The following is a 68,225-nucleotide window of genomic DNA, read 5'->3' as shown; positions in this document are numbered from 1 at the left end:
TGAGGTCTCTCTCCTTGGCATATAGATGCCGTCTTCTCCCTGTGTTCTCACTGGGTTGTCCCTCTTTGCATGTCTGTGTCCCAATCTCCTCTTTTCATAAGGACACCATTCATGTTGTGTTAGGGCCCACCCTAGTGACCTCATTTTACCTTAAACACCCATTTAAAGACACTGTGTCCAAGTACAGTCACATTCTGAAGTCTCAGTGGCTAAGACTCCAACATATCTGTCTTTGAGGGGACACAAGTCAGCTTGTAGCAGCTGCTGAAACAAATTACCACAAACTGGGTGGTTAAAACAACTTAAACTTATTCTCTCCTGGTTTGGGAGACCAGACGTCCAACATCAAGGTGTCGCAAGACCACACTCTCTCCAGAGGCTCCAGGGGAGGATCTTTCCTGCCTCTCCTGGCTTCTGGGGGCTCCAGGTATCCCTGGGCTTGGGGCCGTCTCAGCCCAATGTCTGCCTCCACCTTCATGTGGCTTCTCTTCGATGTGTGTCTAATCTCTTCACTTCCCTCTTAGGACACTTGTGATGGCAATTAGGGCCTATCCAGATAATCCAGGATTATCTTCCATCTCAAGATCCTTAACTTAATCACATCTGCACACTCCTTTTTTCCAAATGAGAGAACAGTCACATCCAGGCATTGCGACACAGATATATCTTGGGGCCATTATTTATCCCACCACACCACATACCAGGGTGTCACTCAGCCATGAAAAGGAGGAGGTGCTGATATTTGCCACAACATGGGTAAACCTTGAACACATGGTACTCAGTGAGAGAAGCCAGATACACAAAGTCACACAGTGAAATCAACGTTACACTCCCAAGTTCCACTTGTACCTCCCCACACAAGTCTCTTTGTAGAAAATGTTCTATATATCCAATTAATAAACAGGGTTGCCAGTAACCTGTGACTTTCACAGACATAACAAATATTTTTTTAGAATATAATAGTTGAGATGCACTTACACTAAATTATTGTGTCTCTAATGTATCTAAATTGTATATAACGCATGTAATAATTTATAGGAAATTTATGTTCATTATTATCTAATAATTGTATATAATTATATCTAATAATTTAGTTCTACATTTTGTCTGGGAGACCCTAATCTATGAGGCTGCTGCTAGTGACATTGGACTAGGGGTTCATGATAAGGAACTCAGTAACTCACTGTAATATTGTTATGGGTTGAATGTGTTTCCCCAAAAGTTATGCTGAAGTCCTAGGCCGAAACCTGTGAATATCACATTTGGATGTAAGGTCTTTGTCGATGTAATTAGTTAACATGAGGTCACATCCTGGATTAGGGTGGCCTTAATGCAATGACTCATGTCCTTATAGGAGATGGAAATTTGGACACAGACATACAGAGAGAAGAGAGCCATGTGAAGACAAAATCAGAGACTGTAGTGATGTGGCCACCAGCCAAGGTCCGCTGGAGCCACCAGATGCTGGAAGAGGCAGGAAGGACCTTCCTCTGGAGCCTCCGGAGAGAGTACAGCCCTGTGACACCTTGAGTTTGGGCATCTGGCCCCAGAATTGGGAGAGGATAGATTTGTTTGTGGTACTTTGTTCTGCAGCCTTGGGACAATAACGGAGGTGGTCTGTTCTGTGCAGAAACTTGGGCCAGGCACTCCAAACTGTTTCCCCGTTTGCATCTCATCTGAGATGTGTTTGTCCTGTGCCAGGACAGCCCTTGTGGACAGCACCAAGTTGTGAGCCCCAGAGGAATGACCTCAGATATGCCTAATGCAAACGGCTGGTCACAGAGTTGTGTGGCTTGTTCTCAGAAAGGAATGTTTCGAGTGAAAAGTTAAACCAAGACCTGTTTGCCAAAATTAAATTCCGAATGCCAGGATTTGATGGAGGAGGAAAGACAGTGGGGGCTGACAGTGGGAACAGGAAAAGGAGGTCCGCGAGGGCTACCCAGCCCCTGGGCTGTCCCATCCTCCCACTGTGGCCATCCCTGAAGGGAAATCCTGCCGAATAGGTAGAGGTTCTAGAGGAATCGCCTTTCATTTGTTCATACACCTGGTGGATGCAGGACCTCGAGCTGGCTAGCTGACCCAGTCACAGCCACATCTAGACGTGATGGCTGGAATACAATTAGTCTATGACCATGGGCTTCACCTGGGGCAATGTTGCCCCATGGGACCATGTCTGAGGACATCTGTGGTTGTCACACTGAGGTGCTCCTGGCATTGAGTGGGTGAGGCCAGGGATGCTGTTCAACCCCCTACAGTGCACAGGATGGCCTCCCCAGGGCTGAGGGGAGAGACCACGCCCTGTGGCATTAATGCTGGTCAGTGACACGATGGGGTCAGTGCAGAGAAGAAGGCGCATGGCCTCTTTACAGCCATCAGTGGGGTCATCGATGAGCCCTGAAGACCAAGCTAGGAGCCTGGGCTCCCAGGACAACTGTCAGGGGAAAACCGCGGGGTCTGATGTGCTGCGCAGAGCAGATAACTCTGTGACCATAGATAACCTCCTGGGGGCTAGAGGGAGGCAGTGCCAGATCAGGGAAGGGTTATGTAGATATTTTAAAATTTTTAAATTTTTTTGGCATTCAAAAAAGAAACAATACAGAAATAATACAGGCCAAAGGTAAGCAAACAAAGCTAAGGAACATGACAGAATCCTGCACCCCTACCTCCAACCCCCTTTCCCGTCCCACCTCCAGGACATTCCCACACTTACTGACCTGCCAATGTCAGCACAAGGTCGTGGCTGGGCCAAGCCTACGGCCTTAGTTCCAGGTATGCTGGACCAGTTAGAGTTTCAATTGGTAGCTTGGTTCTCCTTGGGTTTTCTGTGAATTCCAGGTGTTTTCTAAGAGTCATGTTGATATTTATCCTTTCGACGGTACTGTCCACCCAGTGGGTATGGACAGGCGCTTGGGCTGTGCAAGATTGTTCTTGGCTTTAGCTGAGTGGGTCTGACTCAGGGAGGATCTGGCCAAGCCCACTTCATGGCACAGGGGTCCCGGATGGGATGTCAGAGGTCCCTGACTTCCATGTGTCAGCCTTTGTCTCCTGGGCATCTGTCTGTCCCTTGATCTATATGGCTTCCACCTCCCCCAGACATAGCAGCTATGCTATTGCCCAGAGTTCAGCAGTCTCTCAGTAGGCCCTTTCATCTCATGTCCTCAGAGCCTCCTGTACCATCCTCTCGTACTAATTACAGTATTTTCCTAAACAAATCCAGTTGCATCTCTAAAATGAGTTCTGGTGCCAGCTGGTAAAATAAATTTTTCCATCCTCTATGATACAGTAATGAACGTCACACCATCTCTCATTGGCAGGAGATCAGTGTCTTGGGGGAGACAAGTGTGTAGAGAAATAATGACATTACCATGTGAATCAGCCCCGCTTTCTTTCTTTCTTTCTTTCTTTCTTTCTTTCTTTCTTTCTTTCTTTCTTTCTTTCTTTCTTTCTTTCAGATTTTATTGGGGAATTGAGGAAGGGGAACAGTGTTGAGGAATTGGGGAAGGGAAACAGCCAAGTTGTTATCCTTCAATCTTAGTTGTAGAGGGCGCAGCTAGCTCAGCTCCAAGTCCAGTCACCATCCGGCCGCCTGCCGGCACTTCACAGCCGCTCAGCTCAAGGTTCCATGATCAATCTTAGTTGTGTGTAGGCATAGCCCACCATCCCATGCGGGAGTCCAACCCGCAACCTTGTTGTTAGGAACACGTGCTCTCACCAGCTGAGCCATCCTGCCACCTGTTGGCAGCTCAGCGGCAGCTCAGCTCGGGCGCAGCTCACTGGCCCATGTGGGAATCGAACTGTTGATACTGTTGCTCAGAGCTTGCACTCTAAACAACTGAGCCATTCGACCAGCCCCAGCCTGGCTTTCTGAGGCAAAGCTGCAGTGACAAACACCCTGCTGGTCAGCATCATTCCACATGAAGTTTCCTGTATCTTGTACTGGACTGGGTTGAACAAATTCATGTCCACCTGGAACCTCAGAGCGGGACCTTATTTGGAAAGAGGGTCCTTGCGATGTCATTAGTTAAGATGAGGTCAGGTCACACTGGAGTAGAATGGCTTTAATTCAATGACTGGTGTCCCTGTAAGAAGAGAAGGGACACAGACACAGAGGGGAAGGCAAGCCATGTGCACAGAGAGGGATGTGCCTATGAGCCAAGGATTGCCAGAGCCCCAAGAAGCACCAGCCCTGCCGACACCTTGACCATGGACTTCTCCAGAGCCATGAGATCATAAATATCTGTTTTTGAAGCCACCAGCTCACCATGCTCTGTGACAGCCGCCACAGGGAACTCATAGGCCAATGTCCACTGCAGTTGGCAGGCCAGCTCTGTGGTGCCACCCTTCTCATTCTCAGACCAGCTGGCAAAGCAGCATCAGGAGTAGAGCTGGTCCCTGAAGGGGCAGAAAGGGGACAAGGGGAAATGCATGTTGGTTACCATCCGCCCAAGCAAGTGCCATGGCCACATCTGCGTTTGAATGGAGCTGGAAGTGAAGTCATCACATGCCCCCCGGAGGAGAGAGAACCAGACAGGAACAGTGCCAGTGGCCACCATGATTTAGGTGCAGACTGGCTGTGGGCTCAAAAGGAGGGTTTCACGAAAGAGCTGAGACTTGAGCTGGGCCATCAGAGGGCGAGGTGGCGGGCAGAACATGGAAATCAAGGAAGGCCAGAAAGGAACTTGTAATCCCATCATGGGGGGACGTAGGGACACCTGAATGCTCGGTTCCTACTGTGGGGCGGGGTTTCTCCCAGGCTCACAGGTGGTTTGCAAAATTCTCTTCCTAGCAGCTGCATGACCTCCGTGGCCTACAGGAGAGCCTCTGTTACCTTAGGAGGATTCCAGTCTCTCTTCTAAAGGGCTCCCCTAATTAGACCAGGTCCACCCAGGGTCATTTCCCTTTTGATTAAAGGTAGGAAACCTTAATTATCAGTAAGGACCTTAATTCTATCTGGAAAATCCCTTTGCCTTTGCCATATAATCAAGGGTGCAACACCCATCACATCACGGATTCTATCCACGCTCAAGAGGAGAGGCACGAGCCATTGGGGACCACCTTAGGGTTCTGTTTGGCACACCTATCAAAGACACTGAGAGCAGGTGGGAGACCGGCATTGGACAGCTAGCAGGAGGCCTATAGGATGAGAGCTGGAGGTGTGACTGGTGGCACCTGAGGTCTCAGTAGGAGCAATTTAGGACATAGGGGTACCCTTCTTTTTGGGTTTGTTCTCGGCCCCTCAGAGTCACAATGCCAGCCTTCCCTCTGTTTTACATGCTGTGGGTAAGGGTCCCGAGAATCTGAAACTCTGCTCTGGTCTACACAGGGCTTTCTGGCATGGTCCCCTGGGCAGCCCAATGGGGAGGCATCTGTCCAATCACTACATACTTGTCATTCACTCATCAACACTTCAGGACCCTGCCCTGGTTCCACGCACCACAGACAGGTAGTCTCCCCAACTCCCAGTGGGGAAACTGAGACCCAGACGACGTGTCCAGGGATTAGAGCCAACCTGAATGCTCAGGTCTGCTGTCTACCCCACAAAAACTGCCTCCCTGAAGTTAGCCCCACTGTGTCCCCTAGAGCCCCAGTGGTGGGGTGCCAAGCACTGTGAGAGACACTTAAAGGAGGGGGCCCAGTGAATCCTCTAACCACCCATGGGGCGAGGTATGGACAGGTCTTGCTGTGTCAGGGTTGGCTGGCTGTCCTCCAATGTCCCTTCTCTCTGAGTGGTTGAACTCCATTTATGATTGGACACATGGTCCAGAGGAAAAGATGTCCTTCCAGTCTGCCGGCAGCTAGGTATAGCTGTATGGTTGTTTGGACCTGTGCGATGTGGGGCAGACACGATGTGTCCAGCATTTAGACCACGCCGTCTACTCTCCCTTGGTCTCCGAAGTGGGCAGATGGGCCCCCAAGATGTCCATACCCTCATGCCTGGAAGCGCTATATATGCCACGTGGCATGGCAAAAGGGACTCTGCAGATGGGACTGAGGTTAGAGACCTTAAGGTAGGGAGGTTATCCAGTAGCACTGGAAACAAACCAAATCAGTTTTGTTTCGGTTCACTGTTTTGGGGTGGTTTGTTGTACAACGATAACCCAAACAGGCTAACGATTATACGGCCCTTTGGTGTTCTTGCGTTAAGTGAAGTTTATGAAGTGCTGATAGACGTGCCAGCACTTTCTGAGAGCTACTGTCCTCACCGTTGTGTGCCTTGTTCCTGTCACCAAGGACTCTCTCACATATTTGTTTAAAGAATAAATAGACATCCAAAGTCATTGAGACTCACAGTGGCATGAAAGGATCTGCTCCTAAAGCAGCCACATGCCTGCCAGAGCTGCTGAGGACATTCTCCAACAGGACCCAACCTTCTTGGAAGTCAGTTCCAGCTTTCATTTGAAGATTTCCTGTGTGACTGGAAATGTATCAGAAACATTTTTGTCTTGTTACTCAAGATGTTTGGAAAAATGTTTTCCATCCTGTTTGAGCTAACCATACCTCTATTATCAGAGGCTCAGGTGACTCCTGATTTTTTCCATGATATAAATCATGGTGCACACATGTCTTACGGTACATCTGACTGTATCCTTGTGATAAATCGCTGAAGTGGAAATTGTGGGAAATGTTTTCAAGGCATTTGACAGATAATGTCAAGTTGCTTTTCAGAAAGGTACTAATACATACTTCCCAGCCGCCTGTGTTATGGCCCATCTAACACCCTGTACTAGGGCCAGGCGTGATTACTTCTTTCATCTTTGTTAATTTGATGAGGGGTGAAAAATGTATTAAGTCTGTTACCGAACCATGAACTGAATCAAAGATTAAAACATACACTTCCACGCATACCTAGTGACCCAGCCTGAATCAGAACTGAATCTATATTTTCTAAAATGATTGAACTGTAACATCAAAATAGCCTCTGAACTGAGACTCACCCAGTGTTTTAATCCATTCAAGTCCCCACTTAGGTCATAAGGGGACCACACTGGAAACCTTGACCATACCTTGACCTAGTTGACACTGACTACAACCACTGGTGTGAATGCCAGTCACCGTCCTACAGGAGCTTTACAGGTGTCCAGTGACAATCCCCCTTAAACCAGCCATGTTTGACATAGGAAATTCCAAAAACAAGAGGGAGTCATGTGACACTCCAGGAGTCAGGCAAAGGCGTTGGGGGTCAGGCCCTGGGAGACTGCTCCTTCCCACCTTTCCTGCCATTGTACTCCGGCGCCACATCAGGACCTGAGAGGTCCTAAATGCTGACAAGATGTAAACCGAACCTCTATTCCCCAGTTTTCATTTCAATCTGACAGGACACTTCCACAAGGCGGCCCTTGTCCTCGCAGGATTAAAACATGTCAAGAGGCCATGGAAAATATATACATATACCAAATCGTTACATTGTATACCTGACACTAATATACAGTAGTCTCCCCTATCTGCGGTTTCACAGCCCATGGTTTCAGTTACCCGCAACCAACTGAGGTCTGAAAATATTAAAAGGAAAGTTCCAGAATAAACAATTCATAAATTTGAAATTGAACACTATTCTAAGTAGCGGGATGACATTTCTCACTGCCTACTCCATCCCTACCATCCCTGTCAGGTGAATCATCCCTCTGTTCTGTACATGCTCCTGCCATCTTGGTTGTCAGAGCAACTCAGATCACAGTGCTTGTGTTCAAGTCACTCTTATTTTACTTACTAACAGCCCCAAAGCCTCTCAAAAACTTTTATTACTGCACATTGTTTTTTGTTATTATCATTGTTAGTTTCTAACTGTGCCTAATTTATAATTTAAACTTCATCAGAGGTTTGTATGTACCGTTGACCCTTGAACACAGGTTTGAACTGCATGGATCCACTTATCTGTGGGTTTTTTCCAATAAATACACTCGGCCCTTCATATCCACAGATTTCACATCCCTATATTTAATCAACTGCGGATCAAAAACAGTATTTCCACATTCCCAACTGCAGAGGTTTTTCTCCTGGCTGGCTTGAAAACCTGTGGGGTCTAAAAAAAATTAAGGCTTTTCCTCCCACTGTCTAAGTCCTTCTAGCTGGTATAATAATCAAATTTACAGACACAGATTATAGAAAAATCAAAATTTTAACATGTGTGCAAGGGGAATTCACATAAGCATGAAAACTCCAAAGACAGCAAGGTGACATTGGGTACACATGACATTTTGGAGAAAGGAGAAAAATGGGGGCTGGGGTTTATGGGTGATTTACAGGTAATTTAGGAAAAGAGGAACACGCATTGCAGGTAAATTTTTGCTTCCCTGGGACTCGGGATATCTAGCTAACAGACACCCTCCCACCCATCATACTCAATGCTTAGGCTGCTAAGGTGACATCCTAAGCTTCCGATTTCCGTCCTAAACCAGGTTTTTCCATCTGAATGTCTTGGACAGGAAGGAGGGTCAAAGGCTCTTTCTGAATCTTTCCTTTCTTAATAAGCAACTTCAAATCAATACCCCAAAAAGGCAGCTTCAGGGTGGCAAAACTTCGGTCCCATTCAGCCCCAACCTCGGATCGACATGACGATCATGATGGATATGTGGCTGGTTGAATCCATGTTGCAAAGGGCCCATGGTAGTCAAAAGTTGTAAGATTTACGGTCATGAATGGTCGGCACCCCTCACTCCCGAACCTGGTTCAGGGTCAACCGCTTGGAGAAAAAAGTCTGAGGGCTCAGTACTCCCTGCGGTTTCAGGCCTCACTGAGGGTTCTGGAACACATCCCCCACGGATAAAGGGAACAATGGTCATGATCCATGTCGATTTTATCTCAATCTTAAAATTTGGCATCATAGTGAATAATATATTAAAAAGAGAGTCAAGGCGCCCTTTGACTGAATAGCCCGAGCCCAGCTTCCAGGTGTCCACGCGGGGTCCCTGCTTCCCTTGGTACTGGACAAAGTATGGGGATTATTTGCAAACACGCGATTCCCTTTTGCGGGTGTGCATGGGGGGGGCCGTGAACTCCAATCGCTTCAACTGAGAAGTTCAGTAACTCGACGGTTCTAGAAAGTTCTGGTAGTCTCTCGAAAGTTCACAGGGTCCAAGCCAAGCCCCGAGGGCCTGCCTGGAAGCAGTAGCGGAAGGCGGCGGGCACCCAGAGGCGGTTTACAAAGAATGTTGGGCCAAAACCACTCATACACTCCAGCGGGAGAGCGGTCGAGAAGACGAAAGCCGCCCCCTCGCCCGCTGGTCAGCCTCGCGATCGACTCGGGCCCGTTACTCAGCCCGATTCCCATCAGTCAATCTGCGCTCGCTACGGTCACTCACCCTCGCTCCCGTCAGTCACTTTGTGCCCGCCCACCCGCTCCTATCACTCAGCCTCGCATCCGTCAGTCAGTTTGTGCCCGCCCACCCGCGTCCGTCAGTCAGTCTGCCCTTCGCGCGCTCACCTGTCAGTCAGCCAACCTCGCCCTCTGCCAGGCGGAAAGGGCGGGGCTTTGAAGCGGTCGCACGCTCCCCATTGGTCGGCTGCGGGGGCGGAGTTTGGCGGCGCTGCGAGCCTGGCCCCGCCCTCGGCCCGCGGGGAGCAGCGGAGAGCAGCGGAGGCGGCGGAGGAGGTGAGCGCGGACGTGGGCGTGGGCGGTAGCGTCTGGGCGGCACGGGTGCCACCGCTGTTGGGTCGCCGTGGCGTCTCGCCCTCCGCGCTGGGCTTGGGGACCCCGCGCTGGGGAGGCCGGGCGCCTGGTGAACCCGGTGGGCTGTACCACTCGGGTCAGTGGGGCCGGGAGCTGAGGCGGCCGGGCTGGGGGGAGGGGCGAACCCCGAAAAAGGCTCCTCCGGGCGTTGGCCCGTGCTGCCGCGGGAACCTCCGCCCCTCTTGCGTGAGACCCCGCTTCACTGAGACCCCCTGTTGCCCGACCTCCCTTCTACCCGATCCCCTCCTCCTTTTCCTGAACCCCCCGCTTCTGCTGCCCGACCCCCCTTTTACCCGATCCTCTCCTCTGCCCGAGCCCTTTCTTTGCTGTCTGAACTCCTCTTCAGCCCAGTCCCCCTGCTACTTGATCCCTCCTCTGCCCGAATTCCCTCTTCTGCCTGAATCCCTCCTTCTGCTGTCCGAACCCCGTTCTACCCTATCCCCTGCTGCTGCCGGAACCCCCTTCTGCCCGAACCCCTGCTGTTGCTACCTAACCCCCCCCTCCTCTGTCGCCTGAACCCCCTCTTCTCTGCATGAATTCCTTTACAGCCTGAACTCCTTCTTCTGATTGAATTCCTTTTCTGCTGCCTTAATCCTCCTCCTCTGTCTGAACCCCCACCTCTGCTGAGTGAATCCCCCATTGCACAAACGAACTCCCACCTCCTTTTCGTTTGTGTCACAGCCCAACCAGCCTTCCCATTGATGTCACAGGCATTTGCAGCTGTCCTATCCTTCAGGGACATGACGGCCAAAAGAGCAGTCCTTTCCCTCTGATTTTTTTTTTTTTTTTGCTCTGTGGTCCACTGAGCTTCCCAAATGGGGAGGGCTGTAAATTTTGTTTAAAACGCTTTCTGAGCTGAGTTGGGAGGTGGACTTTAGCACAGAGATGATTTATTAAGGAACCTTTTAAAAATAATCTAGACAACCTTTGGGAGGGAATCCGGCTGTTTTTATTTACGAAAAAAAATCCAGGCGACCCCCTGAGTAGGGCCAGTCACCTCTTTTTGGCATCTTGTGCTGTGTTATAATTGTCCCATTACCTTCACCCTGGAGGGTTCGTTAAAATTGCCAGCAAACGATGTTAGAAACCACCATGCAAATTTTTTTGCAGGATCCGTCGCACCAGACCTTCAAGCACTTTGTGCCAAATTCTTACCACTTGCCACATGAGTCCAAATCATGACGGACGCCAAGTATGTCCTCTGCAAATGGAGAGAGCGATTATGGCCTGCAAAGGTGACAGCATTATTGTATAATTTAGGAATTAGAAATGACTTTCGGTGACAAGTAAAATCTTTATCAAGAGAGGTCTAAGAGTTGCTTCAGTGAAATAATTGAGCCTGAACAGTTGGCTGCTGTATCTGTTGGCACGGAATCTCATTCCTCATTTAACGGGATTTTGGTCGAGTGCTTACAAGGTTACACTGCCGGAAGTGCCTTTTTTTCTGCACTAAAAACAAAATTAAGAGCTCTAAAAGGCATGTAAGGCTGTAGCTCAAGGAAATATCTGGCAGGGAGCCCTGTGATAGTAAATAATGGGAGAGTCTTGGGGAGACTTGCCAGCAAAGTGATGGGAAGAATGCTGGACTGCAGAGCACAAACCCGACCTTGTCCTGTTTGCCACTGACCTTGTGCCTCAGTTTCCCCATTTGCAAAATAAGTATTAGGCAATATCTCTGAAGTCCTGTGGTTGTATTCTTCAAGTATTATTCACTGTGTTTGTATCCAGGTGTTGCCACTGCTTCTAACTGTTAACTGTTAGTTGTGCCTTAACAACAAGGATTTTTTTTTTTTTTAACATAGGTTTTGGCCAGAACTGAGATGTCAACAACTAAGAGAAAAAAGGAATTTTTTCTAAAAGTTCAAATACTCTCCGTAGACAAAAAGTTAAGTATTGTGTCTTTTTTAATACTATTTTTTTCCCTATGAGATTTTTTAACCCCCCCCCCCAAAAAAAAGTGAAATCTACGACTAAGGGCTTTATTAACTGTTTAGTTGTTGTAACTGTTAGTGCTCATAATATCTTTAAGAGGAAAACTGGTTTTCTTTTACATCAGTTTGGAAATTGAAGATCTACTCGAGGCATTTATTGTGTGTGATCTCCAGAGAGAGCAGTACAAAATGGAATGAACATGAATCACAAACAGGTTAAACGCTTGTCGTTGGTGTTCAGATGGGTATTTCCTTCCCATGGATTTGTGTGTGTTTTTCAGAAACTTGAGAGACAGGCCTATCAATTTTGAAATACCTGGTTTTGAGTCTGTCCCCCTAATAAACTGTTCTTTGGCAGCCACAAGGCACGCCCGTGATGGGCAGTGCACCGTGATGGGCAGTGCACTGTATTCTTGTCCAGGAAAGGACATAAGATCATCTAGAATGAAGGTTAAAATGCCTAGATTGCGTATGGCTGATTTCCATGTGTCTGATAGAATTCCCAATTCCAAATAGAAAATTTTTTTAAAAGCCCAGTAGGTTCCTCCGTCCCCACTCCTCTTTCTTCACAGCTGCCTCCTAAGTTTGCCTTGTCCCCAGCTCACACTTTCCCTGTGGTTGGAAGGTAATTGAATACTCAAATTTGAAAGAAAAGCACATCCTTTTAAACACACTTGCTGGGCTATAAACAGCTTTTAGTGGCATTATTATCTACTCTGAAAATCTAACAAAGGAGTTCAAAGTAGGATTTGCCTCATAAAAGCCACAATTTGAATTCATTTTTAGTCTTAAATCCAGCGTACCTTTTCTATCTTAAAAGAGAAAAAGAAAAACAAAACTACACTCACCAGGGGCCTTGCCACCTCTAACCTCAGGCACATGAATTTCTAGTTGGCTGTAACTTTTGGTTTATGTGAAAGGTTGAGAAGGAAGAAAACGCATCTAATTTCTTTTGTCATTTAAAGAAAAACATGTTTGAAAATGTCTCTAGGTCTTGGGTGCAGCGGGTAACGGTTGTTTCTGTCCCTGCAGAATGAAGGTGAAGAGCAAGAATGCGGAGACCCTGAAGAGGTCCCACATCGAGGACATCGCTTCCTTACTGGGTAAGACGATTTGGGAGGAGCCGTAAGGCCCTAACGAAGAAGCCAGTTTGGGAAAGCATGGAGACTTGGCCTCCAGGTGAAAATTGACCCTGCATACCACTTACTCCCTTTACACACGGGAACATGAGCTCCGTGAGCGTGAGCGCAAGGAGGGAGAGAAAACGGATGTGCTTTCTCAAAGCTTCCTAGAATTTGCCCCCAGAACCCGATCCTGTGCTTGACTCCCAGAGTGGCCTGGGGCAAGGATCCGCTTGGCCTCTAGGGTGTACAAGACCTGGAATGGGTTTGCTTCCTTGAGGAGAAGGGGAAAGACTTCCTCTTTTCCCTTGTCCCATAATAAGACTGGAAAAAAACGGTTATGTTGCTGGTCTGGTCTCTCTGCCTAGGGTTTCAAAAGCACTAGGTTGTGTATTTAAATTAGGAAGCTGAGCCAAGGAGAAGACATAGTGGGACCACCCATTGTCTACAGGAAATGGCAGTCCCCTCCCCACCCCCCCTGCCCACTTTACATTGCATAGGTGGGAGACTTGGCCTGAGCCCAACCCTTCCCTCTCCCCCTCCCCCTCCTCACGGTGACAGGACCCTGGCAGTCCCACAAACCCAAACACAACGTTTTCTCCTCAAAGTGGCACTGCTTATCCCTTGTGCAAGGTCTCCCAGACGCTTTCCCGTGGTGTTTGTAAAAAAAGGGTCTCTTCCTGTGTGTTTGGAAGAACAACTGTTTATTGTTCAAAGCAGGACCCAGCCCTGCACATCCTTGCATGGCGACCAGCCCCTCCCGGTTGCTGCTGTATTTGCTTAGGTCTGTGGGACCCGTTACTGGTGGGTGCCTTTACTATAACACAGGGGAAATCCTGTGTTGATGGAGGTGTTATGCCCTCTGAGCTGCGAGGTTGCATCCGTCACCTGGTTCCCAGCAACAGCACCAGGTCTGTGTGTCGGACCGAGTAAATGACCAGGCCTAACACCGGGCCCAGGCGCTCTTTCCTGCCTTTGAGGTGCCCTTGCAAAGAAGTGTGGACGGATGATGGCCACAAGGAGCCCTTTCAACGGGCCCTCCTGGCCCTCCTCCTCCCCCCCCAATATATCAACCGTATTTCCTGTGCCTGGGTTCTCCTTGATCCTGATTGAATTGGAAGTTATCAGGTTGGGAGAGGATTTGCCAAACATCTGAATAAGTGTTCTTGCTGGCAGGATTGCTTTGTAACCTGGAGGAATTTTACCTTTGTAACCCAGTCAGGCTAGGGTCACTCAATTTTTTTTTTTTTTTTAATGTAGCCCCACAGCCAGCTGTGCTTTTGTAGTCCTGTCCCCTTTTGGGAAGATGGAGGGAGAGGTGTTAGTCATCCCTTCAGGTAGAAAACAGGTGGCAGAGTCAGGCATGGTAATGGAGGTACCCGGGCATCTGGGCATCACCAGGCTTTGTCTCCCGCCCTTCAGCCTCACAGAACAAGGCTGCTGCTGAACCCATGGAGGAGCTGACCTACAGACGGTCACTTCGAGTGGCTCTGGATGTTCTGAATGAGAGACCCTGTTTGCTGCAAGAAAGCTGCTCAAAGGAGGAAGGGACTGCTGGGTCTTCAGGAGAAAAGCACACAGAACCGGCTGCCTTGCTTTGTGATCCCAGCTCTTCATCTTCAGTCCATGAAGCTGTGTCGGGCAGTTCTGGACCTAAGAGGGGAGAATGTGCACACCTGAGGCTGGCAGGCTCTCCCACTTGTGAAAAGGACCCCAAGTGCCAAGTAGACCACAAGAAGGGGCTCGGGGAAAGAGAAAGCCCACTTACCCTGGTGTTCTCAGCCGGAGGTGGTTCTCAGGACAGGAGTGGATCAAGGCTACACCTTGAAAATCGGACGACCCCAAATAAAAGGGGAAGAAGCTCAGCACAGGAGTCCGGCGGGTGTCAGAATGGTCCTTCAGTTTCAGAGGGACATTGGGAAAGAGAGAATGAGGAAGAGGCGGGCAACCGGGCAGCCCTGAGCTCACCTTCCCGAGTTTGGGAACATGGTCTGTGGGCCAAGGGGCGCCTCCCAGCTTTGCCATGGAGCAGCCCGGCTCTGCACCCAGCCTGTCCAGATGTGCGAAGCTTGCCTGCCAAGCAGCTATGCCCGGATGGCGGCCAGAGGTCAGGGCTGCAGGGCTGCATGACTCTGCGCAGTGCCACCAGGCTCAGCCCGCACGCTCCCCATGCACCTGCGGACAACATGAGACTTCAGGCCCTGGAAGAAGGTAAGGCCTGTCCGGCGCTGGGCTAGGGTGGTACTGTGGTCCTCCTGCCCAGACCCTCAGGCAGGCAGCATGTGTTTGTAACCGGATCTTAGTGAGATGGTTACCAGACTGGATCCAGAGCAGGCATCCCTGGGTCCTTTTTGTGTGTGTCTCCCTCTGGGCTGTAGCACTTCGCGCTGCTCCACATCTGCAGGGGAGGGAGGGGACTGAACCTTTGGGGACAGATGCCTTCACCTGAGGATTAACTCCTTTACCCTGCATGCTATGTGAGTAAGAAGACAGAACCCTCAGTGATGAACTCACTTTGAGGCATCTCAGGAATTCCTGTGTGCACATGTTTTTGTGCCTGCGGCCACGCACTGACATTTTGTTCCGTTTTCACTTCATAGCATCCCACTGACTTTTGAACTGCTAACTGGGAAACCCTGATTTCCTCACAGCAGGGTGTCTTGAGGTCTACTCACCACCCGCCTGCTGCCAAGGGTTCTGTCTCCTTTAGTTCTACACTTCCTGCTTGCCTGCTGGCATGTTCACAGGCAGCACCCCTGTGTACTGAAGGGAGTGGCCACATGCCTGCTTTGTCCCCTGTTATACCCCTGCCCCTGCACATCCACCATGCTCTTCACACCAGGAAGAAGTGAGTCCCACACAGGGAGCCCCCCAGAACCCCATTCACTTCACATGACTTTGATCGCTTCCTGTGCCTATCTGCCAGCTACAGCGCAGAGGGTGTCCCTCTTGTTCTGTCTCGTTTAGTTGTCCTTTAAATGTCTAATGGGAGTGCACCCTGCTTGAATCAGGCAGTGTGCAAGTCTGTGTGACACGGGTCTGCTGTCTTTTTCTTGATGGTTATGTATCACGAAATGTTTTTCTTGGCGTGAGTCGCCGGGCCAATGACCATGAAAGCCTAACCTGACATTGTTGGCAGACCGTGCCTCTTCTGAAGAGTCAATGGAGCTTGACCCCATTAATTCCATTCTGGAGGAGGACGAGGAGGAGGAGCTCCCAAGAATCCTTTTATATCACGGTAAGACCCGGGAACGACCAGGACACTCTCAGCCCCCTGGGTGCAGTCCTCATACCTTTGCCCAAGCTCTCTTTTCCTCTCTTCTACTGAAACCTTGGAAAGTGCTGAGGACTCCGTCCCCTGCCTTAAACACAGCCACACAAAGGGAGGAGGGACTCCCTGTCAGCATGAGGCTTCCTTCCCTTGTCCTGTGTCCCCTCCTGGGAACGAAGGGGAACAGCCACGTACACAGGTGGGCCCCACCACCACCATTGGCTTGTGGCCTGGTGCCCCTCAGTCCTTTGGGGATGCTCTCTGTGTGTCTCAGGAGCCTGCGTTCTCCCCCATGTGCTGCCTGCACCAGGCAGACCACCGTGGACAGCGTCACAGCCCGGAACCCCACTAGCTTCGCTAACTAAGCGATCAGGGACAGTCACCTCCTTAGACTTGCCACTCATCTCAACAGAGTCTAATCCATTGTTTTCTTAAAGCTTTTGTTTTGGAAAGAATTACAGATTGACAGGATGTTGCAGAAGTAGCACAGGGAGGGGTAGGGACCTGTCCTTCAGTCTCCCGATGGCAACATCCTGCCAGACCAGGAAGCTGATGTGGGTGCAGCCCTGGGGCTATCCCATGTCTTACCACTTGCACACTCTGGGCACACGATTTTCCCCAAACCACCACTCGCTGCTTTTCCTTCACTGTATCGCTGACTTAAGTTTGCATTGTCCTATTTCTAATGTAACAATGTCAGACATTTTTTATGTTTTCACTTTTTTCAGTGGCGACTGGATATCATGTACTAGGCGTGACACAGATCCCTTACTAAGCCTCCCTCACTGTCGGAGTCTAGACCATCCCGTGGCTGTGGGGCCCCATTGCATGTGCCATGTGCTTTTGGGAAATAACCCTGTAGCATCAGCTCCTGGAGCAGGGCTTCCTGGGCCACAGAGAAGGGACACTGTGCCTTTTTCCAAAGGGGCATTTCCATCCTCACTGCCACCAGCTAGGGGTCAGTTCCCTCAGCCCCCCAAACCTGGATGTTTGCTTTTTCTCCTGCTTTGTGCCTCTGTTTGGTTTGGGTTTCCCCATCAGCCCTGTCTGTCTGGGTATTTACTGCCGGGTCCTGAATTGGCTGTCTGCGTCCATGACCCATTGTCCTCAGAGAAAAGAGGCTCCTCACAGGGCAGCTGCTCTTCACGGGTCTGTGGGAGGCCGCCTTTTTGGCCCCCTTTCTGCCTCGCCCATAGACCTTTCCCTGTAGGGTCGTGGGCCAGCCAGCTCCCCTTGTCCAACAGTAGCGGCAGGCTCTGCACCAAACACTAGCCTCTGCTTGCTGATGTTACCTGATGTTTTTTGTTTTGTTTTTTTGTTGTTTTGGACAAGTTGCTGTCCTTTTGTTCTTCAGTCTAGTTGTGGAGGACTTTGCTTCACTGGCCCAAGTTGGCACCACCATTGTGCTCTTCCTGGGCGAGGCAGATCAGTCGCCCGCTTCTGGATGGCTGCTCACACTGGCTGCTGGCTACACTGGCTGCTGGCTACACACAGTAGCCCATGGCAACCCACCTGCCATCGCGAACGGCAGGCAGCCCAGCTCCAGGTCGAGCTGTTGTTCAGCATCTTAGCTGTAGAGGGCAGTGTCACTGGCCCTCATATGTGGGATCCAAACCGGGCCCTCTGGCGTCCCAAGCCAGCTCTTAACCAACGCGCCACTCGGCCGGCCCTACCTGATGTTTTTAGCATTTAAATTATTTCCTCATTCTGGAGTTTTCTGGTGGGAAATAGTTAATTTTGTTAATTTTGTTCATAGATAATTTTGTAGCTCTCTGATGATTAAGTAATTCTGTCTTTCTCTCTGTAAAAGCCCCCAGTTCCTTAGAAACTGAGTCCCCACACGGGTCTTCATTGTGTGTTCCTGGCGCCTTTCTTATTTTGTTCCACGCTCCTTTTAGAAGATGTTTTATTTTGGGATAACTTGGGATTTGTAGAGAAGTTGCAAAGGTGGTACAGCGTCCCCTCCTACCAGCTTCCCTTCATGTCACTGACTACGTGACCACAGCACATTGTCTAAGAGCATTGCACCGTGCTCTTAACCACAAGCTATGGTCACAGTTGGCCCTTAGACTCCAGCGATGGGAGTTAGAGACCTGCCTTTCCAGTCCTGGTGACCTTTTCAGTGGGTCGTGTTACATCGGGTTTAAATGTTACTGCAGTAACTGTTCTCTCACACTGCTGCATTTGCTGCTTGACATGGATCTAACGTGCCTGTTCCTTTTGTTTTTCTTTCTTTTTAATTCTAGAACCACCTTCGTTTGAAGTAGGAATGCTAGTCTGGCTTAAATACCAAAAATACCCCTTCTGGCCAGCAGTGGTAAGAACAGCATTCCGTCTCACCCGCCTCGCCCTCTGTTCTCGACAGTGGACCTGGGTGAATGTGTTCACTCTTTCACTATTATTGGGGAAAATGATGGGCCTATAAGCAGGGTTTTTGGAGACACGTGAACCTAAATAAAGGGGGTTTGTTTAGTCATGTGGCACCATTGAGTGTGAGGTTCACAGGTCAAATTTTTACCAAGCGGGCTTACAAAAACCTGCTTGAAAAAGAATCCACAATTTGCTCATTTTAAATAGTGTGCATTTCAGACTTTCTCCCCTGTGGGAGCTTTTTAATGTTTTAGATTTGAGGTATGGAGCCGTTGTCCATATGAAACAGGCATTTGAGATCCTGCCCAGCGCCCCAGTGTGGTGGATGAGCTCAAATGTAGCCAAGTTGCTGACTTTGCTTTTTCTCTACACCCGGACGCTGCAAACGGTCAGTTTTATTTTTTAGGCCACCTGTCCCGGCTCCTCCCACCCCTTAACTTCCCTTTTAACCTCCTCTGGCAGAGACAGGATTCCATGATTCTAGCTGTAGTTCTTTTAGTAGGAGATGATGGCGTATAACTTGGAAGGTTATTGGCAGTCAGGGGCAGCTTGTCGTCTCACTGAGTCTGGCTGCAGTCAGCAGGGCCTCCTTGCACGGAAAACAAGGCTGTGGGAGGACAGACCCAGAACCCAGGGTGCCTGTGGGTAGAACGTGTATCTTGAACACATGTCTGGTGAGCAGGCATCTCAGCACAGTCCCTGGCACAGTCCTGGGGGCCCTCTCCTTCCTCCAGCACCGCCTCCCAGCAGGTGCCGTGTCCCACCTGCAGTGGGCACCCTTTTCCTGGCCCTTACAGTCCTTTCCTTGTTTCTACCAGTTCCTTGGGCGTCCTGCCTGTTAACGGGCCACTAGTGTGACTGATGTCTGGGTGTGAGCATCTGCAGCCCCCTTGCTATGAACGCTCGGTGTACGGCCTGGGAGGTGCTGTGCAAAGGCTTGTTGGCCGCCTTCATAGGCCATGGCCAGGGGCTGGAGCTGGGCCTGCCTCCTGCCTGTGTGCTCTTGGCTGGTCCAGAACCTGCCCTGTTTAGCCATGGGACAGTCAGCCACGACGGTTACATACAGGTGGTTGGCAGGCGGCAGTAGTTGTAGTTCCTTTTATTTAAAAAATGTAAGAAAACCCTGCCTGGTTCTGCTCAGTTATGAGACTACTCAGAGCCATGCACGCAGCAAAACTTGGGTGGTTCCTGAGTGTGTTACCATGTGGGCTTTGCCCCGGCCCCCCAGCTGTCACGTGTCGGTCACTGTCACTCAACAAGTTGGTGACAGGAAAGTATTTAAAACCCACGGCCTCTCCTGGGTTTTATTTTTTTTTAAAGATTTTTATTGGGGAATTGGGGGAAGGGAAACAGAAGTTGCTGTCCTTTTCTTCAGTCTAGTTGTGGAGGACGTTGCTTCACTGGCCCAAGTTGGCACTATCATTGCACTCTTCCCAGGCGAGGCAGATCAGTCACTGGCTTCTGGATGGCCGCTCACAGTGGCTGCTGGCCGCTCATGCTGGCTGCTGGCTACACATGGTAGCCCATGGCAACCCACTGCAGCAGGGGCTGCAGCCTACGCCGTCGCCGGCGACTCATGGCAGCCCAGCTCCAGGTTAGGGCAGTGTCACTGGCCCTCATATGTGGGATCCGAACCGGGACCCTCTGGCGTCCCAAGCCAGCTCTTAACCACTGCGCCACTCGTCTGGCCCTCTCCTGGGTTCTTGACACTTTGTTTCCTTGGCTTTGCCCACAGGTCAAGAGTGTCAGGCGGAGAGACAAGAAAGCCAGCGTGCTTTTCATCGAAGGACACATGAACCCCAAAGGGAGAGGGTGAGCCATTGTCCTCTGCTCTTTACGGACGGTCTGGGGTAGGAGCGGGGATCAGGCATCCAGGGCCCATTGGGTGATCCAGCCCCGGAAGGCAGCCACACAGAGACTGTATTGAGAGCAGCTGGTCATACAGCCCAGTTTTCCAACCCAGCCCAATGCTCATTGGACCCCCGTTTCCACAAACTAGCAAAGCTGCCTCCCTCCTTGCAGGTCTGGAAGCATGACCTGCATCAGTCTGAGGTTTGCCCTGTGGGTAGATGCCCGTCCTTCCCCACTTGCCCTCCAGCGTGGGGTGAGAATGCGCACAATGCGTTACCCACTTCCAGTGGGCTCTGCAGACAGTATGTCAACTCGTCGCCAAGGTGACCATGTGAAGCTGGTCTTCTCTGACCCTCTGGCCCTTTGGTGATTCCACCCCTCCCATGGTGGCCAGTGGTATGGAAATCGGGCCCCAGGACCTGCCTGGCAGTCCCACTAGCTTTGTCAGAGGAAGGAAGTCTTTAGGTCATGCAGTGACATCCGTCTGTGCTAACCTGTGCCTCCACCTCCTGTAGCATCACAGTGCCTCTCAGAAGATTGAAGCATTTTGACTGCAAGGACAAGCAGGCGCTTCTGGTAGGTGGCTTCTTAACTGTGCTGCTCTGAGTGGCTCACTTGATGACTGGTGACGGTGTCCTCTGCATAACCCTTGAAAGCACGGCTTATGTGACAGTCGGTCATCTACAGGCCGGCTCTGGCTGCTGCTCTTGGGGTTCCCTTCATGGGAGTTTCACCACCCAGCTGGGAGGTGGCCGCCCATCTTCCCCTTTGTCTAGGGGAGGAAACTGAGGCTGTGGCATGGGTGACAGTTTGCTCTATTTGTGCCAGGGGGTGAAGTGGTGGAGAACTCGGGCAGGAGGCCTGCTTCTTTAGGATCCTTCCCAAGGTGATTGTTCGGAAGCCACCCTGCGGGACGGGGCACCGGGGCCCCTTGGAGTGGGAACCCCGCTGCCCCAGATCCTTAGCACAGCAGGCCTCAGGTGTGTGCAGTGACTCTGAGTACTAGCACGGGTCCGGGCGAGGGCGCTCCCCAGAAGACCTGCTCTGATTCTAGTGGCCATGTCCCCATGGTTCTAGGATCAGTGCTGTGTCACATGTGAGTCTGTGAGCCACAATGCACAGGCCTGTTCATAATGCTATATGCTCAGCGTGAAACCCTGCTTCTGTTGTCACAACTTGCAGAAAAACAAACCAAACTGGACTCGGCCGGGAGCCCCCGCCCACCCCACCCATCCAGGCACAGGGTCCTAGGTCCAAGGTGGGGAGCAGTCTGTTATCTGAGCCATGTACTCGGGGTGCTGGGATCCAGGGAGTTCGCTGCCCATGCTGTGCTGTTCCCTAAGGATGGACGGCCTCGGGCTCTGGTGCACTGCGCGTTAGGAAGGTCAGCTCCCACACAGACTCCAGCCTGCCCTTGTATGCCATGATGAGTGTCTCACTCTGTCTGTCTTGTATGTTCAAGTTGGTTCACCGTGACGTCTAACCCGCCACCAGTGCTGGGCGCTTGTCCCCATCAGAGTGCTCCTCAATGTGGCCCGCTTCCCACCTCACAACCTTCCACACTGCCTGCACGCAGATCCCCGGGCACCTTCCAGCCAGGAGCCACCGACCCCACTCAGTGCTGCATGCTCACAGGTCCTGACAGCTTACCCTCTGGGTGCCCAGAGGACCTTTGAGATCCATGTGCCTTAAACACTACAGAGCGGGTTTTATCACAGAAGCCTGGAGGGTGTCCGCGGCCGTCTTCGTGTCCTCAGTCCACCTGTGATGTGGGTGCGCAGGGGAGGCGAGGTTACAATGAACTGCGCCTCCATTGGGCAGCCATGTTGCCTGTTCTGGGCTGTCAATGGATTGGCTCTCACATGTCCACTGGCATTTGTATGATGGTCACGGTTCTGTGGCATCTGTAGGGTCCCGTGTTTCTTCTTCCCTGCAGAGCCAAATGGTCTGCCTTCCCAGGTGTCAGTCAGCAAGGCCTTCCCCCCCTGCCCCCCGGCCCCTCCGCCCCCAGCTGCCCACTCAGTTTTCATCCCCCATCTGCCACATACGGCAACCACGGGGTTGGCCAGCCCAGGCGGTGGTAATGCGGGATGTGCTCAGGGTTCGTGTCGTGCCTGTGGGTGTTTCCCAGGAGCTTACAGGGGTATTGTCCTCGGTTTGCTGGTGGCTCGTGTCCTTTCCTCCAGGCTGACGTCCGTCTAAGTGCTGGGCACAGAGATATCTCTTTGAAGGGTTTATTTGGCATGATTTTAAAGTTTCCCTCCGTGCCCACAGTCACAGCGGTTGTACCTCCCCTCCCCTTTAAGTCCGCAGGTTCTGAGCAGCCTGTTCCCTGACCTGGGCCTCCACGGGTGTCTACCAGGGCCCCTGCTGGATGAGGATGGGGAGGGGCCCCTGCAGCCTCCTGCTGATGCCCACCATCTATTTCATTGCAGAATAAGGCTAAGGAGGACTTTAACCAGGCCATTGGCTGGTGCGTGTCCCTGATCACCGACTATAGGGTCCGGCTTGGTACGTGGGGCCTCCACAGCCTGGGACTAAGGGAGTGGGTGGGGATAGCAGCACAGGGCCTCCTCTGTATGGCAAGGGCCAGATTTGGGCCATCCCCCTGACCGTCGTGTCTCCCATACAGGCTGGTGGCAGCGGGATGCTGGGCGTGGACAGAGGACAGGGCCCCTTGGACTCAGAGTCTCTGTCCGCCCCCAGTTGGGCTGTGGGGACTCTGGATCAGGCTGGTCACCTGGAGCCCAGGCCCCGTGCTGCACCAGCCTACCTGCCGGAAGGGGTGGGCTTGGGGCATGTGTCCCTTGCCTGACGTTCCCCTGTGTCATCTGCAGGCTGCGGTTCCTTCTCCGGCTCCTTCCTGGAATACTACGCCGCTGATATCAGTGAGTCCATGGCATTCTCATCCTTTCGCATGAGCAGCTGTTACTGCCCAAGGCCTTGGGGGTATCCGGTGTTGCTACCCTCTCCCTGCCATGGGATCTGGACAGCAGGTCCACAGCCGCCACCACCTTGTTGCTGCCAGTGCGATGACGCCCGAATGTTAACACTCAAACAACATTTTCTCTCTGCTCTACTGTCTCGATGTTTCAGGCAGTGATAGCCACACACTGTCCCGTTCCTCCCATCCTCAGAGGGAAGGTGGATGAGCTAGTGCTGCTCCTGGGGGCAGGGGCTCTGTTTGTTCAGGTTAAACTTGGCTGCAGGGCAGAGCTGGGGCAGATAAGGGGTCCTGCCCACCACAGCTCAAGACGTAGTGAACGGACCCCACCTGGCCAGCTGGCAGTCCCATGGCGTGTGCCTCCTTTGCAGGTTACCCTGTCCGCAAGTCCATCCAGCAGGATGTCTTGGGTACCCGGTTCCCTCAGCTCTGCCAGGAGGACCCCGAGGAGCCCACAGTAGGAATCCTCTGGGGCAGGAGGCAGTCCTGCAGGAAAGTCCTGCCTGACAGGTCACGGGCCGCCCGGGACCGCGCCAACCAGAAGCTGGTAGAGTACATCGTGAAGGCAAGGGGCGCTGAGAGCCACCTGCGGGCCATCTTGAAGAACAAGAAGCCGTCCCGGTGGCTGAAGATGTTTCTGAACTCGGGCCAGTATGTGACGTGCGTGGAGACGTACCTGGAGGACGAGGAGCAGCTGGACCTGGTGGTGAAGTACCTGCAGCGTGTCTACCAAGAGATGGGCAGCCGGGCGCTGACACGGGCCAATGGTGACAGGGTCCGCTTCATCCTGGACGTGCTCCTGCCTGAAGTGAGTGGCTGGCGGGGAGGCCCTGGCAGCATGGAGCCTGGTGCTCGCCCAGCCACCCTGTGGGCAGTGGCACAGGGCGGGCTGTCCCAAAGTTGTTGCTGGCACTGGAGGAATAAGCTGCACACTTCCTGTGTGTGTGTGGGTAGTGCCTGTTCGAGAAATTACTCAGGAAAAGGGAGTTTTGACTTTCCTTAGCACATGCTCGCTGGGCTTGGGCTAGGCTGGAAGCAGATGTGGCTGCTGGGTTAGGGTGAAATTCAGAGGGCCTTGTGTGGCGCGGATTCACAGTGCAGATGAGACATCAAACTCAAACAATGTACAAAAGTAAAACTGTGTGGTGAACCTTTATTGCTCATTACCAGCGGAATAGTTACCTGACTCCATATGTGCCTTCAGTCCTCCCCTCCCACCGACTAGTTTTTTGGAGGGAAAAACCCCCAAATTTAAAAAAAAAAAAATTTTATTGATAGTTTCAGGTGTACAGAACAATGCAATAGTTATCCTTTTCACCCTCACAAAATAACAACCCCCATCCCCCACCCCCAAACATTTTTTATTCACAAATACTTCCTTGTGCATCTCTAAAATGGCAATTCTACCTTTTTGGGACATCTGTGGTTGTCACACTGGGGGTGCTCCTGGCTCCGGTGTATAGGGCCAGGGATGCTACTCCACCACCCACAGTGCCCAGGATGTCCCACAGAGAATGACCTGGCTCCATTGTCTTTTGGTGTGGTGTAACCACAATACTAATTTTTTTTTTAAAAGCCTGTCTCTTTTTTTTAAGATTTTTATTGGAGATTTGGGGGAAGGGGAGCAGACAAGTTGCTATCCTTTTGTTCTTCATTCTAGTGGAGGACGTTACTTCACTGGCCCAAGTTGGCACCATCATTGCACTCTTCCCGGGCGAGGCAGATCAGTCGCGCTTCTGGACAGCCGCTCACTGCGGCTGCTGGCCATACACGGTAGACCATGGCAACCCACTACAGCAGGTGCTGCAGCCTACACTGTCACCCGTCGCCGGCGACTCACGGCAGCCCAGCTCCAGGTTGAGCTGTTGTTCAGCATCTTAGCTGTGGAGGGCAGTGTCACTGGCCCTCATATGTGGGATCCGAACCGGGGCCCTCTGGCATCCCAAGCCAGCTCTTAACCACTGCGCCACTTGGCCAGCCCAAACTTAAAAATTTTAAAAACGTTACTTGTTGGTTTGGGGGCTGCCTTTTATTCTCTGCTTTTAGTGATGGGAATGCTCATCTGTAGTCAGAAGGTAATGCTATTTCAGAATTAATTCAGAAACTCTGTTACAGCAGAGGTCTCAAGTTACGTAGGCATCTTTTGAGCTGGAAATGGGGACGCATCTGGAGGCTGGCATGCACTCGACTGTGCCATGTGGACCCTGTAGAGCTCAGCGCCATGCTGGCCTGGCCCTAGCTGACTGTTATCCTCTTGTAGGCCATCATCTGTGCGATCTCTGCGGTGGATGCAGTGGATTATAAGACGGCCGAGGAAAAGTACATCAAAGGACCTTCGCTCGGCTACCGGTATGCACTCAGGGCCCTGTTCCCAACCATTTTGCGGCTTATTTCCAAGGCTTGTATTTCTACACCCGCTGGGAGCTATGACTGAGGCCCCTAATTCCCGACATGTTGGTCCAGGTGATTGCTTGGTAAATGAGTCGTGTTAACTTGAAAATGTTAGCACCTGGCTAAGGAAGCCAGCAGTGGACACTCCTATTCTCTGATGAGTTTGGGCAGTGGGCGCAGGTCCCAAGCTGGTTGGAGTGGGCAGAGCTGGATCCGAACCCAGGCCCCAGAGCAGCCTGCACTGATGGCCAGGCTGATGGCTGGATGCGTACGCGATCCCCTTCACCTGACATCCTGTTGTGGGGCCATCGTTTGTCCAAGCCCTCTTGCTCCAGTTCTGTGGCTGTTTAAGGATAGGCTGATTAAGCCGCAGCAGTCAGCCTGGTGGGTCCTAGCTGGTCAGAGAGTGCTCTGATCAAGACATTTCTCACATTGGTGTGGTCGTCTGCCCTTGGATTCCTGGCCTCGGCGCCCCTAATCCCACTCTGGGCGTGCTGCCAGGCCTTGCTGGGAACAGGCAGAGCCACATGCCAGTGACAGACTGAAGACTCAAGTCACCGGCCAGGGGCTCTGTCCAGGGCCGACTGGGCACTGTCACTGACACTGTCCTTCCCGAGCAGATCCTGGCATGTGCCTGTGTGGCAGGCCTCCTGCACAGCTGTCCACAGCAGGGTCATGTTGGCCCAGCGTGCAGCTGGATTGACATACAGAAAGGGCCTTAGGAAGCAGAAACGTGGCATCTCTGTCCCGGATCTTGGGTTGGGCACTCTCGATGCATAAATAAAGATGGGGGGCAGCCTCCTGCCCCGTGACCATCTCTGTCTCCACACTCTTCCTTCCGCTGGCTCGCCAGCACCAAGAATGGTAGGACTTTTTGCAGCCTCTTCCTGCCATGAACATGGCCAACGCCCCTGAAAATGTGGTTCACCAGCTGACGTGCGGGAATTAGGGTGAATACGCCAGCCCCGTTTTACTTCTTCAGGGTTGTGGTCAGGACTCAATTAGTGAGTGGTAGCCATTTCTCTCCTTTGGTACCAGTTAGGTTATTTTTTTTTTTTACTTTTATTGGGGAACAGTGTGTTTTTCTAGGATCTATCAGCTCTAAGTTAAGTAGTTGTTTCAATCTAGTTGTGGAGGGCACAGCTCCTTGGCCCATGTGGGAATCGAACCGGCAACCTTGGTTTTATGAGCTTGCGCTCTAACCACCTGAGCTAACCAGCTGCCCAGGTACCAATTAGTTTTCCAGCTGCCTGGTCGGTCTGTCACGTAAGCTGTCCACCCTTGTGTCCCTTTCGTCTTATAAGTTACATCTCAGAGGCCATGTTCAGACCCGACTTCACTGGACCTCAGCACTGCCCAGCTGCCCAGCGTTTTTTGTTTGAACTGACACACCTGCACCCCCTCACTGAGGGCCCACCTCTGAATCCATGTTCCTGTTTCTGTCCTGAGAGTGTTAGCCAGCTAGGTAGTTGTCAATCCACTTTTCCTTAACAAGAATTCACTTAATGAGGACAATTTGGTATTTATACTTTAAAATTTTATTTATTTAGTTGTGGTAAAATACACATAACAAACTTTACCACCCTGACCATTTTAAGCGCACAGCTCAGTCCCCACCATCCATCTCCAGAACTTTCCATCTTCCCAGACTGACACTATCCCCATCAAGCACTCCTCTGCTTCATGCTCTTCAAAACACGATTAATTACTAAAATGATGTTGTCGCCTTTTGTCTTCTGAAGGGAAAAAGAAATATTTGATAACCAGCTCCTAGAGGAAAGGAACCAGCGATACTGACGTGGGAACAGCAGTCATGTGTAGTGGCATCTGCCCGCAGGCCCTGTTCTATCACACTGAAGATAGGACCTGTGTGTCGGATCTGGCTGTGGCTTCTCTTTTCCTGGCTTTTTTTGGAAGGTACAGTTTCTGAAAGGTTTTTAAAAGGACAAGAGTGATTTATTTGACTGCTTTCTGTACTGTGACTGTACTGAATAGTTTAATATAAGGTACACATTTGTTTTTTATGTTAAAAAGTATTGTATCCGATATTAAACAGGAGTTTTGAAAGCGTCTGGTGGGAATGTGTAGCTCCAGAGGTATTGGCATATTTTTCTAGTTTTCTTTCCTCCTCTGCGCGATTTCCTCTTCCGGTGCTTCCTGAGCCCGCTGTGCCTCCTTGTGTGTTTCCAAGGAAAACCAGGATTTGTAAGGTGGGACTTAAGACTAGCTGCTCTTGTGTTCAGCGTTTGCCATGTTGCTTGTGCACAACAGCAGACAGGCAGAGGAGACCTTTCCTCCCAGTCTCATGTGGGGAGTGAGTCTCCGGTCCAGCTGAATGCCATGCCCACTGTGTCCCTTGTGGATTTCCATGCATCTGTCCCAGGGTTGAGTGTTGTGGTCTTGGTGATCTGCATGGGTAGCTGTGACGATCCATGTGGCCACCACTCCCACATGGGACAACTAAGGTCACCGTGTGCACAGCCTGGGCCGTGGGCCATGGGCTCACACCATGAGCTCACCGCCCTGGCATTGGTCCTTGGTCTGGAAGCCATGGAAGTGGGACTCACATTCCTGCCTGAAGCATGAGACATGCCCCAGGGCTCCAAAGGGTCCCTGGCTTGGGGCCCCAGCTCTGTGCAGGCCTGTGCTTGTTTCACTGGCCAGTCCTCGAACAGATACCCATCACAGCCACACACCAAGTTATTTATTCTAAGCTGGTGCGACACTATGTGACAGTAAACAGTGACATTAACTTTGAGGGCCTGCCCATCATCAACACCCTGGCTGCACTGTCACTGGAGCAGGGTCAGCACCCCCACCATAGTGACTCGATGGGGCCCTCTCCTGATGTCCCCCTCACCCAACCAGAGTCACTACGGAGGGCAATCAGAAGGAGATTCCCACGGGATGCAGGGGGCAGGTGGCTGGGTGGTTGGTAGCTAAGCAGTAGGGAGCTGTACAAAGCATCTCGGGTTGGTTAGAGAGTGGGACGTGCCATGAGAAGTTGGGGCACCAGAACCTGGCCAGGGATATTCCTCAGTGGATTTTGCTCGAATATAAGAGCAGGAAATCAAGGCGTATGGCCTGGGCCCTGCCGTGGTCCCTCCGAAGTTGGCCCGAGGGGCATCCGGCTGGGTCCCGGCTCCTGGGGGACAGCTTGGAGGCCCAGAACTGACACGAAGGGGTGGGCGCCTGCATTTGGTGGGAAGGCCCTGGATGCTGCAGAGCCTGGCCCTGCACAGGTCACTCTTCCTAGACAGAGGCCCTGTCCCCACACAGGATGACCCCACCCATACTAGCTCCCTTCCAGGAAAGTCCGACTGCACCATCTGCCGACGGACCCTCCTTGAGACCTGTTGGTTTGGAACAGTTCCTGACGTGCAAATACATAGCTGCTCTTCGCGGTGACAAATGTCTGCCTGGCCTTGGTGGAAACCCCATGGCCCACGTGGGGCTATCCCGTTATTGTGAAGTGTTATGATCTCATTTCTTGCGAATCTTCAGTGTTCCAAGGCTGTTCAGATGGGAAGTCAATGCCCTCTGAGCTCTGTCTCTGCTTTCCTGGGCCCTGCTTATAGTCTCCCTCCAGTGGGTTCTGGGCCCCGTCTAGGGAGGCTTCTAAATCGGGGTCTCTGCCTCACATCCGGGTCCTGCGCCCCAACACATTCAGTGCTCACTGTTTTTTTGGATTCTGAAGGTGTTTGTTTTCAAACTTCGTACTGAGGCCACTGGAGCTGTGGATGGTGGGTGGTGGGGTAGGTGGGGATCTGTTCTCCCTCCAGTGGGTGGTGGCAGTAGTTCAGGAAGTCACAGCCAGCTGAACTGACTAGCCTGCCAAGTGAGGAATGTTCTAGAAGGCCTGAGAGGTGGCCAGCTGCTTCGGAAGCATGGAGAAGACCAACTTCACCCAGCACAACATGGGGAATCCAGTTGGGGCACCCTCCTGCACCCCCATTCACCATGGTGACAGCTTCCCTCCAACCCCTCACTCTGAGCAGCTGAGCCTGTGTCCCCGACAGGGGGCTCTCCCTTTGGCACTGTTGGTACTGGGGCCAGTCATTCTTTGTGGGGGGCCATCCTGGGCACTGCAAGGGGTTGAGCAGCTTCCCTGGCTCCAGCCACTCGATGCCAGGAGCAAGCCCCATTAACCCATGGGGTCTTGCGTCTTTCATCGTCACTGTCACCACCCTGCAGGCAGTGACTCCTGTCTGCCTGCCTCCTCCACCCCTTCCCAATGGACTTTGTCTAGCTAGTGTCTCAAAGCCTACATCTCAGCATGTCTTCCCCCCAGGGCCCGCTGGGGCACTTGCCCCACCCTACCTTCCCCAGCCAGGTCATCCAGGCCCAAGACAGCCCTTTGCCTTCTCTAAGGTGGGTTTAGTCTCCCCCAGCACCAGCCCTGGGAGGTAGCAGCACGTCTCTACAGAACCAATTCCTGGAGCAGGCCTTCTCATTGCTGGCATCTCTTCAAGTCTATCTGGAAAGTGGATTTTCAAAAGGCAGTACAGACACAGGGTAAGATGTCAGGCCACAGAGAAGCCTGTCTGCGCAGTGAACATGGATCCCCTTCCCACCCTGATTCACAGCCTCTACTACTGGTATTTCCTGTGCTCCCTGCCCCTCCACTGCCCACCTTCCTCTCTCACCTCTCCCGCTCTTCTCCCCTTCTCTCCCCCTCCATCCTCTCCTCTCCCTTCCCTGGGTTTCTGAGACAGGGAAGTATTATCTATTGCTGTGTAACAAATTACACCAGATACCCAGGGGTTGGAATCAGCGTTCTCATGGTTTCTGTTGGTCAGAAATTCAGAAGCAGTTTGTCAGGGAGGCTCTGGGATCCCTTGAGGCCTCATCAGATGTGTCAGATGTCACAGGATGGGGGGCTCAGTTCCTGGGGTACCTCCATCACAGGGCCAGGCCATTGGGGGAAACAGGAAATCCAGTAAAGAGGGAGGTTAGTTAATAGTGTGTCCACCTTGGTTCTGGAGTTGTGACAATGTATCACGCCAATGTAACATGATAACCATTTCTTGTAACTCCTATAAATCAGAGTATGCTAAGATACAAAGTTTATTTAAATTTTAAAACCCAACTGCAGAGCATGGCCAGTTGTGGAAACTAAAGGGAAAGGGGGGTTGTGCGTCCACCAGAATTTCAGAGCCCCATCAGACAGCTGCCCTTTTCCTCTGCTCTTCCCTCCTGTGTGTCTCCCCTTTAACAAGCAGGTTTGGCCTGGTGACACACCCCAAGCCCAACCCATGTCTCTCATTTCCAAGGGACCTTGAGCTCCCTAAACTCAACACCAGCTAGGAGGCCATCCCTGCCACTCATCCACATTAGCCTGTTTGGGCCTTAGTTTTTCTATATGTAAAATGGGCACAACAGATACTCAGATTGTCAAAATGAAACGACATTCAAGTGGAAAGTATTTTTGCAAACTTTTTCCAGTTTTGGTGTTAGTAGTGTTCATTATTACAATTACCACAGGTTCTAATGCTACCACTTTAAAAACAGGAAATTGGGCGTCTCTGCCCTTGGTCGAGGGGTCGCTGTTGGCCCTGAGACTGCAGCATTCATAATGAACATAATTAAGATTGTGCGTGACCATTGGGTGCATATTCTTGTCCCTATGGGATTTGTCTTTGGATGTTATCTAGACAGAAGGAATGATGAAACGCTAACTGCCTTCCGGAACAAGAGTTTGTTATTTAAAAGGGAATTGAGACCCAATGAAGAAATCACCTGGAAGTAAAAGGCTGTGGCTGAATTACAGCATGTTCACATTTTTAAAATTGAGAGAAATAAAAACATTTAATTTGAAAAAATAAAACAAAAACGGGAAATTGGGATGGGGAAAGAGGACTTTTGGGCTGGAATCATAGTCTTGGTTGTAGGGACAGGAATTTTCAGTGCCTTGTTCTGTCCGCCCCACGTTGGCATGAGTTAGCAGCAACCCTGCCCTTCATTTACAGAATGGGGTAATATTCTGGGGAAAACAAGTAAATAACGACACATTCTGGAGAAGGGAGAAACTGGACCAGCCCGGATGCTCGCTTAAGACACCAAAACGGGTTGCCGAAACCCGGGATCGAACCAGGGACCTTTAGATCTTCAGTCTAACGCTCTCCCAACTGAGCTATCTCGGCTGAGCGGCAAGCGTCGCTCTTGCCTCTACTTCCTCCCGTGCAGCGGCACCCGCCTTCAAATACTGTTCGTCCCACGTTCAGCAAGAAATGTATGCTTCGTAGGGCCACACCTGACAGCAGTCTGCAGTGCTGTCTCTGTGGCGCAATCGGTTAGCGCGTTCGGCTGTTAACCGAAAGGTTGGTGGTTCGAGCCCACCCAGGGACGGATGTGGGTTTTTTTTTTTGCTTCCCGGGATAAGAAGAAGGTGGGCGGCACAACTGCTTTTTCAGGGGCGCTCCTCGCGCAACCCCTGTTCTGCTGTCCCTCGTGGGACTGGAGGCGTGGGGCTGTCCATGGTGGCGGAACGTTCCGGGCCTGAGTTTAGGTTTCCGCGCACCAGCCGAAGTGGTTTAGGTGACGGCCCCTGGGACCCGGAGCGCTAAAGCCGGCGGATCTCAGAGGTTGTCTGAAGGCCGAGACCAAGATGGCAGCGCTGACGGGTGAGTGGGTCGGGGCACCGGGGTTAGGGGCCACTCGGGAAACAGGCCCGGGGAGCGACGCAGACCGCCAGCCTCGGGAGTGCGCCAGGGCGGGAGCCAGAGGGGCCAAGGCTCGCCCCTGGGTGCTGTCCTGAAAGTTCCCGGCAGAGAGGAGGCGCGGGAATTGCAGCCCCGACGCGGGGAAACAGGCCCAGAGAGGGACCGGGACTCTCCGGGAAGATGACGTCATTCGCAGCGCGGGCATCCCACCCTGCCCTGTTCCCGGGACCTTTCCCCTCAGATTAGTGATTTAACGCATAGCATGAAATCCACAGTGTCGCGAAGGAAAGCAGTGCCCCAAGACAGGTGTCAGGATTTTGTATCGAAACCGGGTTGGTGAGTTCGTCATCCAGGCGCTTCGTTATTAACGTCTGGAGTGGCGAGGTCCAGGGGCAGGTCCGATTGCTATGGTTTTGAAGGTGGGGTGGACACGTTACTTTAAGATGTATGCAGCCCCTGTGATACCGTTAGTAAATGCCTGTGATATCTGTTGGTGAAAACCAAGGGTCCTGCTAAGACAGGTCCTGTGGTTTATTGGTGACTTTCAGAATTGAAGAAAGACCAATTTTCAGTAAGCTGCAGGTGACAACGTAGAGGTTATTTTTCTTTCCCATGCAAATTCCCAAGTCTACTGACTCATAAAGGGCGTTTACTGGGCTGTGAGCTTATGCAAAGCCCTAAATGTTCAGGTGGGGAAACTGAGGCTCAAAGAAGGGCAACTCAAACAGAAGTGGAACGGGCTGGGCAACTAGCCTGTCTTCTGTGCTGGAGTCTGTGGGTTCGTTTACTTGACACACATCAGGCACAGCTAAGGCTGGGAGACACTGAGGAGCCCCAGGACGCAGGCACCATACAAGTATGCATAGGCGACAACAGAACAGGGTGACAGGATTGAGAGGCCTGGGGAGCTGGTGGAGACCCAGGTATTTGTGTTGAAACCTGCCCACGAGAAGGGCTGGCCACTTGCACATGTGGGGCAGGGTTTTCCCTGTGGATGGAACAGCGCGTGTGAAGATGCTGAGGCAAGAGCAACACTGACACACATGAGGAAGGGAATGTGGCCCAGGTGTGGAGCGTGGCTCTTCTCCCAGGGGCTGTGGGGTTTTAAGCAGGGAAGTGGCACTGTCTGGTTCATATTCTGAAAGATCCCTCTTGACCAAACGTTTGTTAAGTGGAATTGAGATAGACCGGGGGTAAGAGAGAGGGTGTGCCAGGCGGGGTCCTGATGGGACACCTGACCAATCCAGGAGCCTGAATTTGTCACCTCTGAAGCTGTGTGTAACTCACTGCCCCCACCCTGTGGCTCTCTCTCTGCAGCTCCCAGCCTGCTCCGCCCGATCCTTGCTCTTTGGTGAGTGCCTGTGTCTCTGACTCTGATTGCCCATCATGAGGGCCTGGCAGGGAGGGCTGAGACTGGGAGGGGGGGTGGGAGCAGAGCGCCTCAGAGCAACAACAGACGGACCTGCCTGCAGGTCACACAGCAAATGGGGCAGCACTGGGGCCAGCAGTCTATCTCCAGCAGGTGGTATGTGGGCCCTTCAGTGGTGACAGTACACAGTGACAGAGCTTGGGTTCAGACCCTCATCCACCTGCTCTAATGCCCTCAGGACTCGTTACTTGTCATAGGAAGGCAGTCAGTGCATTTGCTAAGATGGTAGCCCCATGCAGGCTTTCTCAGTATAGGAAAACAGGTGGCCGCCAGGCCCTCTGTGAGGATAGAGCCTGGAAATTGAACCCCCAGCACTGTGAACCAGGGACATGGCAGATCTAAGAAGAGGGTCTTCCTAATGGTGGAATCTGGGGGCTTTGAGGAGGGCATGGGTTAGGGCTGACTGTGCTTTGTTTTGATAAGGCCTTTTCCCTAGAAATAAAATACATATTCACTGTAAAACAAACAGAAAATGGAAAAAATGAGAGCAGTGTAAAATGAAAACCACATACCCTGGAGACCAGGGGCCAGCAGGCTTTTTCCTTTGTGAAGGGCCAGGTAGTAAACGTTTTTGGCTATGCAGGCCTGATGGTCTCTGTCAAGACTACTCAGCTCTGCCTTTGTGAAAAGAGCTGCAGACAACGTGAAAATAGATGGGTCTCAATAAAACTTTATTTACAAAAACAGGCTGAGGGCTGGATTTGGCCCCTGGCTGCAGTTTCCCCATCCCTGCTCCGCAGTAGCCCATCACCATATCTCGGGGCACCCCTGGCTCCTCCTCATGTACTCTCTGTCCCCTTACAGCTCTGGTGTGGGTGCGGCTGTGGGGGTGCGCTGTGTCCATGCGAGTTCAGCTGCTGATGGTCCGAGCAGGTGAGGCCTTCCCAGGAGCCCGCACATCCCGAAGCCCCCTCTCCTGGCACAGCAGCGCCTGTGGTGACTCCAGTGCCTTCCTACTACTTGGCAGGGCAATGTGATGGGATCTCTACCTTCGGAGCACTGCCCAGCCCCATCCTGCGGGCCCAGGCCAGTGGCTGCACATCCCCAAACCAGAAAGGCCTTTGCTAAAGGATGTGTCAGCTGAGCCCGTTTTCTAGATGGGGAAACTGAGCCCCCAAAAACATACGGGCCTCGGGGCGAGCTGAGGCATGTCATGCCATCTTTCATTCCTATGTTGAGCAGCTGTGTCCTGACCCAGGCCTGGCCCCATGGTTCCTCCAAGCACTGACTGTGGGACAAGCTGTGGCCATGACTTCGCTCCAGGCTGTGCTCCAGAGTAGGGGCTGTGGGGGGAGCCAGTGCCCAACTCCCGGGGTCCTGCCTTGCTGACACCTCCCTGTGCTTTGTCCCATGCCCAGTATCCAGCCTGCTGTGTTCAAGCCCGGAGCTGTGGTCCCCAAATCCAGCATACTTCCCAGCAGCCGGGGAGAGTATGTGGTGGCCAAGCTGGATGACCTCATCAACTGGGCCCGCCGGGTGAGCCCTAGCCCTCCTCTGTCCCTCCAGCCTCCCACTACGTACTCACACACATGCCCGCCTGTGGCCCAGGGAGCCAGCAGTCTCCCCCAGAAACTTGTGAATCTGTCAGGACTCATCCTCCCCACCCCCAGCCCTGCCAGCTTCTCACCCTGTGTCCCTACCCAACCCTCTCCTCCGTCCCTCAGCCCCAGTGAAGATGGCCCACCTCCCTTCTGTAGTTCTGTCTTTTCATTCCTCTTTTTTCTGTTAATGTAAAAGTAATTTTTTTTAACTGGAAATGTAATGCATGCTGAAAACAGTAGCTCCTTCCCAGCAAAAACCCTAAAAACTGGTCCTGCCCCTAGCATCAGCCACAGAACAGCTTTTGTCCTGTGTCCCCTCCCTTAAGTCCTGTGCTCAGCCTGTCTCCCACTGGACACATGTCCTGTCTTCCAGGACACAGGCTCCTTTCATTGCCTGAGGGGTGCTGGGCCTGGACAGGCTGCTGTAACAATCCCCCATTGACGGCCATGCACTATCTCTGTTGTTTGTGTGTCTCTGTGTCACACACGCCACTGCAGCAAACACCCTCCCAAGGCCTCCAGCTCCAGGACAGAGCTGTCCACTGCGGTCTGGTTTGTGGCTGAATACCTAGCGATGAGGTCAGGGTCAGACAGCTCAAGTGCCCATCAGGTGGCCCTGACATGTTGGGCAGCCCTTGCCTTGTCACCTGCATTAGCACATCAATGGGGGCCACTTCCAGGTCCCAGGTTAGACACAGGGAAAAGCAGAGAAAAGTCTGGCAGAGGAGCCCAGACGTGGGGAAATCAGGCACCAAACAGATGGACGAAGATGGACGAGGGCATCCAGAAGGGCTTTCTGGAGGATTCACTAGACACAGGAGGTGTTGGGGACAAGAACCTCAGGGTCAGCCTGAGCCACGTGTGGTGCCGGCACTCGGAGCAGTTGGAAGGATGGGATTTAGGGGGTACTGGGTTACGGGAACGATGTTACTAAATGAATTGCACCTGGGGTTTTCTCCTTAAACTTTTCTTTCCCTTTTTTGGTAATGTGGCTACTGAGAAGTGTGACCCACAGACCTCGTTCACTTTGCCTTCCTGTCAGAGTGAGCAAGCTCAGGCTGGTGACAGGTGTCCAAGGGGCGTGGAGGTCATCTGGCTGCTATGCGGGGGGCTTGGCTAATGTGTCATTCTTTAGGAAATGCTAGAATGCTAGGTTTTTCTATGTGAAATCACCCACCTTTTTGAAACATGGTGGGCTGACCATGCACTCATGGCCGACTACCTGGCCCCTAGAGCTCACTGTGGCCCATGACCTTCGGCCTGGCCTGCTGCGCTGTGGAGATGATGCATATGGCAGCGCCCCGCTATGACATGGACCGCTTTGGCGTGGTCTTCCGAGCCAGCCCACGCCAGTCTGACGTCATGATCGTGGCCGGGACCCTCACCAACAAGATGGCCCCCGCACTCCGCAAGGTAGGCCTGGCCCCACTGCCCACTGCTGCCCTGGCCTGAGCCATTCACAGACCCTGCCATCTCTTCCAGGTCTATGACCAGATGCCCGAGCCGCGCTATGTTGTGTCCATGGGGAGGTGAGTGCCAAGCAGAGCTGGGACGTGCCCATGACACGCTGGCCTGTGTCCTCCCAATCTCATATCTGCTTCTGTCCGATTAAGGTTGTCGAGGTGTAACTTACACTCAGTAAACTCCCACCGCTCCTGGGAACAGGACAGTGCCAGACTTCTGCATATCCCGCCCCCTCCCCAGGACGTCCCCTCACTTATCGTCGCTCCCCCACCCCAACAGCCCATCTGATTTCCGTCTGTTTCTTTGCTTCATGAACACAAATAACGTCATCCTCTATAGACAGTTTACATTGTTCTCACCTGTTTCGCTTGTTGTCATTTCCCCACATCATTAAAACCTGTTTAGTCACTTAATTTTTTTGTTGAGATATAACATTCCATCACCCCAACAAAAAGCCCCATCCCCATTAGTAGTTACCCGCACCCCTCCCTAGCCCCTGACAACCACTAACCCACTTCCTTTCTCTGGATGTGCCTGTTTTGGACATTTCACATGAATGGCATCACACACCGTCTATGGCTTCTCGCATGAGCATTGTGTGTTCAAGGTCCATCCATTAGCTTCTACTCCACCTGGTCCCACAAAGTCTTAGGTGGCTTTTGTCATTCCTGTGACTTTGTGTTCCATCTTGCCCTTTTTGACAGCCCAGGCACCTGCTTGCAGTTGAAGGCGGGTGAATTTGGGGCAGGGCCCTGAGGAGGGGTGAGGCCAGTGATGGCCCTCACAGCCCTCCTTCTCTTTCAGCTGCGCCAATGGAGGAGGTTATTACCACTATTCATACTCCGTCGTGAGGGGCTGTGACCGTATTGTGCCTGTGGACATCTACGTCCCAGGTAAGTAAGCCCACCACCTGTATCTCTGGGCAGCCGGGCCTTCAGGTCCCCACGAAGGAGCCTGTGCAAGCCCATGACCATGTCATGGGGTCCCCATGTCCCTGCAGACATAGTGAGCTACCCCTGTTTTAAAGATGAGCAGATTCAGATCTAAGAAGAATGACACCCAGCCTTTCCCTCCATCATCCCTTGAGGGGGCTCCCTGATTTTATCCAGACATTGGACCAGGCCTGTATCGAAGTGGTTAGGTTCAGCTGTATGGAATTGCAGATATTCAGCCATTTTTTAGCCACGGTTTTATGATTCCACCTAATAGAAACAAAACCAAAGAAATCCACTTAAAAACCAGAAAAATGTTCCTGAAGGCCAGGAATGGTGTCTGTGAGTTATCGTCCTCACAACAGGCAGGTGAGACCCCCTCCGACCCGAGATTGCCAGGGTAGCCGGGTTCAGCAAATAAAAATGCAGGGCAGTGCTGGCCGAGTGGTTCAGTTGGTTAAGAGCTCACTCGAGTGTGAGCTCTGAGCAACAGGGTCACTGGTTTAATTCACAGCCCAAGCTGAGCTGCTGCTGAGTTGCTAACAGGTGGCAGGATGGCTCAGCTAAAAAAGCAAACAAAAAAATGCAGGGCACCCAATTATATTTGAATGTCAGAAAAATAATGAATGACATCTTTTTCATGTAAGTATGTCCCCTATATTTGGGATATACTTATACTAAAAAAAGTATCAGTGGTTTGTCTGGTTTCCAGTATCTAGGCATTCTTATTGTATCCTGCAGCCCTGCAGGACTCCCACACCTCCTCACAGGGCCAATTGGCAGGGTGGGGGTGGCCTCCAGCACGTGCTGACACTTCCCAAAGGCAGAGAAACAGGTTTTTACATCGTATTAGAGCTAATTAGGAAATGGAGTTCATTTGTTTAGCATTCTGTGAATATTTATTGAGTGCTTTTCTAGGCCTGGACCTGTCTTGGGCAGCGCTGGGCCAGGTCTTGGGGAGTCCCCAGGTTGGTGGGATGGAGCCTGACACAGATGTGCCCAACCCCACCTGTTGGGCAGCAGAGGGCACAGTGGGTGGGGCTTCGAGGGATCTGTAGGAGTCTACCCCGCGTACTTGTTAACCTTGACCAGGAGCCAGACCCTTGGTCAGTTGCTGCTTGTCTGATGCATGACCTCAGGAAAGTCTCCTCTCTAAGCCTCAATTTCCCTATCCATCAAATGGGCGGTTGTGATTATACTGTTGATCACTGTGCACTGCAGGGTTAGCTGGGAGTAAATGACTATGACAGTTGTTTATCTTGCCACCTGTGGTTGTGATTGCATCGGGGACTGGGACTGTGGGGACCATTTCTCAGGGGGTTTCCGTCTCAGTCTGTGGGCTGCCCTGCCCACCATGCCAGCTCCTTCCCAGTGGTGGGCCAGATCCCCAGCCTTTGCAGTGCAGACTCTTGGGATGCTGGGGTGAGGGCCCATCTCAGCCCTTCCCACCCTGGTAAGTGGCCTGGACGTGGCTGACCAGCCCTCAGCCCCACCCATGGTCCCCTGGTCACTCTTCCAAGGCCCTGGGCGGCCTGTCCTTGCCTGCCCCATGTGGCCTCTGCTTGTTGCCCCCAGTGGGTCCTTGATCTTTGCTCTGGTTCAGGTGCCCTTGGCCAGCAGCCAGGGGAGGGACGGTGGCCCCAGAACCCAGTCACTGCTCACAGGGTCCCAGCTCCCTAGGGCAGGGACACTGAGGCTGGTCCCTCCCCCTCCCCCAGGCTGCCCACCCACGGCTGAGGCCCTGCTCTATGGCATCCTGCAGCTGCAGAAGAAAATCAAGCGGGAGAAGAGGCTCAGGATTTGGTACCGCAGGTAGTGCCGCCCACTGCTGTCATCGTCATTGTCCCCAGAGATGGTCAATAAACCCAAGAAACCCACCTAGACTGCACTGCCTGCGTGGTGTGTGGGTCAGGGGAAAGGGTGGGAGATAGGTGCCCACCAGGCAGAGAACCCCCTCTGGGTCAGGCATGGGCAGGGTCAATCCCCAAAGATGCTGAGGCCCTGGAGGCAGATAGCTGGGTCCACACTAGCCCCTCCTGGGGGTCCTGTACTTCCCTGCTGTGAAAGAGGGGAGCTGGGTGGGGGCTGGGGTGCCCCTACACTGGGGCTGGAGGGAGGCACCAAGTCAGAGGAAACAAGACACTGGGCAGTAGAAGAGTTGCAGACCTCAGCAAGTGACACTGCAGTTCTCTCATGGGCCAACGGTCCTGTTAGAGGCCATGTGTAAAGGTTTTGCTTTGAGGTTCAGCCTGACTAGGTGGGACCAGAGACCCTCCTCAGTGGCCTAAGGACCTGGGCCTGGGGGCTGCCACCCTTCCTGTGATCCTAACCTAGTTCTGCCTGTCCCCTCCTCTGGACCCCACCTGCCAACCACAGGGAAGGAGGAGTCCTGTCCCTGGCTGCCTGGGGTAAAGGACCATTGGTGATTGATTGGTGATGTCTGCCATGGGCAGAAGTGGGATCATTGGCTGGTACACAATGGAGAGAACTAGCCCACCCACTAACTCCCTGACTATCCAATTAACAGATTTTCCTTTTTTGGAAGGGGGGGGAGTGAGCATAGTTTTGCATTGTGCTGCTGATTGGCCAATCCAGTGTTTATTTCATCCCCATGACCCAGGAGGGAGCTGGTGCTGGTCCCTTTGCAGAGGTTAGGTTAGGGAATGTGGCTGGGGTCACGCAGCTGGTGTGGCCTCAACTCCCAGGGGCTGTGAGGCCAGAACCTGCACTCCTGACCACAAGGGCACTGAGTAGGGATGTGGGGGCAGCAGGCTCAGTGCTTGGTGACTAGGGGCGTGATCACCCGCGGGAAAGCGTAGTAGCGGCAGTCAGCTGGTGGGACTAGCTCCATCACCTCTGTGTGGATGTTCTCTCGCTGGAAGCCGGCCTCCAGCAGTGCCGGCACTTGCGTCTCCTACAGGAAGAAGGTGCCAGATCACCTCCAGGCTCTGGAGCCTCATGACAAACACACACCAGTGCTCACCCTTGCTTGCACAGCATTTGCTAGTGCCAAGGCCCCAGAGGCTGTAGCAACCCCCACCGCAGACCCAGCTGCTGAGAAAAGGCAGAAGCCCAGGCCTGGGTACCAGTATCCAGGTGTCTGAGCTCAGGTAGCAGCTTCCTGGCTGTCACAGTGTCACCAGGCTGCACACCTGTTCATCCTTGCAGGTAGAGGGAACAGTGTGGCTGAACCAGCAGACACACCAGGATGGAGGAAGGTACACGCTGTCAGCTAGGTGAGGACCTTGCCTGATTTCCACACAGAACTCACAATCCACCCAAGAGAGCAGTCCAGAGACCAGAGACAGGCGAGGGACCCTCCCAGGTCACAGGTGACCACAGCTACTCTGGGTCCCTGGCTGAGGGTAGGGAGGAGCGGGCCAGAGAGCACTGACTGCCCCACCTCGAACATGGTGTTGATGTCCTCGTACTTGGACTTCATCAGCTCCCCCCAGGAGGTGAGGTTGCAATAGGTGAGGACACCCCCTGGCTTCAGCAGGCGAAAAGCTTGGCCCTGGGAGGGGGACAGCAGTAAGGAGGGAGGTCAGAAACAAGTGGAAAAGGAGAGAGGGTGCCCAGTGTGTGGACAACAGATCCACCCACCCCATGCTGGGGGCTGTTAGACCTCTTCCCTCCACACGCAGTCCTACCCTGATGAAGCTGAACTGATGCGTGTGCCAAGTTTCCTCGGACAGCGGGTATGTGTCATACAGGATCCCTGCACAGGAGAACAGAAGCCATATGGTCAGGGCCAGCAGCAGCCACACCAAGATGATGGCTACATACGAGGTGGGACCCGAATGCAGCCTGGGAACCCCAGCGGCTGTGCCCCAAGTTCACTGTGCTTCCTCTAGGAATTGCATCTGATTCAGGTGTCACCATGCTATTACTGAGTACCAGGCCTCATGTGTCAGTATTCCCCGTCCAGGCTCTGTTGCCCCAGTGACACATCAGCAAGTGAGGAAGGGGCTAGTGGTGGGAATTGAGGCAGAGGCTCCCCTCTCCCAGCCCCCAGACCCCCCTCACCATCAAAGTGACCGTCTGGCAGGGTGGGCGCCACCTCCTCCCACAGGCCTTTCAAGGGAACCACCTTGGGAACGGTAGAAAAAAAGAGAAAGCTGAGAGTCAGAGAGGTCCCCTGCACTTCACTGCAGGGGAAGGGGGCAAAGGAACTCCCAAGGGAGGAGCCCACCTCCCTCTTCTGCATCCCTCCCCCAGGAGGGGCAGAGGCCTTTGGGCAGACCTTGTGTGGCTGCCACTGGGCCCAGTCCTGAAGCCTCTGGAAGACGCCCTCATTGCACTCAATAATCCAGTGCTCGTCGATGGCAGCCTCCTGCACCTTGGTGGCTGCAATGGCCATACCAAAGCCCACTTCCAGGACCCGGCCCCCTGGATACACAAAGGGGGGGGGGCACAGAGAAACTTGCCACAAGGATGAGAGGGCACAGCAGACAAAGGGACAGTGGCCCTGAGAGGGAACAGTGTGGGCCCTGGTCAGCAGCCAGAGAGAGTGGCAGGCCTGGGAGGCAGCAGAGTGGCTTTTGGGACAGACCTGGGGGGCGGTGTCAGACATCCTGGACTTTGAGCCGGGCTCCTGCTATGTGCACTGGTGGCACTTATCTCTTGACTTGGTTACTTTTCGCTCCCCCTTCCACCCTCCCCCACGATGAAGTTCACAAGAGAAGGGCTAGGGAGGACCAGGATTCCAGGCCAGGGTCTGGAACAATCGGAGGTGGGGTGGGGGGGTTCCCCATTGGACTACAGACCGAGGCCCAGACACCGTTCACCCGGCCCTTGGGGGACCTGGGATCTCCTCGGGCTCTGACATGCTCAGGGTCACTCCGCGACACCTGTCTCCCAGCTTCAGCTTTCCCAGAGCTATTCTTAGCCGGAGTGGGCGGGGCCTCCCGATTCCGCGCAGGAACGTTCTCCACGTGCGCCTGGGCAACGTCCAGTGCTCGCCACCACCCCGTTCCCGACCTCAGGGGGGCCGCTGGCGGCTGAGTTACACCCGAGGTCCCACAGCTGAAGACCCAGCCCTGAGTCGTGACCTCATTTCCCCTGGAGAGGAAGTTCCCGGTACTTAGGGGGCGCCTGCTATGTCCAGTGTCCACAGCACCCTCTTTTATTTCCCCGGCGCCCACTGCTAGCAGCCCCGTTTTCCATGCGAGAAAAGAGACACGGAAAGGCTCCAATGCGCGCCAGCCAGAGAGCAGGATGGCCCCGGGTCAGGGCGCCCCCGCCCTCGTTTACCCCGTCGCCCCAGGCGGCTGCGCTCGGGCCGGGCGGGGGGCTACCTTTGGAGGCGGCGGCGGCCGCCAGCGCGTGCATGTAGGGGGTCTCCCAGCGCTCCATCACTGGCTTGCCCAGGATCTGCAGGTGCGTGTCCGATGCATCGTAGGCCGCAGGCGCCGCCCGCCACGCGGGGCTGCAGTTCTCGCCGGGCGCGAAGATCGGGGCCGCAGCCGGGGAACTCATACTGCGGGCTGGACTGCGCGCCGGGGAATCGGCTCCCAACGCATCGGGCTGGACCCTGCAGGGCCTTCTGGGCCGGGGGCGTGGCCAGGGGCTGGCGGGAGCGAGGGGCGTGGTCAGGGGGTTGACCGAGGAGGAGCGGGACTGGCGCGGGGAGGGGGACCAGCGAGTGGACTGAGCCACGATTAGAGCAGGCTCTAGCGGCCGCCGAGCAGAACGCGGCACTACGTGGGTCCGGAATCCCTGCGGAGGACCCCTCTTCCTTGAGCCTCCAGCACCTAGTCTGCGAAATGGGCACAGCAGCAACAAGCCGTCAGAGTCCCGGGCCTTGCCTTGTCACTCTCCTGCCTCAGTTTCCTCATCTGTCACCGCCGCAGGAAGCTCCCTTCCTTGCAGGCGCTGTTAGAAGTACCTTAGGTTTTTAAAAGTCATTTAATCTTCAGAGATGCTGCAGTGGGTTCTTTACTCATTTCACAGATGGGGAAACAGACTCCAAAAGGCATAGCCGTCAGTCTCATGGCCACGGAGGTGAGGTGTGGGGACCTAGGATTAGAACCCTGACAGTCCCACAGCGACCACACGCTGAGCTGCCTCTCCTTTTTCAGGAGCTCACTTCACATCCCCATAAGCTGGGAGTCACCCGAGGCCCCAGGAGCCTGATGGGGGGACTCACGGTGCAGAGGCCTCGAGTTTTGGGGACCTACATGTGAGCCCAGCACTCTACTGTCCCTCCTGCACAGGAAGTCAAGCAGGGCAGTCCCACAGAAACTCAGGACTATCCCTGCTGCCTCGCCCCAGCTCAGGGCAGCACACCCGGGCTCAGCTGCATCCTCTGCCTGCCTCCCTGAGACCTACCCACAGGCCAGCTGGGTTGGCCTCCAGGCTCTGAAGTGTGACTTCACTTTTCTGTCTCTCTGCACATCAGGCCATCATTCATGAGCCCTGAACACTCCATTTCTGCCACCATGTTGAACACATGTGGAAACTGAGGCCCAGAGAGGCTGAGGTCAGGACTTGAACCCAGGCAGCCTCCTAAACAGCTATCCAGTTCTGTGCCACTGTGTCCATCTTTCTGACTGACAGGGCTCCACACTAACCCCCATGCCCCCAGCCCTGCCCACTGCCTGTAGAGCTCCTGTGTCCCTCCTGCCCATGGGTCTTAGCACATGCTCTTCCCTCTACCTGGATAGCTTCTCCTCTCTCCTGGCCTGGATTCCTTCTCTCTCTGCTTCATGCTTGAGCCCACACCTGCTCTGGGAGGCCCTCAGGTGCCCCGCAGCCTGTTTTATCGCTGAGCCCCTCTCCTTATTATTTCACTAACTGAAGGTATTTCTTCATTATTCTATTGTCTGTCTGATGGGCTTGGCACATAGAAAGTCCTTGGTAAATCCTGAGCGATTGGGATCTCATGCAGTCTGGATGTGATGGCACCAGTTTCATGAAACCCTCAGAAGAGGGCAGGATGAATAGATGTCATTGGGCACCTGGGATGCACTTATGCTACTTTTCACGTCATTCGAGTTCATCCCATCTGGTTTCCACATTGCCAGTCGCTGTCCTGGGCACTGTGATGGGCACTTTGCAGGCCTGTATCTCAGCATCCTGGGATCCCCACCCATGACACCCCCCCCACACACACACACACACACACAGGAGATGCTTCCCTGTGCACTTACTAAATGTCACCCAACTCAAGGGATGCCCTGAAATTCCCGCCTGAGACAGGAGAAGGCAAGCTGTGTTCATTAGCCCTCGCTGTGTAACAAATCACTCCAAATGTTGCCACTAAAACAAGGCATATTTATTATCTCAGTTTCTGTGGGTCAGGAATCCAGGGCCAGCCGAGCTGGATCCTCTGCTCCACAACTTCTCATGGGCAGCAGTCAAGGTGCCACCAGTGCTGGAGCCTCCTCTGAAGGCTCAGCCTGGGAAGGGTCCTTTACAAGCTCACTCACTAGTCATTGGCAGCGTTCAGTTCTTTTTGGATTGTAGGTCACCGGGCCTCAGTTCCTGGCCACATGTGGGCCCCCCCAACGGGACAATGTGAGAGGGCCTACTAGCAAAAGGAGTGGGCACCCTTTATGAATTCATGTGCAATGAACTCCAACAGATGTTAGGTGAAAAGACAGGGTGGGGGCAGAATGTAGACCGTGCTACAGACTGTGTGACGGGTGTGTGTGTGTGTGTGTGTGTGTGTGTGTGTGTGTATGCGCACAGGTGCATGTATGTGCGCGTGGATAGGCCCTGTATTGTCCCTCAGGAATTGCCCTCTAAGGACACTCAAGATGCTGGTTATCATGGCCAGGACACTGTGGGAGGAGATTTCCATCTGGGTACACTTTTTTTTTTTTTAATTTTATTATTTTAAAATACACAGCTGGCCTGAAGCACATTCACACTTCTGTGCAGCCATCCCCCCCATCATCTCCAGAACTTTTCATCTCCCCAACTGAAACTGTCCCCATTAAACACTCACTCCCCTCCCCTCCCTGAACCCCTGGTCCCCACCATCTACTCTCTGTCTCTACGAATCTGACTCTTCTGGGGACCTCCTGTGCAATCACACAGTCTTTGTCCTTCTGTGTCTGGCTTATTTTACTTAGCATAATGTCCTACAGGTTCACCCACGGTGTAGCAAGTGTCAGAATGACCGTCCTTGTTAAAGCTAACACTCCACTGTATGGATGGACCACATTGTGTTTATGTGCTCATCCGCCAATGGACACGGGGGTTGTGTCCACCTTTGGCTGTTATGAATTGTGCTGCTATGGACAATCGTGTACAGATAGGTATCTGAAAGGAGTGAAACTGCTGGATCATATGGTGATTTAACTTTTTGAGCAACCACCAGACTTTCTGCCCAGGTCTACTCCCCCACTTCCAATCCAGTCCAGAGGGTCCTCACTCTATTGGCTAACTCTACACAACTACGTGATCCCAGTTTGGCCAGTCGGGCCTTCCATTACCTGGTCACAACAATTGGTTGAACAGCATGTGACTGAGGTTGGACGAATCAGAACCTACCTTGGAACTTTTGCTGCCTCTTGAGGGAGAGGTGCTGACCTTCTGCTAGAGCTGTTAAGCTGATGGGGGGAGTTGACCTGGAGCTGTAGCACCATCTTTGTCCCCACAAGATGGGGAGACTGTTGAGGAAAACAGCCAAGAGAGAAGATGACAGAGCCAAGAGATGGAGAGATGGATGAATCTTTGTGACACTCTTTGAGGGTCCTGGATCCAGCTGAGCCTGAAACCAGCTGGACCAGTGGGTCTCAACCAGGGGTAATCTGTCCCCCAGAGGACACCAGGCCATGTCTGGGGACATCTGTGGTTATTACAACTGGGGGTTCTCCTGGCATTGAGTAGATGGGGGCTAGGGATGCTGCTCAACACAAAGAAATATCTGGTCCCAAATGTCAGCCGTGCTGAGGGGGAGAACCCTGAGTTAGATCTATCCCTGGGCCTTTTAGTTTCATGAGCAAAAAATTCCCAAAAAAAAAGCCAGTTTCAGTTTCTGTGAATTGCAACCAAAAGATTCTAACCAATTTGGGAGGTAAGACATAGGCAGGGGGTTTTGGAGGTGGTAGCTGCTGAGGGCCGGCCTCAGGGCTCCACCCCCATGGAGCATAGCACCTGTGTGGAATCAGTGACAAGGTGGGAGGGCAAGGGTCCGGCCCTATACTTTGATTATTTTAAAAAATAGGCTTAGTTTTAGGTCTGTAGAAAAGTTGCAAAGGCAGTATGGAGCGATACCTGGCGCTCATTTTCCTCTGTTGTCAGCATCTCACATTAGCCTGGGACATCCGTCATTGATACATTATTGTTACCTAAAGTCCTCTGATTTTTTAAGATTTCTTTACTTTTCCCTGAATGTCTCTTTTCTGCACCAGGACCCCATCCAGGACCCACATGACATTTAGTCACCACGTCTCCTTGGGCCCCTTGGGGCTGTGATGGCTTCTCAGACTTTCCTTGTTTTTGACAATCTGGACAATCTTGAGGGGGACTGGTTGGGTAGTTTGTAGGTGTCGGTCTGTTGGGGTTTGTCTGGTGTTTTTCTCAGGGTTAGACCAGGGTGATGGGTTTTTGGAGGATGACCCCAGAGGTGAGGTGCCCTTCTCATCCCATCAGATTCAGGGTCCTTCCTGTCCACATGGCTGATCACAATCAATAGTCACAGAACCTCTTGAGTGTGGGGCCTGCTGCTCAGAGCTGGACCCCTGATCTGAACACCAGCAGGCCTGCCACCTTAGTGTCAGATGTGAGGAGACCCGGTTGTGACATCTACCACTTCTTTGATGGCCAGGGTTGATTATCTTTCTTTTTTCATTTTTGCGAAATTCACATACAATTCACTATTTTAAAGTGTACAGTTTGGTGGCATTGAGTTCATTCACAATGTTGTGCAGCTGCCACTTCTCTCTAGTTCTAGAACATCCCATCTCCCCAAAAGGAAACCCCATCCCCATCAGCAGTCATCCCCACACTCTTCCCCAGTCCCTGACAAACACTAACCCACTTCCTGTCCCTGTGGATGTGCCTGTTCTGGACATTTCACATAAGTGGAATCACACACTGTGTGACTTTGTGTGTCTGGCTTCTCTCACTGAGCACCGTGTGTTCAAGGTCCATCCACGTTGTGGCGAGTGTCAATGCCTCCCTCCTTTTCATGGCCAAGTAACACTCCATGAGTGGATGGGCCACACCGTGTTTGTCTATCACCTGCTGATGGACACTTGGGTTGTGTCCTCTTCTTGGCGGTTGTGAATCACACTCCTGTGAATTTGTTTTTTTAAACATTTTACCATAAAGCCCTCACCATATCCCAAGCCCTACTTCAAACACTTAACACGTACTGGTTCTTGCCAAATTCTCACAAAAATCCTCCAAGGGAGGTGCTATGACTGTCCCCATTTTATCAATGGGGAAACTGAGGCATAGAGACATTAAGTAACTTGCCTGGGGTCGCACAGCTAGTGGGTGGCAGAGCCAGTATTTGAACCCCACAAGTCTTAACCCTGGTGCTCTGCTGCTAAAGCTCCATTCTGCCGGTAAGCCTTGCAGCCCTGGGACAAGAGATAATGAGCAGCACGGGAGGAAGAACACCCCAGACCAGTTCCAGTACCCACCCCCAATTCCTCACCTGTTGGAACCCAGATCCCCGCCCTTGCTCTACAGATTGTGCTGGGGATGCCCCACATGGGGCTGGGAAGTCTGGCTTCTTCCACAGCCACTGGGACCTGGACCATGAGTCAGCCCAACCCAGCTGTCCTGGAATTTCCCTGGGGGGCTGGGCAGATCCAAGGTGAAGGTTCAGGAAGTCCCAGCACAGGTGACATCAGCGCTTGGGGCAGACAGCCCCAGAGAGGGTAGAGGCTCCGTCCACCTCCTTGGACCCTCACGTTGCAGGGACCAGCCTGGGAAGGGCCCACATGTTAGTGTCCTGTCCTGCAGGGCTGTCCCACTTCTCCATTGTGTGCCTGGAGCCAGGCCCCAGTAAAAGCTTCTTGGATGGATGTGTGGCCTCCTCTTTCCCCACCTTGTGGCCCATATCTTCCCCCTCCTGCATTCGCTTGCACCACCCCTCTACACCCATCCTAACGGCATCTCCCATGATGCACTAAACCCCTCATAGCTCCGCGTTGACTGGGGGACAAAGCCAACTGAGTCCCCCTCCTCCCCTCCTCTGGTGTGGGGTTGGGGGAGAGGGGGCATCCTGAACATACTCACCCCTCCCCCACCCCAACTCTTCAGCTCCAGCCTGCCTCTTGATAGAAATTCAAAGTTTGGCTCCTACTCTTGGCTTCCAGCAGCAGCTCAGCCTCCATGCTCATCTTGCCACCAAATAAGTTTCAGCAGTGTAGCCCCTGGGCCTCACCTTATCCAGCCAATGTAGGCAGAGCCAGTGACCTCCAGCCCAAACCTGACCACACTACTCAATTGCTTCATAACCTTCCATGGCTTCCTACTGCCCCCAGGATAAAGGCATTGCCCTAGCTCTCCGAGGGCCCCATTATCCCAAGGTACCCTGCCTAGCCTAATTGCCCTGCTCTCTGATGCTTCGCCCCCTCTGGGCCTTTGCACATGCTGTGTGCCCTGTCCCTGACAGACCTTCCCCTCTGGACTTGACTGGTGGACAGTTGATCTTCCTTCATATTCCTGCAGGCCACCCCAACCTCAGGGCCCAGCCCTGACCCAGCCTGGGGGTGCTCCGTCAGGTGTCACATTTATCCCTGGTAGCCAGTGCTGTAGCCTCAGCACAGAGGCAGGAAGCCTTGTGTGGGGCGGATCTGAAGCTGCCCTGGCTCAGAGGCAGTCTTGGCCTTGGCCGGGCCTGGAGGGTCCTGCTCCGGGCTCAGGCTGGGCCAGGACGGTGCCAAAGGAGCTGCAACCCGCCAGCCAGGGCTGCCCAAGGACACCTCACGGCAAGTGACAGGTAGGCGGGCATACAGGGAGGGGGTGGCAGCTGGACCAGGTGTGTGGGGGGGTCAGGGTGTGTGTGTGTGTGTGGGGAGGGTGGCTTGGCCAGGGGAGCGGAGGGCACTGGATAGAGACAGAAATAGAGGTTTGGACAGACTGACCCACGGAGAAAGGGGGAGAGAGAGATGGACAGAAATAGAAGGGGAGGGGGAAGAAGGAGAAAGAAAGTCACCCGTAGAGAGAAGCCAGGGAGGCCAGACATGGTTTGTGTGACCTGGGCAGGCCCTGCCTCTCCTGCCTCAGTTTCTTTTTCTGCATCATGGTAGGGGCCTGATTGGGGCTAAAAGAGAGAAAAGAGGGGCACGTGAGAGGGGACGGGAAAGAGGGAGGAGCAGCGGGAGGGGGGCGGGAACTGAGCCGCCGGCCAGGGTTGAGAGGCAGCGAGGGGAAGTGGGTGCGGAAAGGAGAAGTGGTGAGGGACCCAGGCCCGGGAGCGCCCGGGTGGGTGGAGGTGTTCCCGCTGCTGGGAACGCTGGGGCTTTCCAGAATGTGGAGAAACAGGAAGTGACTGCGTCCCCGCCCCCGCTCGGGCGGGGCCCACCTGCCCCGCCTCACCTGCCTAAATCTGAGCGTCCCCTCTTTCCTGGGCGCGCCCTCTGCCTGCCTCGGTCTCTGGGACTGCAAGATGGGCGTAGCCGCGGAAACTGAGGCTGGTGATCTAATCAGTGGCACCCCCCAAATGGTAGCCCAAGAATCTTCTCGTGGGCTCACAGGGAAGTCCCCAGGGGAGCCGACCTTGGAGTCGGTGTGAAGTTTTCTGCTGTTTGAAAACAGCTGACCTGCACTGGAGCTCACTGCACATCCTCTCCTGTCTCTGTGTTAGGTCCTCTGACCACGTCCCTTTAGCAGTTGGGACACTGAAGCTCAGAGAGAGGCAGCGCTTCCCCCAGGCCTTCCCTGGCCGGGCTCCGGGACCCCATTTCTGCCTGCAGTCTCCCCATATGGGGGCTGCCCAATTTCACCAAAAATACAGGACTCCTAGGGAGATGTGAATTTCAAATACAGGAGGCTACTTCTTTTTTTTTTTTTTTTTTTTTTTTTTAAGCTGAGCCATCCTGCTACCTGTTGGCAGCTCAGCGACTGCTCAGCTCGGGCTGGACTCGAACCACTGTTGCTCAGAGCTCAAGCTCTTGAGCGAGCTCTTAACCAACTGAACCACTAGGCCGGCCCTATAGGAGGCTACTTCTTTAGTATAAGTACACCCCAAACAAATGTACTTACACTAAAAAAATTACCCTTCGTGTACCTGCAATTAAAATGTAACTGGGTGTCCTGGGTTTTATCTGGTGACCCTAATTCTACGAGCCTGGTCACAGACCCTGGGGGGACATTTAAGGGGTCCCTCTATGGGACAGGGGCGGTGGAAGGGCTGGGGGATGAGGCTCTTTGACCTTAAACAGCCTCACCAAACAGACCTCTGACTTTTTATGAGCCCTGTCCCCACCGCAGAGGGGGCTTTGGGCACATGTGACCATTGAACATTCATTTAGGTGACCCTGAGGTTCAGAAACATTATCTGCAGACATGCTAATGGCTAAATACGAGGCACTGCTCCCTTAGCTTTCTGAACATCCTAGGAGGCAGCTACTATTATCACCACCATCCCCATTTTACAGGTGGGGAAACAGGCAAAAAGAAGTTGAGTAACTTTCCAGGGTCACACAGCACACAAACACAGCTGCACCAGGTCAGGCCTGGAGTTCCAGAACTGTGTCCCTTCTGCTCTCCCAGGCTGCCTCATGCGATTCCCTGGAAATCCCCGAATCTGACTAATTCCCTAGACATCCCCGAACTTGGCAGATTCCTCCATGTTGAGATGGCTGGACCCACCCCAGCATGGGCAAACTGCCCCCACTTCAGGCAAAATTACCAGTAAAGACCTCGTGGTTTCCTGAGGTGGATGTGGCAGAGGTCGAGTCCACGCCTCCCAGGCCGCTTGCAGTGATCTTAGGCCAGCTACTGACCAGTTCTGCACCTCGGTTTCCCCACTGGCAAAATGCAGGTAACACAAGACCCTGCCTTCTCCAAGGACCATGGTGGGAGCAGGGCTGACCTCTCGGGCGTGTGACTCAGACTTTATCCAGGTCCCGCACTCAGGGTCAGGGGACCCCTGCTTGGTTTAATTGCTCCTGTCACCACCTTGAAATTCTGAACCCTTCTGAACAAGGGGTGCTGCATTGTCATTTTTCATTGGTCCCTTTGTGGCTGGTGGTGTGTGGGAGAAGAAGGGAAAATGTAGCCAGACACCCTCCATCCCCCAGATCGGCTTGTTTACCCTTTTGAATCTTCAGTGTCTGTTGCTCAGTTTGATTTCTTTTCGTAAGCTCTGAGAAATAGTTTCAAAATCAAGGTTATAACCCAAATTGCCAAAAACTATGCATACCAAAGTGAAGCTCACTCTGGATAAATCACATCTCCTCTCTGGGTCTCAGTTTCCTCATCTTCTCCCTTGTGCTTGTGGGTTTGGGTAAAGGGGGTCCTTGGCCTGAATTTTGTAGTGCAAACAGGTTTTAAACATACTCTTTTCCCTTACCAGAACAGGCCTTTGAACAGCTTTTATACTTTGCCTGGACTGCCTTTCCTACTCTTGTCTGTCTGGTAAACTCCTACTTGAACTTCAAAGCCCCAGCGTCAACATCCCCTCTTCTTTGCAACCCGCCATGATGCCCTAGGCAGAGGCTTCACCCTTCCCTGGGCTCCATGCCTGATCTTGCAGATGGGAGTGTCTGGGCCTGGTTCTGTCTCCCCTAGACTGGGGACTTCCTGAGGGTATGGCTGAGAACTCAATCCTCTCTGGGTCCCAGCTTTGCTCAGCTCAAGGCCAGGCACAGAGCAGCATCCACAAGAGCACATGGAGAGGTGGCCTATAATTTCAGGGTGTTGGAATGGGTGTAGGAGGCCTCTGGCTGGTGGTGAGGTGGGTCTAGGGAAAGGGTGGCGGTCTTCAATGCTGCTAATCCTGCTGGGGATGGGGTGGTGCCTCCCGCACTGGATCTGCCTGAACTGGCCCAGCAACCCCGCACCATGGTGGGTCCAGTGGGCTCAAGTCACAGGAAGGCTGCCGTCTGTGCCAGGGCTGGTCCCACCCTCTTCCTGGTAGTGCAGCAAATCCTGGCATCATCTGCATCAGCCCCTGGAAGCCCTAATGGGACAGAGCCAGCAGGGAGACACCCAGGTCTCCATGGCCCTGCCCAGGAGGATTCTACACTCTCTCGGGGCGGCCCCTGGGATGTACCAGGCCCTCTGATGTGCCAGGCTCTGTGTTGGGGGGTGTCCAGGGTCTGAGAACTCCTGTTTGGGTGTGGAGACAGATTAATGAACTCCTGTTTGGGTGGGAAGACAGATTAATGAGCCAACTACTATTGGTGTGGAGGCAATAGAGGGAGGGAGCATGACTAGGGGCGGGGGCCATTTCAGATGATTGGGAGGAAGTCTCTGAGGAGGAGTCTTTAGAGGCAAAATCTGGTTTATATAAGAACCCCAATGGTTTAAAGGTCAGAGGTGAGAATGTACCAGGGGAGGGCACAGCCAATGCAAAGGCCTGGAGGTCGGAGTGGTTGATTTTATACTCATGTTGCATAGAAGTAAACTGAGGCTCGCAAGGGTAAGCTACGAGCCAGGAGCTGAACGGTAGTTGGTGGGGTCAGGATTCGAACCTGAGGCCTTTGCGTCCCAGCCCCTCAAGGGGCTCAAGAGCCAAGATCCGCCTGGGATGGTCCCGCCCCGCCCCAAAGGCCCCGCCCCGCGGCATGACCGGAAGTGTTTAGGGTCCCCAAGATGGCGCCCGAAACCCGGAAGTGAGCGAGGCCGCGGCGAAGCTCGGTGACACTGAGGCGCCGCGGGCTCCGAGCCGGCCGGACCCGGATCCGAGGTAAGGCGCGTCTGGCCCGACCCCAACCTGAGTCCGCCGTCCCCGCCCGGCCCGAGCCACGTTCCCCGGTCCGCGCAGGCGTGGGCACCCCGCGGCCGCCCGCTCCCGGGGCCGAGGGCTCCGGGGTTCCGGGGCCGCGGGCGGGGGCAGAGCGGCGGCGTGTCCCCGCCCTCCTCGGAGACCCCCGCCCCCGCTCTCTGCCGAGAACTTTAATCTCTCCCTCTGCCGCGACCCTCCTACCCGGTTCTCCGCCCTTAACCCTCCCTCGACTCCTCCCTCCTCAGCGACCCCCGACCCCGCCGTTTGCCGCGACCCCCGACTGTGCGCTGCTCTATGACCCCTGTCCGACGCGCGTCCGCGGTGACTCCCAGCCTTTCCTTTTCTCCTTCCTCCGTGAACCCCCACCCCTAACTCCGTTCATCGGTGATTCCCTGACCCCTTCTTGGTGACCCGGAACTTTGGTGACTCTCCAGCACCTTGTGACCCTCACCTCCTAACCTTTCCTTCGCGATTCCCTGACTCCTCCCGTCTTGTGACCCCAGCTCCACCCTTTCTGGGGGTCCCCTGATCTGCCCCCATCTTGGTGCCTCCTGACCTCAGGCTCCTCGGTGATCCTGCACCTTCCTCCTCAGTGTTCCTCCTCCCAGGACCCCTTCTTTCTTGGCTCCGGTTCCCAGTACTTCAGAAAACAGACACTCTGGGCTTTGGGATGGGGGCCTTGCTGGTATCAGCTGACCAGGCTGAGCATGTTGGAGTGTCACCCGGAGCTGGCATTGGAACCCTGCTGACAAGGATGGGCGAGAGTGGGTGGGATGAGGGTGTGCAGAGAAGGCTCCCACCCCAGAGATGGGTGGACAGGGAAGGCGGGCGAGGCTACCAGGAGCGTCCTGCCCACCAGTTCTGCTTCCCAGCACCCCAGAGCAGGAGACTGGTGGTGGGGCCTGGAGGTACTGGGTGTGGACAGCCAGGCGGGACCCCGGGGAGGCAATGGGGTGTCTCCTGACATGATTTTATTAAGGTTCTGGAGAAGGAAAAAGAACTGAGCCTGTAAAATGTGTGTCTGGGGCAATCCTGGCTTCTGCTTCCCGGAACGCGCCTTGGACCCGCCTGCCCCAATGTCCTTCCTGCCTGCCCACTGCCTCGCCAGGCCGGGTTTGGTGCCATTTGTTTGCACCCAGTACAGGAGGGTACCCAGTCAGAAGCCATCTGCGATGAAGCTTGCTGGCAATTGGAGGGGTGGTGAGTGTTTCTCGGTGAGACCAGAGATCTGGTGTTGGATTGAATCTAACTGGGAGCCTGCCTACCTGCTGCCAGACAAGGGTCTTCCCCGTGGTGCTTTGGAAAGCTTCAAGGAAAATGGCACTAGGGCCTGGGGGCCACAGACCCCAGAGGGAAGAAAGGCTGTCACAGACATTGAAACCCCAGAGATGGTCAGAGGCCAGCCGGTCAGTAGATATGAGGCCCAGCCCTTCCTCCAGGCCAGGCATCCTAGGGCTCTGGACCTGGCCCTGTGGTGGCTTTTCCCTGCCTTGGGCCCTGCGTGCCTGGCTGCAGGGGCGCTGTGCCCTTGAGGACTCTGTGAGTGGAGTTGTGGTCCAGTGCCCCTGTCTTTGAGGCTGAGACCTGGGGACCCATCAGCCAGTGCATCCTTTCTTCCAAGCACCCTGGATTTTCCCAGGGGAGGTCTCAGAGGTAGGTAATGGCCGCTTAGGGCTCTGCCTTCTCGAGTCCTTGTGGAATCTGGGTGGCTGGGTGGGTGGGCTGGGGGAGGGCAGGACAGGCGTTGGGGGGGGAGGCCTGGGGCCCCCTCATGGTGGGAGAGGTTAGACCCCGGGGGAGCCTGGTGAGCGCTAGACACTGTTTCCAGGGACAAGCTAGAGACGGGATGGAGTGGTGGGGGGTGGGGAGGGTGCTCTGGGATTTTGGAAGGTGTGAGGGCGCTTTTGTTTAACTCTGAGTGTCCGAGCAGATGTCTGCTCACACCTGCCTGGAGCCAGGACCCTCTCGGAGTGTGTGCCGGGGGCAGTGTGTGCTCAGGTGAGACGTCTGTGCTCTGGCAGAGGGGTGGGGGAAGCCCCAGGGGCTGGGTTTCCAGAGGAGGCAGTTGGCTTTGAAGTTGCCACGTGCAGGGTGGGCTGCAGATGGCAGGTGGGTAGCCCAGAGCCAGTGCTCTCCAGCTGTATGACCATGGGCCAGTCACCACTGCCACTTGGGGGGAAACCGAGGATGGACTCCCACAGCCCACAATCCTGTCCCCCACCAGGGAGTGACTAATGTCACTCTTGGTTCAACTTGGTTCTAGCAAAGTCTCAAATGCCCCTCCAGCAGGGCCGAGCTGGAAATGCTGACCCGGCGAGGGGCTCTGGCCATGTGAGCCGGCTTGGTGGGTGAATAAAGAGGCAACTGTTCCCTGAGGATACCTCCTCTTAGGACAGCCTCCTCCTGATGAAGCCTTTATGTCCCTGGGTAGGGGTAATGTGATCTAAGTGTAGACACAGCAGGGTGGGGTGGCAGCCCCCCATGGCACCAGCAGTCCCAGGTATGCGTGTGTATGCATGTTTTGTGTGTAGATATGTGTGGCATGTGCACACACATGGGTGTGTGAACATGTGTGCATGTCACGAGAGCATTGCGTGTTTTGTGCTCATGAGTGCACACATGTTTGTGTCCATGTTTTGTATGTTCTTACATGTGTGGACATGCATGTGGGTATGTGTGTATCCTACATGAGTATGTACATGCATGTATGTGCAGTTGTCGTGGGCATGCTTGGTATGTTTCCAGCCACTTTTTCCCCAGCCCAGGGCGGTGTGGTTCGACTGCAGGGAGGCTGGGCATGTCAGGCTGCTGATGTAGCTGGAGAGTGCGGTCACCCAGACTTGGTCCAAGCCCAGCCTGCCCACTGCTCAGTCCCACCTTTCTGTTCTGCTCATGCCTGGGCTTGTCTTGGTGTCCGCGAGGCACCCGGCAAGTGCGGGTTTCCTCTCACCTGATTGGAATCCCCAGTTCCTGTCCTTTGGAGCTGCCCTCCCCCATTCTGCCGAGGGCGGGTCTGTCCCACATGAGTAGCCACGGCTGGGGCAGAAAGCAGACTTCCTTCATCATCCTGTCGATGGTGACAGCCACCCCTCGGTCGGTCTCCAGCTTCCCTCACTGGGAGTTTTGGCCGCCCTGCCAGCAGGCGGGTGACTCAGGTGAGGGCCCAGACTGTGGTTTCCTATGCTGGGGCTCCATTACCTGTTGCCATGGACTTGCCAGGACCCTTGGGGAGGCAAAGACAAGACCTACTATTTGTTTATGTTCTGTAACGTGGGTGGACCTCAAAAATGATGCCAGTTAGGAAAGCCAGACATACAAAGCTATAATGTGTGTGTGATTCCATTTACTTGAAGTGTCCAGAATGGGCACATCTACAGACAGGAGGTGGGTTAGTGGTTGTCAAGGGGTGGGAGTGACTGGTGATGGGGATGTAGCTTTTTTTGGGGTGGTGGAATGTTCTGGAATAAATAGAGGTGCTAGTTGTAGAACCCTGTGAATGTACTAAAGCCACTGAGGTATGTGTGCACTGTAATGGGTAGTGTGCGGCACGTGCATTGTCTCCATAAAACAAAGTTTTAAAAAAGGCGAAGAAAGGAGGGCCTGTCCTGGCCCATCCAGTGCCCATGTGCTATGGCCTGAGCGTGGCTGCCACTGCCACCTCACACGCAAGCACTTCTCACGGCCCAATGGGGAGGGCAGAGACAGTGCCATTTCCTTTTTGATGGGAGAGAATGAGGCTTCCTGTGTGCCCCTCACCAAGTCCCCACTCTGCCCCAAACCGCTGCCAGGGCCGGACAAGGAGTGCATCCTGCAGGAGGTGGCCCAGATACAGGGGCACCTTGAGTGGGATGTGGGCCAGAGGCAGCTCTTCCCTGAAGTCAGGCCCAGCAGGAGGTGATGGGCTGGGGCCTGGCACTGCCCTGGGTGCCCCATAGGTGCCCCTGATTGGCTGTGACCCCCTCATAATGGGAGGTGACCCCTGAGGGAAGGCTTGTAATTGGCCCCTGCTGTGTGCTGGGGGTTCTGTCCAGTGCCTCCCAGGGCCCAGGATCTCTGATGTTTGTCAGGTGCCCCCTGCGAGCCCAGAACCCAAGCCGCTCTCCATATACAGGGTTCCCGTGCCTCCCAGAACGTGCTTGCCACTAACCTTCAGCCACACTGCGCCCTTCCCTGTGGCTGGGCGTGTGTGTAGAGTGGGCCCCCGAGTTTTCCATCGGATTGGCTTCTGTCCCCTTAGTGCTCAAGCAAATCCCAAGTGAAACCAAAACAGGCCTCACTCCCCTTGCTCCAAGGCCTGGGGAGTTATGCATCCACGCTAGAAGGAGGTCATCACACATCCCAGGTGTCCATCCCAGGGTCAAAGGCTGTTGACACAGTAAGCAGGGATGGCGGGAAGGAGCTGGGGTCAGCTAGGATCCCAGTGGGCAGTAAACTTATGGCCCTGAGTCATCAGTCCCTGCGGCAGAGGTGGCCCAGAGGCACTGGGAGTCATTGCGTCGCTCCTGGCTGGGAGTCTGGCCAGAGAAGGTGCCTTCCTCCTCCGTATAAGAGGTTAACCCCCAGGGAAGGCTGGCCCCCTGAGGGCTAGGACAGCACAGGTTTCAGGTGGGGAAGTCAGGGTCTGCACAACAGCTCAGCAGGGCTGCTCCAGTGTTGGGGTGCCCTCCTTGGTGGTTTGGAGGTGCAGCTCTGTCCTGAAAGCTGTGGAGTTGGGGGTGTAGGACCCCTTCCACCCCTGCCTTGCTTGTGGTGGGTCTGAGCTTGGTGCTAGTGGCACGGCATGGGAGCCTCTCCTGGTGTCACTATCAAGTATGTGAGCTGGCCTGTCCCGCGGCATTTTGCAGGGTTTCCATCATATTCTGGCCCTCCAGGACCTTGGCCCACTGCTTTGGGGGTGGCTTGGGGTGAGTGAGCCACCAGGTGAAGTCAGGGATGGCTTTTGGAGTTCCTGGGTGGTAACAGGAGGGCTGGGTGGCTCTGTGCATGCGGAGGAAGGCGCCCCACAGGCCAGGCTGGGTGTGAGGCCTGGACTGCCAGCTTTGAGAAATCAGGGGCTGCCACCCCCAAATCCAGACCTGCTCCTTCTCTTGAAAAACCAGCCCGTCTGGAAGCCTGGGCTGCATTCCTGCACCAGTCGGCCCCCTACTGCCTGGCCCCTCTGCTGGCCCTGGGGAGGCTCCCAGGAGAGGGGCCACGTGGGCTTCACTGCTCCAAGTGCCTGCAGGGAGCAGAGCCTGCCTCCCTAGAGCCTGTTACTGTGCGGGGCCTTGTCATAAGCAAAGAACTTTCTGTCCTGGAGGCTGGAGGGGAGCGGGAGACTTGAAGCTTGAAGAGGCATGTATGCTGTTGCTGGCTGTGAAGAAGGGGTCAGCATGTGACTGGAACACAGGCAGGTGGCCTCCAGAAGCTGAGACCCAGTCTCTGCCTACCACTGTGCGCAGACAGCCCCCGGCCATGAGGCAGCTGCCTGAGCCCAGAACTGGATTCTCCCCAGAGGGTGCAGCACAGATCCTAGCCTGGGAGCCCTGAGGCTGAGGCTGCAGGCTGGCCTGGATTTCCCACCGCAGGCTAGAGGACCCACGTGTACTGTTTTAAGCTACCAAGTTGTGGTCACTCGTCACAGCAGAAGGAGAAACAGGACCAGTCTCCGTTGGCAGTTCCTGGGGCTCCTGCTACTGCAATTTAGGGGCCTCTGCCTTCTTTCCAGAGAGGGGCACAGGGTCTAGCCCAGTGCAGGTGTCTCTCAAGCAAGGTCACTGTCCCCGAGCCCAGCCTGAAGCCAGGAGGGGGCTCCTCCTCCTTTGGGACACCAGTGCCCTTCAGGCTGGGGCAAAGGTCCCTTGTAATGATCTTGGCATCAAGCTGTGTCGAAGGAGCCCAAGGCGGGTGCTGACTGATCAGGCCACTCATCTAGGATTAGTATGACCTGGCTGTGGGCAGCACTAGCTGCTGTCCCCCTTGGGGCTCTCGGAGGGGCTGGGTGGAGAGACCTGGCATGCTGGATGGCCTGAGGCACGCCTGATATCAGACAGGGATGGCAGCAAGTGCCAGGAGGGACAATCCACCCTCTGCCTGGAGCCTGGACAGTCTGTGCACATCAGTGTCGAAGGACCAAGAAGTCGGGGCCAGTGGGATTTGGCTTAACATTTGCTCAGGGGAAGAAGACCTGGGGATTAGAGACCACAAGCTCAGTGTGCCTAGAGCCTTTTAAAGACCACAGGTAAGCACAGGACCTGAGCAGACACTTCCCAGAAGAGGAAGCCTCACGGAAGACGCCTCCTGCTGAAGGCTGCAGGACCATGCCATGTCCTTGTGAACTCAGATCCTAACCCTGCTGTCTGAGCTGCTGTGTAGGGCACCCACCACACCAAATGGCTGTCGGAGCATTGCCCTTTGGCCTCACTCCACGTGGGGTTATCATGGTGGCCACTGCCTGGCTACCTGGTCTGTCCTGGACAAGTAGATGGGTCTGTAGACCTGTGGTCAGCAGATGCATTGGCCAGAGACAGCTAGCCACAGGTGACTCAGAATCGGTGCCTCTGGAGACCAGCCTGAGGCCTCCATTGCTGCATATGTGTTTGTTTCGCCCTCAAATACCACTCTTCAAATATGGGCTCGGTTTTGCTTTCCCAGGTGCAGTTTCTCCTGACGGCTGGCTGGCTGGCTGGCTGTTGGAGTGTGTGTTTGGCTGGGGGTGGGGGCAGAGCATCACCATAGCTGCATGCTTTGCCCACTGGGTCTATCCTCAGGCATGTGCTTATCCCTGAGCTGGGCACCCAGGCCAACAGCAATGTCCTGGGGTGGCGTAGGGTCACCGTGCATGTGCTATGTTGCTGGCCCCCACGTGGTCAAGCTCTGCTGCTTTTGCTCTTAGGGATCAGCCTGGAGTGACAGGCTGTACAGCCACACCCCTGCCAGGGCCTCCTCTGTTCACTGCTTACTCGTCCTCCATTCGGCCAGGTATTGATGGTGCCAGGGCCGGGGTGTCAGCTGAGCCATCCCCGAGCTCGGCTCTTTGGAGAAACTGTGGGATCATCTTGCTGGGTGGGGCGGTCACCTAGTGCCTTGGCCTGGAGTGTGGAACATGGGGGCTTCATACCCAGTAGGACAGGCTGTGTCAGTTCAGACACTCCCTCTGCATGAAGTGCCTGAGCTTAGCCAGGTGGGAAACCTGCATGGGACATGGGATCTTGCAGGACACCTTTCACCACCTTGAGAGCAGAACTGGAGGTTCGACCCTGGCCTTCAGGTGGGGCTTCCGAGTGGCCCAATTCGTCCTCCTTGTCCAAGACAGATGCTCCCCCACCCCCCACCCGCCCACCTGTCTGTGCACGGGGCCAGGCCCCTGCCGTCTTTGGCATCCCAGAGCTGCCACAATCCAGACGTCTTGTGGGGACTCTGTAGAAATCCGATGTCACATGCTTGATGCCAGTCTGGCACTGTCACCCTTGCTCCCAGCCACAAGGCATCACTGAGATTCGGGCCGAGGGTCAGAGTGGCTCCAGCTGGATTTTGCCGCCGCCTCCTGTCCTAGTGTCCTGGGGCGGCCATGTAACTGACCATGGGCAACTTAAACCTCAGAGATTTGTGCTCTTCAGAGGCCATACGTCCGAGATCAAGGTGTCACAGGGCTATGCTCACTCTGAGGGCCCCAGGGAGAGTCCTTCCTGCCTCTTCCAACTTTTGAGACTCCTGGGTCTCTGGGCTTGTGGCTGCAGTACCCCATCTCTGTCTCTGTTTTCATGTGACTTCTCTCTCACCATATATCCTAATCCTAATCCTAATCCTTCTCTTACAAAGACACCAGTTTGTGCATTAAGCCCACTGTGTTCTAGCATGACCCCATCCTAACAAATTTCATCTACAAAGACCCTATTTCCTAATGAGGACCTGTTCACAGGTTCCCAGTGGATGTGAGTATGGGGGACTGGTTGCCCCATTATACCTCATCTGTCCCACTGCTTCCCCCTGCACCATGGGGCCTTCTACAAATCTGCAACCCCACCATCATTCACCAGCTGGCATCCAGTCCCCTACTGACTCTTGGGTGCTGGGGTCTCACTCTGTGACCGTGTCCCCCTTTTCCTGCCTTCTCCCTGTGCCTCCCACCCGAGTTCACCCTGGCCTCAGCTCAGCGTTCAATAGGTGAGCAATGAGCTCCTGAGACTTTAGGGAAGGAAAGAGCCGCCGTGTCCCTCAGACTCCCCCCATCTCCCCCCCACTTCCTTTTGTCCTTGGGGCAGCCCACTCACGGAGGTGAGTGGCCTATTGGGCCACATGCCCTATTAGGGGTCCTGGGAGAGCTGAACTGTGTCTGTGAGCCCAGGCAGGAGCTCAGTGTGGGGTTGGTGCCTTCAGGACAAGCCAAGGGTCTCACCCCACACTGAGCGTTGTTGGCTGGGCCCCTTTACCCATGCCTGTCTGTGTCTGCCCCCAACTTCATGTCTAGTCGCAGCTGGGCAGCTCCATCTAGGAACAGAGCAGCCTGTCCCTTTTTGGGTCCCCCACTGGGGACTGACCCCAGACTGACCCTGACCCATGGGATGAGAAGGAAGCTGCCCACCCACAGCTCTGCAGACTCCATGGATGGCCCTCCTCCCAGACAGTCCCAGTTAGCCAAGTCAGGTCCGACCAGGCCTCTGGAATCACCAGGGCCTCTGCCCTAATAGCTGAGCCTTGTGGAGCCTCGGCCAGTCCCCGCTCCGTCCTGTCTGGGTCCCAGGGCCGTCATTTGGAGTCTGAGGGAAGGGGCTGCCATCCTGCATCCCGTGGGAGGTCAGCAGGTCCCTCAGGTCCCTGCTGCCTGGAGTCATGGTTCTGTGGGGACAGCCTTGTCCTGGCTTGGCAGGGCACGGATGAGGTAACAAGTTGCCAGAGGGGTCCAGGCACCACCAGTTGGAGGGTCCAGGCAGCCATCTCAGTGTTTGAGGGCTGAGCTGACAGCTCAGTGTGGGGTGAGACCCTCGGCTTGTCCTGGGGGCACCAGCTCCGTGATGAGGTCCAGCCAAGATGACAGGGCCATGCAGGCTCAGCATGGAGGCCAGGGCATGCTCTGGGGGTCAGGCTTTCCTAGATCTCAGCCTCTTCCCACCTTCCACCCCCAGTGGCTTTTCTGGGCCACTGGTTCTTGATCTTTGTCTTCTACGATGATTCATTTGAAAACCTGATCTCAAAAGGAAATCCTGTTAACATAAACCACGATGGTGACTGCAGGCCCCTCCCTGCGGAGAGCACCCACACTTCACCTGTCATGAGGCTTGGGTCTATAAATACCAGGCCCACTGCTCTGGCACTCTGACCTTTGGCCCTGAGAATCTGCCCGGTGCCTTCTGAGGTCATTCTGGGGCAGCTGGGAGTTCCCAGGGATGAGGCACATTCACGCTTTGGAGCTTGGGGGCTGAGGGCAAGGCCCAGAGCTCAGGGCTGTGGGGTGGGTCAGCAGAGACCAGAAAGTGAGGGGATGGGACAGGCTGTGTTTGGGGAAGATGGGGGAGCAGGAAGCCTGAGGCTGTAGAGTCTCCAAGGCAGCGACAGTTGATACTGGACCTGGGCATCAGAGGAAGGGGGCACTGTAGGGGTGGCCTCTGGAGGTGAGGATGGCGGTGGGTACAGTGTCCACCCCTCCTTCCCAGCCCCTGAACCACCTCCTATTTGTGGATGTGTCTGTGTGGACATTTCACATAAATGGAATCACACACTGTGTGGCCTTGTGTGTCTGGCTTCTCTCACTGGGCACCCACGGTGTATTCAAGGTCCATCCACTTTGTGGCGAGTGTCAGCACCTCCCTCCTTTTCATGGCCAGGTGACACTCCAATGTGTGGATGGGCCATGGTGTGTGTGTGTGTGTGTGTGTGTTCATGCAGCCTATGGACGCTTGGTTGTTTCCACTTTTTGGCTGTTGTGAATTGTGATGTTGTGGACTTCTGGGTACAGGTTTTCATTTTTCCTGGGTGGACAAGTCTTCATTTCTCCTGGGTGGACACCTAGGAGCAGAATTGCTGGCTCTTTGGTGACTCTGTGTAATCGTTTGAGGAACTGCTGACCTCCAAGCGCCCGCACCACTTTACACTCCCGCCCACCATGTGTTCCGTCTGCCCTAAGCCCAATGGCTGCCTTGTCACATGGCCATATTGCTCCCCTCCTCATACTCCCAGATTGAGGTCTGAATGGTCTGCTTGGTCAGAGAAGCTTTCTGGGGTCCCCAAAGCACAGCCTCCCACTCCCCCATGTCTTAACCCCCCAGGCCTTAGCCCTCAGCCAGATCTTGAGCTATCCCCACAGGTGACAAACCTTTCTTTGAAGGAAAGTGATGCCTGGACAGAGGGTGAGGACACAGTGCCCAAGCCTTCTGGAGCTGCCACTCAGAATAGGTTCCACAGGTGTTTGTGGACACGGCTGACTCCGGTTCCTGGGATGGGCCTCCGGGGCTCTGGAGAGGGCAGGAGCGGGCCATGCAGGCTGGAGAGACATGGACGAGGGGCAAGCACAGGGCTGGGCCTGCTGCTGTGGGATCCCTTAGGCACAGCACACCCTGAGGATGGTCCAGGGGGTCCTGGGAGCCACCCATGGTGTCCCTCATGGTCGTAAGGCTGTGGGCTCTGGATGGTGCTTTCCAAGGGAGCAGCTGGGCTCCATGGCCACAGCTGAGAATTACCTGGTGTGAGACGGGGTTGGCTTTGCCCTGGGATGTGGCTGCCCAAAGAGGGGAGCCGTGGCAGGGAGGGGTTTATGGGGTGGAGGGGTCTTGGGCAGGGACAGGTCCTGAGCACTCACTGTACAGAAGGGATGAGAGCGAGCCGGCCAGTGCCCTGGTCAGCTCCAGGAGCTTTCTCTGTTGAGTACAGGTGGTTCCTGCCTGCTTCCTGTCCCAGATGTTGGGGGCAGACCTCCCTCAAGGGGTGTCCATGAATCAAGGCGCTTCCTAGGGCCTTGAGGAAGGCAGCTCTCAGTTAAGTGACCACTGAGTTGCAGAGGCTCCAGGCTCTGGGGAGGGCCCGACCAACCCATTCTCCAGATGAGCAAGTGGAGGCCCGAGGAGCTACAGTGCCCTGAGCTGGCCAGGTATCCAGCCGTTAGAATCTCTGACCCTGTTAGCCTGACCCCAGAATCTTCATAAGGACTGGCCAAGACCCCAATCTCGGAATAGTCATGCACTCATCATGGGTGACCCCAGGGTCTTCCCCTTTCAACCTCTAAGCCTGTGTCTCCCTGGTCCTGGTCTTTGGGAACCTGGAGGGCACAGGCAGGAGGTGGCTGGCACACCCCAGGCTCTAGTAGGGGCTGTGGGAAGTGGCGTTCCGCCAGCAGGCACCAGCCCAAAAACTGGAGCAGACTGGCAGGCGGAGGCTACAGCGGAGTGGGGCTGAAGGACGAGGGGTGAAGGCACACCCTCCACCTCTCGGGATTGCACAAGCTGCCCTGTGCGACTGTGATTACTGGAAGTCCGGAGGATTTCTTCATTCAGGGCTTGGCTGGGAGTGGCGGCTGCCTCCCCTTCCCGCCTCCCTGGGTGATTAATGTCCCTGGATGAACATGCTGGCCAGCCTGCTGTCCCTACTCACAGCCGTGAGAGGTGGGGTCCAGGGTAGGGGGCCTTGATCAGAGGTCACAGGGCAAATGGAAGTCATGGGTGGCAGGAGTCGGCCCCTGTGGCTTTTGCCAGCCGGGTATGCACTGTGTGTCCTTCCCCTGAACCAGGTCAGGAGTCTCTTCCTGGCTTAGCTTGGCCCTGCCCCACTCAGAGACTCTCTGGCAAGCGTCTCCGGGCTGCACAGGGACAGGACTGACCCATGACCCCAGTGGGCACCCCAGCTTGGAGGTGCTGGCCAGTTGGACTCTGTCTCCCAACCAGATGCACTGGTCACAAAGCCAGGTGCCCGGGGGTCACCTTTCAGCCCTGCTACTCGCACCAGGGTCCCAGAGCTCATTGCTGTCTTTGTGCATGTCAGGAGCACCCCCCCCACTCCCACCTCGCCGGGGCCCTCGTTATTCCTTATTCTGTGGGTGAGACCACCTGAGATGCAGCAGGAAGGAAATGAGGTGGGGGTGGCTGACCACACTGAAGGGGCTGCCCTCATCTCAGAGGTCCAGGACCAGTGTCCCCTGGAGGGGGTGGCTGGGCAATGAGTAGGACCTTGTATGGGCTTGGAGCATGGAGACAGAATGGGGGTCCTGGTCTGGAGGCTGAGGGATCCCCCTTCCTCGACACAGCCCTAGGAAGAGGCTAGGAACCGAGAAGTCCCCCAACAGCATTGTGGTCTGGGGGGAGCCTCAGCTTATACCCCCCATTGAGGTGGGGCAGTCAGGGTTGGAGTGGATGTGGGATGTGGCCCATGGGGTCCTGCCAGCTGAGGCAGAGCCTGGGGGGAGTGCCCTGACTTCAATCCCTCTGTGCAAGCACTGCCGCTGCCCTTCGCCCACTGTCTCTTGTCCCGAGGGAGGGGTTCTTTGCTTGTTGGGGTTAGAGTGTGACTTCAGGACCTTCCATGTCTCTCCCCAGGTCATGATGCCTCTACCTCGGAGCAAGAAGCCCAGATAGACGCCCTTGCGGCCTGGGTCAAGGAGTCACCCAATGCTGGCAGTGGGGCCTGCCATGGACGGGGAGTTCCCACAGCACGAGTCCCCGCCAGCTGGCAGCATCCTATATAGCCCGCCGCCCCTGCAGAGCCCGCTGTGCGGTTCCAGCGTCCAGGTGAGCCCAGTCCCCCAGGGTTGGCCTTGGGGTGGGACACTGTCCATGGTGGTCCTGTGTGCCACCGAGTTCCTCAAATGTGAGCCACTAGGTTTCTTTTTCAAAGGCCACGACTGGCCCTTGGGGAGCTGCTTTGGCCTGACTGCTGCCTTCACCTTTGAGTGTACCTTTGGGACTTTGAGGGCTGGAACCCCTGTGACGGGTCATGGTTGTTTATTTTTCTTCAATATTTTTTTCTTTGTAGTTTAATAGATTTTATTTCTTAAGTAGTTTTGGATTTGTAGGAAAATTAGATAGCAAGTTTTCATGTGCCTGCACCCCCACTTTCCAGTTATCAACATCTTGCATTACTGAGTGAGCTACATTGTTATAGCGGATGAACCCATATCAATATGTTGTTATTAACTAAAGTCCACGGTGGACAGCAGGGCTCTGTCTTGGTGTTGGATGCTCGTGGGTTTGGGCAAATGTACAGTGACACAGCCCACCATCACAGCGTCATCAGAGTAGTGTCACTGCCCTAAAACCCTCTGTACCTCCATGTACCCCTCCCCCAGCACCCACAGATCCTTTTCCTGTCTCCACAGTTTTGCGTTTTCCAGAATGTCCTGTGGTTGGAACCATACAATGTGTAGCCTTTCAGACTGGCTCCCTTCACTCAGTAATAAGTACTTATGGCTCCTTCATGTCTTCTTGTGGCTCGATAGCCCATTCTCTTTAGTGCTGAGTAACCTTCCATCATCCGATGGACCAGTTTGTGCACTACTCTGGAGGGCATCTTGTTGGCGCCCAAGTTTTGACAACTGTAATAAGTCACAAATAACAAAGCCACCACAAGTGCTGGCTGGCTCCTCATGTCACAGGCACAAGACGCCCTACGAAGAGAAGGGCCCAGATGCTCAAGTGAGTCAGGCCTGGTGCCTCCTTTCCTGGGCAAAAGTGGGAGTCTTCCACTGTAGAAAGAAAAACTGTGTTTTTTGGTGGGGAGACTGGAGCTGCAGGGGTTGGGGAGGGGGGGAAGAGCAGGTGGGGTACTGGGCACCATAGAACAGCCTGGGGAGCATCAGGGACGGGTGAAAGGCGGGGTGGGCCGAGGGAACGAGGATTAAGCTCAGGGCTCAGAGGAGCTGGGAAATGCGCCACCGGGTCAGGGTCGAATGCCTGAAACCACCAGAAGCCGCCATTAACCAGAGTGTCGGAAAGGGCTGGGAGGGCACAGACTCTAAATTCCCTCTGTGCCTAGCTGTGCCCATGTGGTGTCCTAACGTGACAGGGCACCTAATACCAGCTTCCAATGTCAGCCTTAAACACTGGGGGGACAACAGTGAATCAGGACTGCAATACCATCCGTGACTCAAAGGCTGGCTGATGTCCAGCGCCTCCAGCCGGGTCCAGGCACTGCTGTGAGCCACACCAGCCTCCTCTCCCCTTCCTGTTGAAGCTGTGTCCACATGTCCCCTGCCTCTTTCTAAGTTTCTGCTTATGGCCGCTGACTTCCCATCCCCTTCTGGTCCCCACCGCCATCCTTGCATGGCAGTGTGTTTTTTTTCCTGGGGTCCCATTGCAACCATTTCACAGGCTCAAAGTGCGCTTGCCGTTCTTGTAATGAACAGGATTCCTCCTCAGCATCCCATAATTTGCTAGTGTTGGGCCCTTGGGGCGGCTCCAGTTTTCCGCTACTATAAATAGCATGCTGTTCTTTCCTCACTGTGCTTTCCTCTCTCTCGTGGACTCGTCATCCCTGGGCTGTTTCTGGAATATAATTCCTGGGTCAGGACACCCACCAGGCGGGTGACTGAGGACGGAGCTGTTCCGCAGGAAATGTGCTCTTGCCATGTTCCCTTTATGGTGACCTAGGAAGCCGGCCAAGGACCAGGACGTGAGCTCTGCCTGGATAGCCCGTGGGGACCCAAGGGGCTCAGAAACTGGAATCACAGAGGGACATTGGGCCATGATAGGGACCCTGGTGCAAGGGAGGTGCCAGTCAAGCCCTGGCTTTGGCTCTGAGCAGTTGGATCCTGGCAGAGCGGGCTCCATGCTAACTGAGGCTAGACTGCTCATGTACCCAGCCTGTTCCTGTAGGGGAACCGTTATGGA

At 54.2% G+C, this 68,225-nt stretch overlaps 4 protein-coding genes and 2 non-coding genes across 11 annotated transcripts in view; 4 read left to right on the top strand and 2 right to left on the bottom strand.

Moving 5' to 3' along the window:
* Positions 1-9,509: 9,509 nt before the first annotated feature.
* On the top strand, positions 9,510-27,617 carry PWWP3A (PWWP domain containing 3A, DNA repair factor). Of its 4 annotated transcripts, none has more exons than XM_019657495.1 (15): positions 9,510-9,589; positions 10,778-10,902; positions 11,470-11,552; positions 12,631-12,701; positions 14,142-14,930; positions 15,859-15,957; positions 18,237-18,307; positions 18,650-18,748; positions 20,096-20,172; positions 20,727-20,787; positions 22,647-22,722; positions 23,049-23,099; positions 23,527-23,963; positions 25,416-25,504; positions 27,289-27,617. In XM_019657495.1, the coding sequence occupies exons 2-15, from the start codon at positions 10,846-10,848 to the stop codon at positions 27,341-27,343; spliced, it is 2,115 nt and encodes a 704-aa protein (XP_019513040.1). In that variant the 5' UTR covers positions 9,510-9,589; positions 10,778-10,845; the 3' UTR covers positions 27,344-27,617. The 4 variants fall into 4 exon arrangements, with proteins under 4 accessions (XP_019513040.1, XP_019513042.1, XP_019513041.1 ...); XM_019657496.1 differs by lacking the exon at positions 9,510-9,589 and adding an exon at positions 9,601-9,743; XM_019657497.1 differs by lacking the exon at positions 18,650-18,748.
* Positions 27,618-31,616: 3,999 nt separating this feature from the next.
* On the bottom strand, positions 31,617-31,689 carry TRNAF-GAA (transfer RNA phenylalanine (anticodon GAA)). Its single transcript has one exon. It is a non-coding gene; the product is annotated as a tRNA-Phe (tRNA).
* A 131-nt stretch (positions 31,690-31,820) lies between these two features.
* TRNAN-GUU (transfer RNA asparagine (anticodon GUU)) lies at positions 31,821-31,894 on the top strand. Its single transcript has one exon. It is a non-coding gene; the product is annotated as a tRNA-Asn (tRNA).
* Positions 31,895-32,092: 198 nt separating this feature from the next.
* On the top strand, positions 32,093-39,457 carry NDUFS7 (NADH:ubiquinone oxidoreductase core subunit S7). Its single transcript, XM_019657490.1, has 8 exons — positions 32,093-32,169; positions 33,526-33,559; positions 34,442-34,510; positions 34,996-35,113; positions 36,412-36,591; positions 36,661-36,707; positions 37,447-37,535; positions 39,293-39,457. Exons 1-8 carry the CDS (start codon positions 32,154-32,156, stop codon positions 39,388-39,390), a joined length of 651 nt encoding a protein of 216 aa, XP_019513035.1. The 5' UTR covers positions 32,093-32,153; the 3' UTR covers positions 39,391-39,457.
* A 690-nt stretch (positions 39,458-40,147) lies between these two features.
* On the bottom strand, positions 40,148-43,132 carry GAMT (guanidinoacetate N-methyltransferase). The gene is made up of 6 exons (XM_019657488.1): positions 42,872-43,132; positions 41,818-41,963; positions 41,601-41,664; positions 41,225-41,292; positions 40,978-41,088; positions 40,148-40,488 (listed from the first exon to the last, which is right to left on the bottom strand). Exons 1-6 carry the CDS (start codon positions 43,050-43,052, stop codon positions 40,348-40,350), a joined length of 711 nt encoding a protein of 236 aa, XP_019513033.1. The 5' UTR covers positions 43,053-43,132; the 3' UTR covers positions 40,148-40,347.
* Positions 43,133-53,290: 10,158 nt separating this feature from the next.
* SBNO2 (strawberry notch homolog 2) overlaps positions 53,291-68,225 on the top strand; it is a 48,745-nt gene continuing 33,810 nt past the window's right edge. For 2 of the 3 annotated variants that reach the window (XM_019657257.1, XM_019657255.1), the window contains exons 1-2: positions 53,291-53,397; positions 65,937-66,128. In XM_019657257.1, coding sequence (XP_019512802.1) covers positions 66,009-66,128 — 120 coding nt within the window. In that variant the 5' untranslated portion in view covers positions 53,291-53,397; positions 65,937-66,008. Of the gene's footprint in view, positions 53,398-64,231; positions 64,499-65,936; positions 66,129-68,225 lie in introns of those variants that run through there. The other variant, XM_019657256.1, reaches the window with a different exon arrangement.

Source organism: Hipposideros armiger, unplaced genomic scaffold (genome assembly GCF_001890085.2).
Source record: "Hipposideros armiger isolate ML-2016 unplaced genomic scaffold, ASM189008v1 scaffold_275, whole genome shotgun sequence".
NCBI classification, from domain to species: Eukaryota; Metazoa; Chordata; class Mammalia; order Chiroptera; family Hipposideridae; genus Hipposideros; species Hipposideros armiger.
The sequence above is the reverse complement of the archived record's forward strand: the minus strand, read 5'-3'. Positions and strand labels throughout refer to the sequence as shown.

Excerpts from the sequence above, each read along its gene's own strand:
- GAMT (XM_019657488.1), bottom strand. The coding sequence starts at position 43,052 with ATGAGTTCCCCGGCTGCGGCCCCGATCTTCGCGCCCGGCGAGAACTGC. Across the intron at positions 41,964-42,871 it reads GGCCGCCGCCGCCTCCAAAG|GGGGCCGGGTCCTGGAAGTG; the intron begins GTAGCCCCCCGC and ends TTGTGTATCCAG. Across the intron at positions 40,489-40,977 it reads ACATCAACACCATGTTCGAG|GAGACGCAAGTGCCGGCACT; the intron begins GTGGGGCAGTCA and ends TTCTTCCTGTAG.
- NDUFS7 (XM_019657490.1), top strand. Across the intron at positions 35,114-36,411 it reads TCATCAACTGGGCCCGCCGG|AGCTCACTGTGGCCCATGAC; the intron begins GTGAGCCCTAGC and ends CCTGGCCCCTAG. Across the intron at positions 36,592-36,660 it reads TGGCCCCCGCACTCCGCAAG|GTCTATGACCAGATGCCCGA; the intron begins GTAGGCCTGGCC and ends CATCTCTTCCAG.
- PWWP3A (XM_019657495.1), top strand. The coding sequence starts at position 10,846 with ATGACGGACGCCAAGTATGTCCTCTGCAAATGGAGAGAGCGATTATGG. Across the intron at positions 12,702-14,141 it reads GGACATCGCTTCCTTACTGG|CCTCACAGAACAAGGCTGCT; the intron begins GTAAGACGATTT and ends CCCGCCCTTCAG. Across the intron at positions 20,173-20,726 it reads ATGAACCCCAAAGGGAGAGG|CATCACAGTGCCTCTCAGAA; the intron begins GTGAGCCATTGT and ends CACCTCCTGTAG.